A 72,089-nucleotide genomic window follows, 5' to 3' on the forward strand; every position below is an offset into this window, starting at 1 on the left:
ACAACCACTGAGCTCATGCTCCTGACTTGGGACAGACACATACGTACAGAATGTGGCGGGGTTGAACATGTTAGTGGGATTTCAACCCTCCGCCTAACCTGTGACAGTGGTGTAACAGTACAACATAAGAACCAACTATAATCAAAGTACTGAAGTATTGAACATAGTATGACCGCTATTTCTGGTTGATGGTCTCGAGCACTTATCTCAAAAAAAGAATCACATCTATATATCTGAAAGTGATGTTAATGTACATACATGTAGATATATATTCATTTCTGAGAAAAGTTTGTGTGTGGATGATGAATAAATGACAGGGAATTCAACCTTCCAAAAATTGTTAATGATAAAAAAAAACTAAGCGCAATGGTCACAGTATAACAACTTTTGTGCCTTATGCAATAACTCTAAAGTATTCAAAATCATGTATGGTGGCCTTTTATGTCATATTTGCAGGTATATATATTTATTTATATATATATATCTGATGTTTGTCACCAAAGACATTAAACTCCTCATTCTTATTTCTTTAATTGAAGTCCGTTTCAGAAAGCCTAGCTGTTGTTTAATATCTTTTTAACTGCCAAATAAAATAAACGTTTACTGATGTGGAACAATTTTAAAACTTTTACCAAATAACATCGGTTCAAGTAGTGTATAATGGTACATAGTTCCAGCGGAAGGAATATTTAATGAGTAAATCGATATTACTTAGCAAATCGGTATGAATTATGATTAAATAGTCCATTAAAGTAGGACATTCTTTTCACATAACATATCCTTTTTGTTGATGAAGCTCATGCATTGTTAATCCATCGTATTTTGCCGCTATAATGTATATATATGTGAGATCGGTTTGTCTTCAGCATTGCAGGGAACAAGTAGAACTAAGCTTTTTGAAACATTTATCTGATCGTCTATTTGCAGTATTTTATCGGGTAAATCCATAAAAAAACTGTGACATATGTATAGGTCTGATAATTTTAGAAACATATAAATCAAGTTAAATGTCGAACGTTCCTAATATATGTATATGGGACTCGTAAAAACAGTTGAAAGATCACACAAGCTTAATTTATGCTAAATCAAATTATAAATGGTGCTACTTAATATATGGTGTAAGAAATGTGTATTTAAGCATAAGTATAGATTTGAAATAATACCATAAAACATTTGTTTTAAAAAGAATATTGATCACATAAAGGATAACTGTGTCATCAAACATGTACAGGGTCGTTCAAAGGAAATTTTAAAAGAAAGTGATCATAGCACTTTTTACACTTTTCCAAAATATAGTACAAAAACAAATCTATTAGTATTATGTGTGAAGAATCCATCCCCTTACTATGAGATTTGTTGATTTATTTATTGGTGTTTAACGCCAATTCCAACACTTAACAATCGGGAATTTTAAGTAGCGAACTCCAGCAGCACTGCGCATTGAGTACATATCTTTGAATTGATACGCTATTAGAGCTTGAGGTTTCATTCTGGATTACCTCGATAAAAGATTACTGCTTCGATAAACCCCTGCAAACTTATTATCTTTCAAAGTTTTGCAAACGGTATCATGATTTGGTTGACAGTTATGATATATATAGTTGTGCCACAGTGACAGTTAAGCACGGAAATGTATCATTTGTTGTACCCATAATACTGTTCTCGCTGACGACATTATTGAACGCGAATTATCACCGCAAAGGACAAAGTTCATTTTGGTCAAAATGGCCTTGAATTTCAACTTTATCATAAAATTTAAAATGGCCATAATTTGGTTCTTCAATTGATATTTTTCAAAAGCCTTACTACTAGTTAAACAAATTGCTTCATTGAGAGTACATTATATGTCAAGGCTTCAAAGTCAGCACATATATTTTGGGATTATTTCCCTATTTCCATTTTCAATTTTATATTGTCTAAAAACGATGATATTGTGCATTTTTCGAACCTCAAAACTTGACGAAACTCTTGGCCGCAGCGTAGGATACAAAATGTTTTGATGCCAAAAGTTGTCAATGATGATATTGAATCCCTAGACAAAAACACTTTGTGGATCAGCGGTGGCGGCCAAAGAAAATTAAGTAAAACACTAAAAATTGATGAAAATTTAGCCAAAACTAGCGTTAAAACACAAAAAAGCATACTTGAGGGGTCATTTCTTCGTCGTGATGTGCCATAAAGAAGTTATTTAGTATTAGTAGTTATATCACAACTATTTCTATATGAAATTTGGAGTATTTTGGCCTGATTAAAAACATTAAAATATGAGGGCCAACTTTGACCCTCCGAGAACTCACTTCTTTACCATCCGTCGACTTATTTCTTAATTTTTAGAAATATGGTTTTATATTGTGACATTGTATGTGCTTCTACTTTCTTTCTAGTTGGCAGATGTCACGACGCCGCAGACCATTCAATATAAACAATATTTCGAAGAATTTAGTTTATCCTTCGTCTGACAAAGTTTACTGAAAAAATTTCAAGCTATTAGCTTGTCCTCTCATGCAGTCTACTTGCATTGTCATCTGTTAAAGTCATGTTAAAACTGATTAAGGGTACCATGCTTATTATTAAGGACGCCAGCTGCGCGTTTTTTTCATAAAATATTCATCAGTGGTGCTAAAATCAAAACAGTTTAAGCGACCTGTTGATACTGTTTATAATGCTTTTTTGTCATTTTTTATTTATATGGATCTTGTCTGTATACCAGCTTTGATTATTTGTAATATCTTCAATTTTTCACTTATTCTTACAACATTTGTATAAACTTCAAGATTATAAAAAAACGGTTTTTTTCTAAAGTGAACATTGATTGGTTAAATATTTCTCAGTGTGTTTGAATTTGTTTGTTAGACTTTTGGTCATGAATGTTTGTCTCTAATATTTAATTAACTGTGCATTTGTATTCAGATATCGCAGATCAAATTTATTCGTTCATTGTGTAATCATACGTTTTTTGATTGAGTTAAGTCTGCCAATTGATATTTTATCGTATGTTTTTCTATGTTGTGATGTTATGCTATTGTTTCAGAAAAAGGGAGAAGGTTTGGGCCCATTAAAACGTTTAATCCCGCTGCAAATGTTTGCACCTGTCCTAAGTCAGGAATCTGATGTACAGTAGTTGTCGTTTGTTTATGTAATATATACGTGTTTCTCGTTTCTCGTTTTGTTTATATAGATTAGACCGTTGGTTTTCCCGTTTGAATGGTTTTACACTAGTAATTTTGGGGCCCTTTATAGCTTGTTGTTCGGTGTGAGCCAAGGCTCCGTGTTGAAGGCCGTACTTTAACCTATAATGGTTTAATTTTTAAATTGTTATTTGGATGGAGAGTTGTCTCATTGGCACTCACACCACATCTTCCTATATCTAAGGTACATTAATTTGGAAATTGAGCATTTAGAACCAAAAGTTCAACAAGGTTCTAAATCTGACCAAGGCAATCTATGCTTGGTATAGAAAAACCTTAGTTTTAGAACGATTTCAACACTTTATGAACAGTTAATTTCATGTCAGCACACAAAATAGCAGGCCATTGGGATAGTAAGCAGCCAAGATCAGACAGGTTAGTTGTACTATTGCTTTTTAAAGCTCATATATCTATCAAACATGTAAAAATGAAATTAAAGGACCAAGTTTTAATTCTATTTTTGCTTTTTACTATACAAATTGAAGGTACATGATTCCCCTCAGGCTCCCGTTAGATTTAAATGTCACGTTTTAGCTCGTTGTATATATGATATTACTTATTTTTCCCACTTAATAGCTGACTAGTTATCCAGCACGATATCAGTTCACGTAAAGCCCATGAAGATCTATTTTTGTATACCGAATTTTGACATTTAGTTATAATCTGCATCTTTAAGTTTTGATTTTTATTGAGATCTTATAAAGATAGGAATATTGTTAAATGTAATGGAAAGGAGGGAAGAGGCTAGTACCGCAATATCAGTTTTACTTTGATCATCAAAATAACATGTGTCGTTAATTCATGCGTCGTAGCGACCAAATTTGAAAATAAATAGATCAGAACCAACATAAATTGATGTTTTAACGGATATATTATTTATATACCGAGATCTATATATGGATTATGCTCAAAGTACAACACCAGCGGTGGAATAATGTGCCACTGTAGCATATCTTAGTGAAACATGTACTTTTAGGTGTAATACCACTATTGATTTCCCCTATTAGTCTTTGTTGAATTTGCACTTTTCAAAAAATTGTGCAGAAACATATCGGCAAATTGTTTCCTGGAAGCATGTAAGTATTATATATTGACCCATATAATACTTCCCTGCTGGAAGCAAACAATAAAAAAAAAGTAAATTTCTTCTGAATTGGACAAATTGTAGAATTTTCGGTGAGAAAAAAGTATATGTACATAAGTTTTATAATAAAAAGTAGCCATTTAGTAATAAAAAAACATATGCATTCTTTTGTTTAGTTTGAAGTTTCATATGACTTCCATTCGTTAAAATTAACGGTATATATTGTGAACGTAGCACTTTCTATTTAAAAGGAAAGACATAAAACATTGTATCCTTGAAACATATTAAATAGGAAAGGTGTGTGCAAAGTGCAAAACTATATTTTGATCTTTATAATTTTGTTTACATGAATATTATATGTTTTATAAACCAAATCTAGTTTATCACGATCCAATTGAAATTCAAAATTAAGTTAGTACATTAAGTCTTGTCAGTACCAAGCAGATTGTGTACCAACGTGAAGCAAATAAAAATACATTACAAAAATTAAGTGTGCTTTGACTTTAATGTTAAATTTATCACTCTTAATGCACGAATTATATAAATATTAATTACTATAGCGACTAAGATTATTTCTGTATAAATACACTAAAATCATTCAGATGAGGCATATACCCCAGCTACTGTAGACTGTAGACGAAAGGTAAATCTCCTTCACATATTTTAAAATTTAATTTATTTGTATTTTTGTATTTCTGTCAGTTTAGTATTCTCTTTTTTGTTCAAGTTTTAACTAAGTTATTTTTTAGATTTTTTCAACGTAAAGATTATGGTATATTAACATTAATATCCCACTAATTAAGATATTCATAATAATCATTAAAAAGAAACGGGACTAAAGCATTAACTTAAAAAGTTTTTTGAAAATCTATAATATTGTGAATATTAATTTCAGTAAAACTTAAAAAAACAAAAGCAAAAAAAAAAAAAAAAACCCAAAAGACATAAATCTATTATACAGTATAAGTAAAATATTTGTAAACTCTGGAAAGGTCAATGCAAAGTATAAACACTTTTTAATAATTTAAAAAAAATATGACTTTGATTTTACTCGAAGGTTTCATGTTGTATTTCATTTCACCGTATGTAGATCATGGTAATACTTTGTATTTTGAAATTTTGATGAGACTGTTATTAAAGTTAGAGGGTTAGCGCTATAGAACCAGGTTTAATCCACCATTTTCTACATTTGAAAATGCCTGTACCAAGTCAGGAATATGACAGTTCTTGTCCATTCGTTTTTGATGCGTTTTGTTTTTTGATTTTGCCATGTGATTATGGACTTTCCAAATTGATTTTCCTCTGAGTTCAGTATTTTTGTGATTTTACTTTTTAATGTCCAGGTGTAGAAATTAGAATTTTTCAGCTTAGGTAGTTATTTGGTTGACCTGTTTTTGGTATAGCCACATTCAATTTGAAACCTTTTTTATGTCCCTATATATACATTATAATAAGGCCTTTAGTTTTCTCGTTTGAATTGTTTTACATTGTCTCATCGGGGCCTTATATAGCTGACTATGCGGTATGGGCTTTGCTCATTGTTGAAGGCCGTATGGTGACCTATAGTTGTTAATGTTTGTGTCATTTTGGTTTTTTTGTGTGCGGAAGGATCCGTATTAAAGAGTATGCATTATTCTATACACTAGTGATATTCTTATCACAGGCAGATAACCTAGCTTAGCCGTATTTGGCACTACTTTTTGGAATTTTTTGACATATCAACGCTTTCATCTTTGTTTGGCTTTCTTTGCTATTTTGACCAGAGCGTCACTGATGAGTCTTATGTAGACGAAACACGCGTATGACGTATAAAAATTATAAGCCTGGTATTTTTAAGAACTAGTAGCTTGTCGTAATCTTTTATTTTATTGTTTATTTGTGTGTTTCTCTATCCTGTATGTTTCCCCATTTATTTGTATTGTAGTCCTGTCATGTAATGTTGTCATTTTAATGTTATATTTAGCATTTCCATAAAAGTGGGAGGTTTCGATAGCCACAAAACCAGGTTCAACCCACCATTTTTTTTTCTTAAAATGTCATGTACCAAGTCAGGATAATGGCCATTGTTATATTATAGTTCGTTTCTGTGTTTGTTGCATTTTAGTGTTTCTATTGTGTCGTTGGTCTCTTATATTTGATATGTTTCCCTCAGTTTTAGTTTGTAACCCGGATTAGTTTTTTCTCAATCGATTTATGAATTTCGAACAGCGGTATACTACTGTTGCCATTATCTAAAATTATCGAACTATTATAATTATTAAACTATTTTTTGTTGTTGCGGTACAATAAGATGGTCAGATTTGTAAACTTTATGTACTCAAGAAATGTACGTTAACCTAAATTGCTATTTTTTTATCTGTAAAATTTATAATTGGTTTAGAAACATATTTTTTTCGGTATTTAATATTTTTTATATATATATATCCCATTAAAGTATCAATATTGTTGGTGATATTTGGAAATGCCCATGTAAACGTTTCTAATAGATGATGTTTGGGAAAAACATTCCAAAGAATTCTAGTAATCGAAATCATTAAACAGACAAAATAAATGTCAGATAAAGAAACGATAACTAAAATCGCAAAAATGAGAAATATACATTTTTTTTAATTGTAGTCTATTTAATTTTTTTTTAAGTTGTTGAAAATGTGGAGACAGTTCATTTTTATGTGGATGGTTCTGATAGGACTCCATGTAGCAAGTATGTATAAATTAAACGTGATATAAATGTTAGAAGATGGGGGTACTGCCTGCCTTAGGATGAGTGGGACTCTACACCCGAAGAGGTGTGGGACGGTACTCCGAAAATAGAATCTGTAGTTGAGATGGAATTTATTTTGGAGAGTATCTAATTTTGTTTTTGCTCTACCAATCTAAATTTCTAGGTGAAAATAACCCTGCATAAATCTCGAGAAGACCCGAAGACCGGTTTATATATATTCTTGTTTACGATTTTTTTAAATTACTGATTTGTAATTCCTTTACGTCCGTCGTAGATGTAAAAGGAGATACCGTTTTGCAAAATAACATGCTGGAAACATAACAAGATAACCTCCGTGTTTCTAAGTTTTGAACAAGAGCTTGACGTGCCGATCTGATATCTAAGATGACCGATATGAGTCAAGATTGAGTTAGACATCAGAGGTCTTCTTTTGGACAACCCCTAAATCAATTTAAATCAATAAAGATGTGAAGCATCATTTTAATGTAAAATGTACTAATCGAGTGTTGTTTTCAATGAAAATGTGCTCGCTAAATGTTGGTTTCATGTTTCACATGAATGCCAACATGTTTTTTTTTATATTTTCCAAGCTGTTTAAAGTAAAAGAGACGATTTTTCTTTCCCTATTGTTTTTTATTTTGTGTCGCTGCTCAAGTTACTGCTTTTCTGTCTATTCTTTGAAATATAGATGGACAAGCTAGTAGTACATATTATTATTTATTATACAGAAGCCGACGAATGTTCCGAAGGTGAACTAAAATGTGTCAGATCAGAACAATGCTACCCAGAGGAGTTAAAATGTGATGGGACTGCAAACTGTTGGGATGGAACTGATGAATGTGGATGTGACGGTTCGTGACACACATTATTTTACTGGTTGTTTATTTATTGTGGGTGTGACGGTTCGTGACACACCTTATTTTTATTGGTTGTTTATGTATTGTGGGTGTGAAGGAACGTGGAACACATTATTTTTATTGGTTGTTTATTTATTGTGGTTGTGGAGGTTTCGGGACACACATTATCTTTGTTGTTTGTTTATTTATTGTGGATGTGACGGTTCGTGACACACCTTATTTTTATTGGTTGTTTATTTATTGTGGTTGTGGGGGTTTCGGGACACACATTATTTTACTGATTGTTTATTTATTGTGGGTGTGACGGTTTGTGACACACATTATTTGTATCGGTTGTTTATCTATTGTGGATGTGACGGTTTGTGACACACATTATTTTTATTGGTTGTTTATTTATTGTGGATGTGACGGTTTGTGACACACATTATTTTTATTGATTGTTTATTTATTGTGGGTGTGACGGTTCGTGACACACCTTATTTTTATTGGTTGTTTATGTATTGTGGGTGTGAAGGAACGTGGAACACATTATTTTTATTGGTTGTTTATTTATTGTGGTTGTGGGGGTTTCGGGACACACATTATCTTTGTTGTTTGTTTATTTATTGTGGATGTGACGGTTCGTGACGCACCTTATTTTTATTGGTTGTTTATTTATTGTGGTTGTGGGGGTTTCGGGACACACATTATCTTTGTTGTTTGTTTATTTATTGTGGATGGGCCGGTTCGTGACACACATTATTTTTGTTGTTTGTTTATTTATTATGGGTGTGAAGGTTCGTGACACAAATTATTTTTATTGGTTGTTTATCTATTGTGGATGTGACGGTTCGTGACACACCTTATTTTTATTGGTTGTTTATTTATTGTGGATGGGCCGGTTCGTGACACACATTATTTTTGTTGTTTGTTTATTTATTATGGGTGTGAAGGTTCGCGACACACTTTATTTTTATTGGTTGTTTATCTATTGTGGATGTGACGGTTCGTGACACACATTTTTGTTGTTGTTTGTTTATTTATTGTGGTTGTGGGGGTTTCGGGACACACATTATCTTTGTTGTTTGTTTATTTATTGTGGGTGTGAATGTTCGTGACACACCTTATTTTTGTTGTTTGTTTATTTATTTTGGGTGTGAAGGTTCGTGACACACCTTATTTTTTGTTGTTTGTTTATTTATTTGTTTAGTTAGTTGTCCTGTTTTCTTCTCTCGTTCTTTTCTATGAAAGAGTGTTACTGAACAGAGAGGAGATGGGATATGATCCAGAAATAAATCTGCTGTAATGTAATAGAATAAGTAAATACTAGTCTTAAATCTTTATTATCGTATTCAGCTATATCCAATAATTATATCCACGAAATCTTCGAATAAAGTTATAAGCATCTCATAAGTATTTCGCCGTTACATAATCTAAAGGACTATGAGAAATCTCATCGTTCGTACCCCCAAATGATAATAACGTTACGTCATTGGTTACATTTCCTTTTTTACGTTCTAAACCAATCACAACGTTTTGATACACGCGTTTAAAAAATATTACCCAGAATGCATTATATTCTGAAACGGCAAATTGAGTGCAGTAGATTTAATTTCTAAAGATTTAAATTTCAGTACGCACACATTGCGATGGAGTGGTAACAAATAAAAAAAACCAATAACAATATTTGTGCACATTTGGTTAATTGATGATACCGAATAAAATTGTTTAATTCTTTCGTTATTTGGATGGAACTTGAAGCATTCTTATTTATATCAAGTGGTACACTATGTTTCAGCTTCTGAAATGTGATTTTTTTTCTGTATTATTGCAGGATATGATTGTCCAGGTAACCGGCTGAAATGCCCGGATGATGTTTGTGGAAAGGAAGATGGTAAAATGTGTGATGGTCGTAGCGATTGTCCACGCCACAAAGACGAACAAGATTGTGAATGTATGAAACTTTATTCTTTTCTTGTTAGTTTGGGTCCTTTTTCACCTGAACAACTGAACGTTTAGTTTCTGATGCATCAACAAATCTTAATTATATTATCAGATTACAAAAGGCTCTTCAAACATTGTATACTACTCAGGCCTCGACATTTTTTTTTTATATTTTATTCGTTGTTAACAGATCTTGTATCATACAAAAGAAAAAAAATCACTGAAAAAATATAACCTATCTTATAAAATCCTTGTTATTTTTCATTGTTTTTGAAAGAAAAAAGGTGCCAATGTTAAATATATGAAAAATCTGGAGAGATTTATTTCCAGCAAAACTTTCAATGGCTTATATCAGGAAAACAAAAACAAGGACCCTTCATTGTTTCCTCCCTTTTTTTAGTTCCTTTATTTACATATTATTAAATCATGTATAACAGTCTTTTAGAATATTATTATTTTGAAATACAGTAGTGAACATCATAAAATTTATATTTCTTGAAATGTTAAAATTAATTTTTATTTCACCGAATATATGAAATATTTTGACAATTTCACAACTCTTATTATAAAATTCTTGACGATTTCGACGATTTAGAGATAAGAATTTCAGAGTGATGGAACGTTGATCTTTGTAATACGTTCCTGGCACAGCTGTTTATTTAATCATCAAAATGTAGAAGCAAATACAAAATACAAAAAAAAAATTGCATAGAAATTCACTCAGTGCCATTGAATATGTCTTAAAGGTCAACATTTGGTTTATTAATCAAAGATTTTAGCAAAGTTTATGTAATGAGGAAAAGGGGCAGGCATTTTAAAAAAAATTGTTATTAGATTTAAAAGCTTAGAACATACTCACCCCTTCTCGTCCAATGAAAATACATTTTTTTGCCCTCTAATTTTCATAGTACATGGTTTTCCATGCACTATGAAATGCTATACATGAATTACTTTTCATTGTCAGTTAATTATGAAAGTGAACTCTTAATAGCTGCACTAACGAAGTATACAATCCCCTAAGACATTTTCCTTGGGAAAAAGCCTACTGATTAAAGATGAAAGAGCAAAGATTAAAATAAAAACATTTTGAATTTTGCAAAATTTTATGCATTGTCTAATGGTACACATATTTAGAATACAAAGAAAATTGGTAAGGATAAATAAAATGATATTTATTTAATTTATATACCTTAAATTTAAGGGAATTATTTTCTTTTTCTTTCAAAAAAACACAATGCCAGACTGCTGATATATAAAGCAAGGATTGTTTTCGGAGAAACACAATACATTTAAATTTATCAATAAAAAAGTAAGCATTTAATGTCGAATGGTCTGAATTCAAATATTCATACAGAGAGTTTTATATTTATAAAAAAAATCAAATTTCAAAAAGGCGATTTATATAACACTGTGTTGCTTTTTAAAATAAAAAAAATCTAAAGATATATAAGTATTAAATTTTACCTGAAGCAGAAGACAAACAATTTATCCTTCACAAACTATGTCAGTGCTATTTCATTTCATCCATTGAAATAATCATTACCTATGTTTTATATTTAGTTCATTATAAAAAGTGAACTCTTATTTAGGTTTGAATATTACAATGGGAAAGAATAGTTTTGTAAGGTCACTTGAAGGTGTGAATATGTTCTAAATTGGTCAGACAATACTTGGTCATGTTTTATGAAGATTTAAGCCCTCGGCTTCGCCTTGGGCTTAAATCTTCATAGAACATGACCAAGTATTGTCTAACCTAAATTATTCCACGGTCCAATTTACGTATTTGATTTATATTGACCAACTAGTTCCAAAAAAGAGCATGGACATATAAAAGTTTTAAAACTGTTCAAAAACGAATAGCGAACTACGGGTGCACCATACATGTATGTACAACCAGTCTCCTGTCCACCAAATAAGCAGACAGAGGATTTCAAAAGGAAATACAGTTTTCTTATTTTCATATTTGTAAGTTTATTATATCTTCTAATTTTGAGCAGAAATCAGATTTTATGTATCTTTTTATTTACAGCATGTGTTGACGATGCTTTTCACTGTTCAAATGAGAAAAAATGTATCCCTGATGAATGGCATTGTGACGGAATTGATGACTGCGATGGGGAAGATGAAAAGGACTGTGAAGGTTATTCTCAATCTTGATTTATAATAAGAGTATTGATTTGATTTCGCTATCACATACATTTAGTTTGCCGGTGCAGATCCAGTGATTTAAAAAGGGAGACCCTCTCGCAAGCCAATGTTTGGAGTGAGTCTTGTAAAAAGTCTATATACATTTTTCAAATATGAAGCTCCATAAGGAGGGCATGGCACCCCAGCCCTCCAAAGCCGTCTATCAGATTGGTTCTTTCTTTTTGCCAATGGTAGACTAGTTTGATTGGAGGAACATTTCCACATTAAATGCTTTTTAAGATGAAAAAGATGCAAAAAGAAGAGCACGTCAACGTGAAATGCTTGTATTTAGTTTAGCGTTCTTACAAGTTTTCATATTTGTATCGTTATCTTGTAAATGGGGTTTAAGTAATAAATATAGTTGGTACGTTAAAATCTGATTTTGTTTGTTCATATTTTGCAGAATGTAACGATGATGCATTCCTGTGTACAGCAGATAGTACATGTATTAGATCGAACTGGGTATGCGACTCATGGCCCGACTGCAGTGATGGTCAAGATGACATCGGATGTTCAGATGGTAGGTTTGATACTCCCCTTTCGATAGATATTGGTTTCTACGTCTGACTCTTTGTAATTTAAGTTCTATACTCCCTTAGAATCTTCATATCACTTTATGACGAATGAAAGGAATATATTTTCCTCGGATTTAGTTTGTAACCCGAATTTGTTTTCTCTCAATAAATGTATGACTTTTGAACAGTGCCCTACTTCTGTTGCCTTTATTTATCCCTCTGCTTTCTTTAAAATATTGAAAATAGAACTGCAGGTTCAACCATGCCATTTATTTATAAAACATTATTTATTTATTATACACCATGTTTTTTTTCTAGTTTAGTCTACTTGTATATACCATGAAAAAGCTTAAACATGATTTCAAAATTGATTTTGAAACGCAAAATAGACTGTGAGCTACATGGCGCAAGGTCGACACGATGTTTAGATGGAAATATGATGTTAATAGTGAATTATGATGTTTTGTTAAATGTCACTTTAGATAATCTCAACCCATTATATATTTTTTAGCTACCTATATTTAAATTGTATTCCTTCAAATTTAATTTAAGCCCAAAAATGGCAATATTGTCCGCATTTTAGTTCTCTCGAGTTTTTACCATTCACTCATTGATGTTTACAATTAGCATACATGTTCCTCTTTATATTCAAATTTTATTAACTTCTTTTTCTTTTACAGATGGATGTGGTAATGATGATTTTAAATGTAAACAACCTCCTCCAAGTTTTCCAAAATGTGTTCCTGGGGATAAAATAAACGATGGCACTAATGATTGCGGAGACTGCTCTGACGAGGCGTTTGCTGAATCTTGTGACCCTGCGGGTATGTTGATAATTCACGTTTATACTATTTTTCTATATAATTGTGTTTAGTTTTGTCAATATAACAGAACTATGAATAATGTCATACAAGTTAAAGGTTTAGCTAGCTATAAAACCAGGTTTAGTCTCTGATGCATAATTTTTTATTGTTAAATTGTTTTTAGCTTTTTACTAGCTTACGGTAACTGCGAGTACTCTCAAATTGTACCTTGAGTTAATTTGACCTGTTGACACAATTTGTAATGCATATCTGTAATCCAATGTTTACTTATTTTGTTTTATACCTCGTCTCACTGTTGTCAATATGTAACACCTTTGATAAGTATTTAGTATGACGATAAATTTTTACTTGTGTACTCGTACTCGGAACAAATATTTTGTAAAATAATATTTACTTCTGTACTCCTAACAACAAAATCATTATAGATCTAAATTAACATATGTACGTTGTTGTATCTAACGCCATTTTGTCACAGATAAAAGTTGTCTTATTGGGTATCTAGTTTAAAAAATGTGTCCGATGACCCCGCCCGCCAACCAAGATGGCCGACATGGCTAAAAATAGTACATAGGAAAAGTGCAGTTTTTGGCTCATATCTCTGAAACCAAAGCATTAAGAGCAAATCTGCTGTGGATAAAATTGTTTATTAGGTCAAGATCTATCTGCCCTGAAATTTTCAGACCAATCGGGGAACTTGTTGTTGGGTTGCTGCCCCTTAAATGGCAATTTTAAGAACATTTTGCAGCTTTTGGTTATTATCTTGAATATTATTATAGATAGAAATAAACGGTAAACAGCAATAATGTACAGCAAAGTAAGAGCTACAAATAAGTCAACATGAATAATGTGATCAATCGATCCCTTAAGGAGTTATTGCCCTTTAAAGTAAATTTTAAACAATTTCATAAATTTTGTAAATTTTTGTAATTTTTTTAAAATATTTTCCACTGCCACTTCTAGGCAAAATTCATTTAACATAAGGATAATTGTAAGCAGCACAATTGTTCGGTAAGTAGGATCTACAAACACATCACCAACACCAAAACACAATTTTATCATGAATCCATCTGTGTCCTTTGTTTAATATGCACATAGACCAAGGTGAGCGACACAGGCTCTAGTTCTAATTTTGCAATATTACTTTTGGCGCAAATGTCACAACTACGACTTAAGGTCAAGTGACTATCTTTTGTATTCGCACTTTGAAAACTTGGATGTCAAGTAAGCTTAAGTCTGCCTTTTCCGAAAAAGTCTCTAAGTATATACCAACTGTTCTACTACTTATGTTTATGTACAAGAATGCAATTATTTCTCAACGTAATGTGTGCAGCTAATATAGTATATTATGAGTCGTATAGATATCAATACATACATCTCATTAGAATATCTCTACTGAGGTATTGTTATTATAAGAATTATATTTCATGACCATATTTCGATTGTTGAACTTGTTTGTTATTCTGAGGAGTCGAGCGCTGGTGATTGATGAGGTATGTTGTACTGTCATATATATGAGTTAAAAACATGTATTACTTCTTTATTTTAGGACCACCACCACCACCACCACCAGGACCACCAGGACCACCAGGACCAGGAGAACCACAACCACCACCGCCACCACCAGAACCACAAACACCAGCACGTAGTTTACTAAAAACCCGTGGACAAAGGAAGAAGAAAGATGATGGTAGAGTGAACACCGTAGCCCGCGACAGTAAAAATGGTGATGCACATAAACAACCTCTGAGACGAGGCGAATCTCATTTGAAGGATTACTTGCGGAAATATCTATTACGCAGTAAGAATGATGAAAGATTAGCTAACAGAAATCTTGGTCGTAGAGGAATGGATAAACGAAGAAGAGATAAGAAGTCGAAATAACTTTTTCGACAATTAGACGTTTGTTCTAACAATTCACATACTGCTATATTTTTCATTTTTTCTGATTTTTTTTTATTAAATTATTCCAAAAGATAACGACAAATATTGTGTATATTCTATTTAGGTTCACATGTCGCTAGGAAACCCGCTTCTTGAACTCGTTGTCATATAGTGGAACAACACTGCTCGGTGACTAATTTTGTGTCCTATGTATTAGCTCTTGATTTAGAATTCATTACTTGCTATCATGTATCACTGTAATGTGTATAACATATTTCAACTTTAAGCAATAAATTATATACAGCAAATACTTTCATGTTCAGGCTTATAATAATCAATACCCTAACAAAGTTGATAGATGCCATCAAAAATAATTTAAAAAAAAGAATGCCATAGAGTGTTGTCAAAAATAGGAGTAACTGCTTTATGAGACATTTAGTAACTAAGCACAAAATGCTATGAAGGAGACCATCAACATAAATTGTAAAATCGACCCAACATGTCAGTTTAGATTTAGACAGATTGAAGCAAATACTTTCATGTTCAGTCTAATAATTATTAATACCCTAATAGGGGTATATACTGTGTCAGCTTTGTCTTAATTAAATCACCTCCATAGCTTTGTTCTTCTCCCAGTTGTCGCGCGTGATCGCTAGTTTGCAAAGAAATCCACTCAAACCAGTGCTAGGTGGCGTCTTAAACTTGCAGTGAGGTCAACTAGGCCTCATTATAACTTTGAGATGAAGAACAAAGTTAAAGGACTGACTCATTGACTTTCAATTGTGTTTTCTGATGTGCATGAACTGATTTTGTGTCATGGATGGATACCCCATATATTTTCTTTTTCTAATAATACTCATACTTTATCAGCTGGGCTGAAAGCGTATGATTAAAACGAAAAAGTTTTTTGTAAATCAATGAGAAAATAGTACTATATGCATACCTGAAAGTAACTTATCACCGACTTTGTATTTACAATGAGAAGCATGACGGGAGCCACTAGTAAAGCAAGAATTTCTTACCCTTCCGGAGAACCTGAAATCAATCCTAAAATATGATGGGATTAGTGTTTCTTAGTCTTATTCTTTATATGTATTATATTTTGGACTAATTTGTCTTTATCGTCGTCTGTCAATATGATGTTGTAAATTTCTCTTCGTCTCATGAGTTTTAATGTCTCTTTTGTATCTCCCGCTTCTATTTGTCGAGTCTCCTACATTCATATAGTAAAAGCAAGATTATAAGCTCCTAGATTCCGATGTTGCGTTGTCAGCAATTGCTTCAGTCTTTATCGTTTATTTGAGTTCAAAATATTTTTGAGACAAAAAAAAAACAATAACTCGGAAAAACTTTTACAAGAATTTCAAGAATTTTATGAAATTTGGTTAAAATGTTTATGTGATAATGAATACATTTAGAGCACAATTTTGAAATTGTTTGTTTTATTTTTTGCGTATTTTACTGATAAATGGACTTTGTTCTTTACAGTTAATGTTTAGATAGTCTAAGATAAAAGTTTTTCAGTCAACACCAACTTTGTCAAACTTTCATGTAATTTTCTGAAACTTTTTTCAGAAGCTTTTTTTGTGATTAAGAGATAATTATTAAGGCAAAATCTTGAAAACGTATTTGTATCTTCAGTATTATACCGATAGATAGAATTGTTTCAGTGCACATGACAGACAGTCGTCAGGAATTGATTATTTTGAGATAATAAATTTGTGAACCTTCATTGTTTATTATGAAACGTCGACTTACGCTAATATCCAAGACAAAGAAATACTACCTAATGAGCAAATTAGATTTGGTTGATTTGCTCCTTATTTTTTATAAATGGTCTCATTTTTAATAGATTATACTGACAGCAGCAATCGCAAGTGAGGATCAGGGTGCATCTGAACATATTCTTATTTTTTTTTATAAAGAATACCTAAGTTCTGCAATCAAAACAAAATGTAAGATGTAAATAAAGACAACCGCTTGAAAGGTTCCTACTTTGGATAGGCCAAGATGGCTGAAAAGTTTCAAGTGACAAATTACCTGTTAAGTAGATAAACAAATGGAATATAATAGAAGAAAGCACAATCATAATCCGTTAAGATAAAAAAAACAAGACACCACTCTAAGATATCTGTAAATATACAACATGGACAAAGCTACAAGTAAATCAGTAATACACAAGCATATAGTGCAAGAACAGGATCCTGTGTTGAGTCCCATTCATAGTCCCTTCAATATTATAAGTCCTTGATTTTCCAAATTATATCAGTTTGTGTACCCTTTGTATTTGTAGTGAGTGGCGTTGATTTTTAATATGCATATTCAGAGCAAAACTATGGTATATATTTCATATGGTACAAGTAACTGATATGTATGGGAAATCGTGGATTTATGATAATGAACAATTGGAACACAGGGTCCAGTCCACTTATGTATGAAAAGTATTACAGAATATTTGCAGTTACAGAAATCATAAGAACAAGTACTTTTATTTAAAAAGCAAGCCGTCATATACCCTTATACAATTCAACCACTGTTCTTTTGACTAAGCTTTAACAGCAGCAAAATGATAGTTATCCCTCAAATATAAAATACACTGGTTTAATTTATAACAAAATTTATCAATCGACAATAAATAGGAAACAGAAGATTTGAAAGATCTTTTGTTTTACTCTCTGATAGTATATTGTGTTACCAAAAATGCATTAATTTTTTTTATTGACTCCCTGTAGCTGAATAATTTTTTAAATTTTATGATACTTCCTTTTTATAGGAGAAGAAGAAGAGGACGAAGAGGAAGAGAAGGATCCAGAAGAAGGAGAAGACGAAGAGGAAGGTCCAGAAGAATAGATAATAAAGATATTGATGTACATAGGAAACTTTTACAAAACTTAAAGAAAAATATATTACGCAGTAAGACTGATGATAGATTAGCTAACAGAAATCTTGGTCGTAGAGGAATGGATAAACGAAGAAGGGATAAGAAGTCGAAATAACTTTTTCTTAACTATACGTTTGTTCTATTACTTATCATACTGCTCTATTTTTCATTTTTTTTCTGTATTTCATTTTAAAATTATTTCAAAGATACCCACAATATTGTGCATAGTCCATTCGTTTGATGTATTTAAAGTTTTGATTTTGCCATTTGATTTCAGACTTTTCTTTTTGAATTTTCCTCGGAGTTCAGTATTTTAGTGTTTTTACTTTTTTTTTGATTTGGGATCATATTTCGATAACGATAAGCATGTTTTTAACTTTGACGACTGAAAATGTTCGCATCGATACATATATATCTGTTTTACGATAGAGATAGATACACATGTATATTTGCATGTGTTACAAAACATATATTTTGTCTTCTACATGTTGTTTGCATTCGTTGTTGTTCTGATAGTGGCCCAACTCAATATTTGGTGACTCATTGTTTTGTCCTCTTACAGCACATGCATTCTTGATTTTAGTTTCATAACTTCCTACGGATCCTAGTAATGTGAAAAATATGTATATTTTTAGCAATAAATAACATTCAGCAATTATGTTAACATTGAGTTAAATAGTTATTGATAAAATCATAATTCTAAGTTGACACAGTAAAAATTCAAAAAATAAATACACAGCATGAACAGATTGTCGTCAAAAACTGGAGTAGCTGCCCGATGAGACAGTTCATAACGATTTATAAAATAATATGAAGGAGACCATCAACATTAATTGTAAAGGTGCCCAAAATGTCAGTTCAGATTTAAATTAATAGAAGCATCTTTTTGCACGCTTTTGTGTAATTGTTGGTCCGATTTATAGAAGAGTAAATGTTTAATACTATGACATCTTTGACAGATTTATTTTATCAATATTACTCCACGGCTTTGTTCTTCAATTCGCAGTTGTACCATTTGATTATCAGTTTTAAAAGAACCCCATCCAAACTGGTGCTTGGGGTTGTTTTAAACTTGCGTGAGGTCAAAAGTTTGGCTCCGTGTCAGTGAAGGTTTCATTGCAACTTTGAGATACATTAAAGCGGTGTTCGTTTGCTTTTAATGGTGTTGTTTGTGGTGCATCTACTGATTTTGTTTCATGGATAGATACCCCTTAACTTTTTTTTCTTATATTCAGCATACTTTATCACCTGTGCTGAAAGCTGATGAACAAACACAAACTGTTTCAGATGGATTAAACTTTGAGATGGGAAGTTCATAAAAACTAACAACTGGAACACAACTGCCATAGTCCTGACTTTACCAAACTTCTGTATGAGAAATACATTTCTATAGTCATTAATTGATCGCAGTTAGATAGGGAGTAAATGACGTTGCCAACATAAAAAGTATTTTTTTGCGACGTCAAACTGTAACCTATCGGGAATTTGTCAAATAATTTTAATCGTTAGCTCGAAAACGAGTTCATGGATACCTTTTCTTGAAAAGAAAATTTTTCCTGAATGTCAGTACGAAGATTATGTGTACCAATATTTATGAATAAATCTGTTTTTTAAATTAGACAAATATACAGCAGAAGAATGTAATTAATTATAAATAACGTGTTAAATTCTGACAGGAGATGGAAAGTTGGAAGAAATTAAAACAAATTAGAAAAATCTGTTATCTGTAGTCTTCCAAATAAAATCTCTCAATTTTCATTCAATAAAGAAGCATCGTTTAAAACCGTTAAAGCAGACCAAATTATTTGTAAAAGCTTGTAAATATATATATATATATATATATATATACGAGTCTAAATAGAAAACTACGTTTAAACCTATGATTGCGTTGGATAAAAACCGCAATTTTTATACGTGTGCATGTAAAACAAATTTCGTTGTAGAAGGGTCTAAAAACAGCACAAACACCATTTTCCAAAAGACCAAAAAAGTGAAAAAGTATATCGAAACAAAACGCATTTGACTAACAGGTCGAACAACTGATGTTCGTTAACCCTGCTGACTGTCACAGAGTCCTCTTTTGCTATTAAATGCAATCAAATAGTAAAAAATAATGCTTTGCATCAAGTTTCCCCTTGGAATATGTACAAAATGGCCTATCTCTATTATTCATTATATCTGTAGTTTTGATACAATTGAAGTTTGAAAAGTTCGTACAAAAATGGCTAAGGGTACATAAACCTTAAACGTAATTCCTACGTGAGCTCATCACTTACAATTGTACGTACACGTCGTGCAAGACAAAACGGGTGTGCGTCAAAGATGCTCCTGCTCTGCCATGATCTTCGTGATCGCAGTTGAAATTATGGCATGTAAATTAAGGAATGATTATAACATTAAAGGTTTTGAAATCAAATTGGACTATCCAAAACATAATTTGTAAATTTCCCAGTTAGCAGATGATACCACTCTGTTTCTTAAATCAAAAAATGAAATTATAGCAGCATTAAACGTTATTGAAATATTTGGCACATTTTCTGGTCTTAGATTAAATAAAAACAAAACGGAGGCATTTGGATAGGAAAACTAAAAAAATGTAAAGATAAGGTAGATAATATAAAATTCACAGATAAACCCGTTAAAGTGTTAGGATTGTATTTCGGCACAAAAGCAGAATGCGCAAAACTAAATTGGGAACATAAGTTTGGAAAAGCAAAAAAACTCATGAAATCTTGGGAAAAAAGACATCTTATTATCATTGGTAAATTTTTTTTATAATCAAATTCTTATAATCTAATCACTAATGATTCCACAATTCACATACTTAGCAAGTTTGACAGTCATAAATAACCTTATAGCGACAATCTAGAAAGAGAAATTTTTAATTTCATTTGGAATGGTAAACAAGACAAATTTAAAAGGTCAACTATCATAGAAGATAACAGTACAGGGGGACTTAATATGAAAGATATCGGCAGCTTCTTTAGTACACTTACAATTAAATGGGTATCAAGATTAATGAAGTCAAAACATGAAAATTGGTCAATTATTCCGAGATTCTTTTTTGATAAATACCGGAAAAACTTCCTTATCTTCAAAATGAATTTAGAACTTAAAAATTTAAAACCACTCAAAATTACAACTGAACTACCAGAAATTTTATCTGGATATTGTAAAATACTCGATACGGAAAGGTGGAGGTCAAATTAAATCACCCACTAACTTTAGAGAAATACGCAAAGAAATAATATGGGGTAATAAAAACATAAAAATAAAAAATAAACCATTATTGATGCGCAATTGGATCAGAAGCAATATAATCTATATTAATGAAATTATTGACGAAAACGGTCAAATCAACGCAAAGACAATACTGCGTAATTTAGAAATAAAACACAACTGGATAGCCGAACTATCAATATTAAAATTCCAAAATGTTGGATAGATATCCTGAAAACAAATAAAACTTAAAACCCGAGTTAATATTAACGAAAAAATAATCAGAATGAATGAAGCAGAAATAAATTTAGCAGATCTTGATAACAAAACCGTCTATCAAAATTTTATAAAAAACAAATAACTCCAAACATTGGATTAATAAAATGGCAAAGAATATTAGGCGTAAAACATTACAAATTAGACACTCCGTAGCATTTACAAACAAAAAAAAGAAATATACACAAACAAACTTAAAGTTTATAAATGGAAATTATTTAGCTATATATTGCCAAACACAAAAAATCTTTTTAAATGGAAAATATCTAATACGTCAGAGTGTGCTTTATGCAAATGCACAGACAATTATAAACATTTTTTTTTATCGATTGTGTATTTTTAAAAGACTTGTGGAATAAAATAACAGAAAAAACAAATATCATAAACTTCTCTAAGAAAATAAACTTAATTGATATAGTCTTTGGATATAAAATAGGAGACCGACATTATAATGAAATAAATCTTATTATAAAGTTGATAGTTTTCTCAATTTACAAATCATTTTACACGTCGGAACAAAGATCAAAATCCGTCGACATATACAACATCTTTAAAAAAGAATTTGAATTATATTTTGAAGTTAACAGATATGTAAAAAAAAAACAACCGTAAAAGTAATCTAATTAGCAAATTTCAAAAAATTCTTTAAACTGTTAGATTATAAAATATGTAAAAATACTTTCCATATAGAGGTTCGAAACATAAAGTAGAAAATATTTACTCAAGTATCTTTAAAATGAAATACTACAAATTCAAAATAAAAATTGACCCCTCAGCGGCCGTAAAGGAAAATCCTTGAATTACACCTATTCTAAAATTGTAAATCAAAACACAATAAGGTACAGATTATGGAGAAAGACAATAAATTCATATTTCGATAATAATTAACATAAAATATCTTACCTTTTGATAATAATCCATAATATTATCCTTGTATCATGTCAGGTTACGATTATTTGATCACACTAAGACACCTGCACGATTTTTCTAAACGAGCAAAATGTGTCAGGTAGATTGTATCCAATAATGAGGATGTAAAAGTAAAGGTCAAATAATTAACAAAATTACCTAATTCTAAATGTGAATGATTTGGAATTATATATGCTTATATATTATTATAATTTTTTTCTATTTGTAATTGACTAACAATCAGTTGGATTATATTATAAATGTATGTTTTACACAGAAATTAAACTAACAAGTACTAACAAAAATTATTATATACTACTAACGGTTAACGAGGCCGGGATAAGGTACCGGTATTTGATGTATCCACTAACAAATGTTAATAACTATTAATAAAACATGATTTATCTTTAAAAAAAAAGACAAAAAAAGACAAAACGGGATGTTTCGATTCTTATGTGAAGGATGACATGAATGAAAATTCCTAAATATACATGTGCTTTTTGGTTGAGAGCAGGTACACATGTCTTGGTGGTAACATTGGTTGTTGTAAAAGTGAGTTATTCAAATGTGATTATAATCATAATTAAAAAGATATATTCACATCTATGGTTGTAGGAAGGTTAGATCTCAAACGACCCTCCTGTTATTTTCTAGACGTAAGGCAAGATATGATGCGACCTATCAATCAACCATATCTGTGGTATTTGGCAACCAGAACAGCACACAAAATCTACGGCAATAAGAGACATGAAGGCACCCGAGGAGTCAAAGGCAGGAATATTTTTCAAACTTTAATTCAAAACGTTATCAGAAGGTTGGTGAACATATTTAATAATGTACATGCTATTGTTAAAATTAGACGCCCATTCACAGATTTTCTTTGGATATGTGACCTTGACGAAATGAAAGATGTAGATATTGGACAGACATACCGGAATGTTAATTTCATTGCAAAAGTGGAACGTCAAAAAGTTGTAAATTATATAAATGAAAGTAAATTTATTTGAATTATTTGTGATGGTTCTACTGATAGTTGAATTCTTGAGGAAGAAATTATATGTTTTCGGACTTGTAACAAAGGCATACTCAAAAGTTCTTTTCTAGCAGTTGGTAACCTAAGTCGAGCAGATGCCGACAATCCCTTTGTTCCTGTCTAACTTATTTAACCGAAAGCATCAAAATAAAATTAAACATCTATCATTTATATTAGTGTTTGTCAAATGAATGTCGTTTTTTGCAGGAGCAGTAGATTTGGAACCGGACCAGTAGAGTTTTTAGTCCACTGGTCCGGCTGGCCAGTACACAGAAAAAAGCTTAAATTAGACCCCTGGGTCACCTTATTTCATACTTCAAGTTCAGTTGCATTGATTCGTTCAAAACAGTTCATGAAAACTGCTTGGTTCATTTTATTCTTCTTTAGAAACGTCTGTATAAAGTCGTGTTTGTAACTCTCCTTCTATATTAAAGAGTGTCACATTTGTTGACATAATTGATAATCAGTTTTTCTGCCAAAGGGCTTAGAATGTCTCCGGGCACTCCAGCTTCTTACATTAAGAAAAACTTACCACAACGAAATAGCCAATAGTACTAAATCGCTTTATGGTTATGTTTATAAATTTATTGTTGACAAATTTTTGATTTTTTTGAAAACTAAGGTTTTTCTACCTCAGGCATGATTACCTTAGCTGTATTTAGCAAAACTTTTAGGAATTTTGGTCCTCCATGCTCTTTAACTTCGTACTTTATTTGGCCTTTTAAACATTTTTGGATTCGAGCGTCACTGATAAGTCTTTTGTAGACGAAACGCGCCTCTGGCCTATATACAAAATTTAGTCCTGGTATCTATGATGAGTTTATTTTCTATTATATATAAACGGGGTCAAAATTTTAGACATTTACTCAAAGTGTCGGATTTTCTCTGACAGTTCTATCCTTTGTAAAAAAAATAACCCTGTTATCTATGATGAGTATACTTGCACAAACGTCAACTATGTTCGACTAATTGTCGTCAAACACTTATTGCACGAGAGTATCATTGAGGAAAATGATAAAGAAGTATGTCCTTCTCTGATATTTGAGTACACAACAAAGTTTGATAGATAAATTAAAAAAAAAAATCAAAAAACCAACACAACTGACTGTCATTTTACATGTATCTTATGTATATCTTACATGTTGATATTTAAGGTTTAAATGAATTTTATACAGATGTGCAAAACTTGCTTTTTAAATTCACAGGTTACCTTTGTTAAAAGTACTGAACATAGGATGACCGCAAGTTCTTGTGGATGGTCACAAGCACTTGTCTAAGAAAAAATTGACGTCTCTTTACCAGATTTTTTTCTGAGACAAGTTCATGCGATGATGATGAATAAATGACATGTCTCTGATTGATGTGATACAAATCAGTAAACTCTTGTTTGATGTTTTATATTATAGTAATATTTGTAATTAACAGTTCCACGTGTATATAATTTTTATCCATCTGTATATCATTCTAGTATACCATTCTAATTATAGTACAGTACAAGTGCATGGTCGACACTCTTCTGTAATAATTCGAATTTTCTAATCGATCGGATTTGAATTGGCATTCATATTTTCCGCAAAAAGTTCTTGAGATATTCTTCCGCATTCGTTAACAAAATATTTCAGAACGTGTGCTAGAGGTTTACGATTTCTTATTTATACATACATTTATATATATAACGACAAAACATTTTCATTTTATTAATGTTGTTCTATAAAAATAAAAGTGTTCTTATGAGTTTAGGAATATTATTTTGCACTCGATAATGTCCGAGATCGATTATTAGTGAACAAACATAGTTACGTAAGTAGAAATTCCTGCGGAAACAATACATCGGAATGCATCACGGTCATCGCGATGTAAAGGGTGATTTCAAAAAGTAGTTTGTAGTTATACTCTTTAACATAAAGTTGATGATCATCTACTCCCGAGGAATAAAAATCACTGATTCCTCAAATATATTGTGTTGATGTATTTTCTTTTGAAATAAAGGAGATTATTGCCTACATCAGGTGTGCAAAATGTCAATTTTGATGTCATATGATTTCATTACGCTTTGCTATCAAATTATGAGAAATAATTTTTTCACGGAAAGTAAGTATACACAAATTCAAAAGAACGGTGCCTACTATAAATTTATACGCAGGACGCGCGTTTCGTCTACACCAGACTCATCAGTGACGTTCAGATCAAAATAGTTATGAGGCCAAACAAGCACAAAGTTGAAGAGCATTGAGGACCCAAAATTCCAAACGGCTAAGGTAATCAAGATATAAATAAGGTTTAAGAATATAAATTAAAAACACATTGTTCAGATGATAATTGAAGGTCTTTTCCCTTTTCATTTTATGAAAATATTAAAATACGCTTTAAAATGTCATTTCCTGTGTCAAATGATACATTAATGTAGGCTGATTCCAAAAAATATGGTTTCTTAACAATTTTGTGGAAATAAGGGAGATAATTTGTTATTTCCGGTCTGAAAAATGTCACTTCCGGTATTATTTGACAGTTTACTTGACACTGATTCCCAAAATATTTTGTTCTATATATACCTTTATATAAAATAAGTACAAATCAAAGCTATTTCCGGTTAACACAAAGTCATTTCCGGTTGGATTGTCAATGTAATGTAAATTGCAACCTTATGAAACAATTCCCATGGCTTTATCGTGTTTAAATATGAAGTTAAAGCAAAGTAAAAAATTCAAAACGTCAAATTTATTTTTGACATTGAGCTTAATTTCAAGGTCTTAAACCAAGGACCTTCAATCAAATGAATTATTATACTTTGTAAATAAGTTATACCACCGTACACGTAATCTCCTTTACAGTCAACATACCCTCGCAATCACATTAAAATGTTACGACATGTCTCTACTAGGAACTTAGTAAAAATAATTTGTCAATTTTGAAAATAAGTGAAAATAAGCCAAAATCGAAATTTAGAAGATGACCTTGATCTCTTACCTTCACCTTATTTTCAATTTTTTTTACCAAGGACCTCAAATCCAAAGATCTTAGGTTATGGTTTACCAGTACAAATTGCATATCACTTATATCAAATACATAAGGGGGAATAACTCTGATACGTTTGGTTCAAATAACCACACTTATCCTGAAACGTAACGAGTAATTTGGTAAAATAAATTTGTCGTAATTTTTTACGGTTACCAAGGAGTAGTGGTCACAAGAAAAACAGTCTGGGGAGATAACTCTTACAACTATAAATAACTTAAAGTGTTTGATTAAGCAGTTTTATTTTAAAAAGCGTATAAACTGTACAATATCACAAATATATAAGCGACATCTCATAAAACAATAACAAAGCCCAATAAAAAAAATAGGCAGAAGAAAAAAAAATAATAATCAGAACAAAATCAATAGGTCTAAATCATAAAAGGCAAATTTCAAAGCAAAAGTCGAAGAAAAACAGAAAAAACCACTTTCAATATGTAGAAAAGAAAAGACGCATAGACAATCTGAAATTAACATTATTTATTTAAAAAGCTGTGATTTGTTTTGTTAAAACTTTTGATGTACCGAAAAACGCTTCTGTATCTAAAATGCTTCGGGATATTTCGATAAAACCAAACTTTTACTTATTGGATCTCTCAAAAAGATAAAAGCCAAAATTTCATTGAACTAAATGGATTGCAAGTAGGTATCAAAGGCACCAGGATTATAATTTAGTACGCCAGACGCGCGTTTCGTCTACGTAAGAATCATCAGTGACGCTCATAATAACCCTTGGAGTAAATTTGAGAAATAACAGTTATCATCAATTCGTTTGATGTGTATAAGCTTTTGATGTTGTAATCAGCTTAGGGACCTTTCGTTTAAAAGTTTCCTGGGAGTTCGGTATTTTTTTAATTTTTAATTTTGATGTATATGGAATTATTAATGATGCTTTATGGCAAAGCATTAGAAATGATTAAAAACTGTGTCCTTTTGTAGAAAAGCAGGATTTTTTTATTTAGAGAAAAATCATATTGCCTATGAGCGGTTACAAAATTGAAATGCTAAGAATCGTATTAAAAAAATATCCAAAAGTAATAAAGAATATTATGTGGAATACAAGATAGGATGGGGAAATTAACAAAGTAAAGAGACAGGTTTGTTGTCTTGATATTACAAAGATTGGAATGTAAATGATTTGTATCGATTTATTCTTCAGAAGTCAACAAATAAAGTCCTGATAACAAATGACTTCATTCAAATTTTAGAAACTTATAGAAATGAAAAAAACATACTTAATATTGAGAATCTTTCTGATGAAATGTTTATAAAAGTTAGAAATGACAAAAAAAACACCAAAAGGAATTAAACCTCAAGTATATTCGAAAAATGATTATTAGTAAAAAATAGATTTCAAAAATGTCAAAACCAATGGCACGATCTGATTGGGATATAGTACTGGACAACCAAAAGAAGGTAACATCGGGAATAAAATAAAAGAATTGCACTGAAAATGCATCTACCATATCATGTAAACGGAAAGTAGGCTTCAAAAATGAGATTGTCAAACGGAAAATGTTATATTTGCCAAACGGTAAATAAAACTGAAAATCTGCAACATTTATTTTTCGAACGTAGTACAACCAAAATAATCAATTTTTTTTATCAATGATATCTTCATATTATGAAACATTCAATTTAATTATGAAAATTTTAAACATTTTATGCTTTTGGGAGATTACAGAGGTCAATCAAACCAAAAGTTACTCGTACGTATCTTTCTTATTTATGGAAAAGAAGAACCGAAATCAAATATAATTGGACCAACATGTCATCTACAGATATTTTGAATCTTTGGAAATCATATATGATAAGCAATCTTAAATATGTTCCTAGCTATTTATATAATAAAACAATAGATAAAGACAAAAATAAACACATACATTAAGTAGATGTGATATTAACAAACCTCGTAGGGGAGAACACTCACTTTGATATGTGGTCTGCCTTTTACGCCTCTTTAATTTTATATTCACTAATTCATGCTTTAAATGTGCACTTGATTATATTATAGTTTATATTATTTATAATTATATTCTAGAAAGATTATCATTTCATTAACTGAAGCAACACAACAAAAAAAAAACAATGATTAAGTAACTGAATCCCAAAAAACAACGCGATAAAAAATTGTCCCGATGGATAATCATCTCCTTCTCATCGAATATTACAACCCGCATTGCTCATAAAATGTAAGTATGTAGTAACATGTTTTTGGCAATATGGTAATGAGAAAAATGAGGACGGTTGCGCTCACATCACATTGCACATACACATACATGATCATCTTTGGAACAAGTGTTCAATAACATTCAAACAATTTCATCTTTGAATCAAAAAGATAAATTCAGCTTTTACATTACACAAGGTCAGTAATATTTCATGATATTGGAGATATGCATGTCATATGCATATGTGGTAGACTTTATTCATAGATTTTACAGTAATTGTTTATAATTATATTAAGTTTATATTATTTTATTTTGTTTTTCATATAATTGAAGAATTAAAGGTGTAAGTATTTTAAATACAGATTGTTATTAATTGATAAGTATATTTATTAGCTTAGTTCATTGTCTTCACTTATTTGACAGTTGGATTTATTGACAGACGAGTTTTCTACATGTTTGAGAAACTTTGGTTTCACTGTACTTTACCTCAAAATACTTCTTTTCATGGTTCATTAGACCGCACACTTTCAACAACACTATCGGTTGAAATGTTTTGACGCTATATTTCTTTTGTTCTTTGTGCTAGACATCACGTTTTAAAATGATGATGGACATAGATATATGTGTTTGATATTTTCTAAGTTTGATAAATATTTTTTCTTGGTAATCTATATTCTACATACAGGTATACATCAAGTTATCCTGGGAAGATGTTATTAAATTCTAATTAGATATTTCAGGAGACATTTGCGCCTTATTCGAGGTAAGCTATATGTTGTCAGTGTATTTTTGTTTGTTGCTTTTTTTTCCTTTTTTTTTTTATGTTTACGGCATTTATACAGCATGCAGCTTTTGCTTTTAATTTTGTTAATTTGCTTATGTTCGAGTTCGCTTTAACCGCCCTTGTGATTTTACGTATATTAGGCTTGTACATATAATATGAATCGTGAAGTGCATATGGACTGAACTTTGTCATATAAGCTCAACAATATAAGCAATGTAAGTAAATACACGAAGAACATATTTATTTCTATTTCTATAAGTTAAACATTTGCTAAACATATTACATGGATAGACACTTATGTACAATAATTATTATTTGATAAACGGCCAGAATCTTACTTTTGTATTTATTTTTTTGGGTATTTATTTAGTGTATGTGATCATCCTGATTTTTTCATAAAATAAAACGAATCAATCTCAGAAGAAAACATTGTGCTTTACCCTGCAATTAGCTAACTATTGTACAAATAACAGGTACATGTAAACAAATAATTTTTTGCTTTATTTTTACATGTACAAATAAATTCTCCTGTTAGCCGCTTAATTGTTGAGCTAGTGGTAAAACGGATATTTCTTTCTACTGTAACAGTTCATTTTGGGGTTCTCTTCGCGGTCCGTGTCTGGACTATGTCGCTTTCTATGACAAAGAAGACGCAATGATTTAAATTAAAACAGCCAACACTCAAGAACCGGGTGTTAATTGCTGAATAAAAATTATGTTTATACATTGTCGGAAAATATATAATTTATTTGTACTCGCTACAAAACACATATGCCACTGAAATGATGAATCGTCAACTTAGAAGATTATCGCGCAGATTAAAATCATACATCCATAGTCTGGACATTACTTCATTCAATGGAGAAAAAAAAAATCTTCGAAGAAAAAAGGAAATATAGCATTAAATGAAACAACAAAACGATTCAATGTTTTTTTTTTACCTTAGTTAATCTCAAGACGAGCATAAAAATTCACATCATGTGGGATTCATTATTACGGTCATACCCTTGATGTAAAATTAACAGCGGTTAGGATTTAAGGAAAAGGGTAACAGGGGCTGCACACCCACGTCTAGCACTCGATCTGGGTTTGTGACTATTTAACTGTTTACTATTTAACCTTATTTTTTTTCCTTTCTAAATTAGTTTACGAAATTCGAGCATTGCTTATAGTAAGTTGTCTCTAAATTAACAATAATAAATCACTAACCTACAACATATCGATAAACTTTATTGCCGAAACGTACACAAATATTATATAGGAGAAAAATTAACAGCTCCATAATTCAGTATATGTTAGAATTGAAAAGCTATAAGCAACACCCAAGACAAGCAGTTTTCCCATTGTTACATTTACTATAGAATCTCCATCCGGCTTCAAGGTGATTTGGTATGTCTGTAACAACGTTCGATTCAAACGAGAGTAGTTCACATCTGAAAAATACACATTATTATTGTTTTAAAGCATACACATATTTGAGAAAAGTTTAATAACTAAATGACCGAAATCTAGTTTATCAAATGGAAAAATCAAAAACTCAAACAGACAATCTGAATGGAGAACAATTGGTTTATTCCTGTCTTGCTTCAGATATTTCCTTACGAAGAAATATGGTCTATCAACCTAGGTTTTAAATCTAGCTAAAACTCTCAGTTGTGCCCCAATTGCACGCGGCGTTAAAGTGCATTTTCTTTATGTCATGCGTGGTCGCGTTTTGGCATATTTAATTATAATCCTGGTGCCTTTGATAACTATCAGCACCTAACTGTAGATTTCATTTTCTCGAAGTAGAAATTCAGTTGTCGGTTTGATGTTGATTTGAAAAGAGCAAAATGGAAAAGGAGACTGAATCTGCCAAATTGAATTTGGAAGAAAATGATTTTTTACTTTCATATGCGCATTGGGGTCAAAGTGTTGACGACATAACGATATACCAAATATGTACTGATTTGTAAAATGAACACTGTATTTGAAAAAAAAATGTTGATATGACCTTTTTATAGGTGTATGATAAGTATGAAATATACATGGAAGTGTACCACGAGGTAGACATTTTTCAATTATATTTACAGCTAACAAACAGTTTCCCATAACAGCTGACAATGCAAATGAACAAATGGGAGAAAATACTCATGCCAGATACATATTAGATGGCGTGGTAAAAGCAGAGGACGTCATGCTTATTCAGATCTATTGAGGACGAAATGGTATGAATTTCGTAGACGATATGAACATGGGCAATATTATTAAATCCAAGAGAGTAAACCAACAAGAAATAATACCAATTTGAGTATATCCACGTTCAACGATTCGAAAAGTATGCGAACGAAATGTGCCATTCTGGATCTAACTTACAGTTAGTGACAAAATCTGTACTTAGCACTTTTTTAAACCATCTGTAAAATGAGATTTGGCATCGCGTATTAAATAAAACGATTGTATTTATCTATGTTTGTTACTTGTTTGTTTTCATCTGTTATAATAATTGTTCTGTGATTAAGTGATTTTATTGGCTGAAAATGCTGATGCAATTCTTTTTATAAATATTAAGTTTTAACTTATATATTAAAATAAGATGTTTTGATTACACAAAAAACAAGGTTGATCCTTGATTACAATATTATAGGTATATAATTTTTAGTATTTAAAAAAAAAACATTATTTTTATGCATATTTCAGTGTAAGTGTGTTTACTCCAACTTTTTTTTAAACTTTGTAAGATATTCGGAATCCATTCATCTTTCTTGTAAAACTTAAGCTGCCTTGAATCTACTATTATTTTCATAGTTTTATTACATCTAGCTTAAAAATACATTTAAGAAAATCTTATTACATTTAAAAGAATGAATCATGAAAACCAAGAGGTTAAATGTGGAGTTGACAGTCTTTTTACTACACACAAAGATTTGATTGGTCAATGCATATCAAAACTATTTCCAAGATAATATCAATTTTCCAATCAACTCTGTTTTTTATTTAGAAAACAAACTGTCAATCCCCCTCTTCATTGAATATAGATGTCCATCTTAATAACAATGTCTGAGCAAACAACTAAACAAAGTTTGCAAGCAAAGAATGTAAACTCTTGTTTTGAATGCTGTATTGTTTTAACTGGAAATATTTGCTAGTTTTTCAGTTTTCGAAATAAAATGATGAATATAGGAAAGAGATAGAGAGAATCACTTCCAGTCAATTTTTTAATGCATTATAAATAAATTTGGTGTATTTACTGTCTTATGATTGGTTAAAAGTTTTAGTTTTATTTTCAATGTTGTCAATTTTTAAGGCGACACGCCCACTCTGACGTTGTGTATTCATACGCCAACATGTGTGTAAGTTGTTATTGTTAATAGAAATGATATAAAAAGTTCTTTGCGCCTTATTTTTGACAGAAATTTATTTATAATGAATGACAATAATTTATTTTAAATTTATTGAACCATAAAACTAATTTTTGACTCCACTTTTTACATAATCCGCTTCGCGGATTATTCAATGTGAAGAGTCAAAAATTAGTTTTATGGTTCAATAAATTCAAAATAAATAATAACCATTCATTAAATAAATCAAACACAAGCTCACTGACCCTTTTTATGCTTTTTTAGTTTCTCTGTCCATTCATAACCATTTTTTCCACAAATTATGCTATTTTGGGTACCAAACATTCTCAATTGTCACCTCTTTCAAAACAATATTAAGTCCTTTTGTAACTTTGAAATGATTTGAAATCTACTTTTTAAATTGATATATACCCTTACTGGACTTCAGTTACGGACATTCATTCAAATCTTTTAAATTATTCAAGGATTTTTTTTTATAATTGTGTTGTATTGATTGCTTTATTTCCTGTATTGAAGAACAAAAGAGCATTTATCAAACTAACTTATCATTTTCATGCCGGCTTGCACGAAGAGTTTACTCAAGAGAAAAAGGTCAGTTCTCTAGATATGGGTTTCAAAAGTATACCAATAGTCATCAAAGATACCAGGATTATAATTTAGTACGCCAGACGCGCGTTTCGTCTACATAAGACTCATCAGTGACGCTCATATAAAAATATTAATAAAGCCAAACAAGTACAAAGTTGAAGAGCATTGAAGATCGAAAATTCCGAAAAATTGTGCCAAAAGAGAGAGAAAAAAATGAGATAAGAATTGGTACTGATATTTCCATCATACATTTCCGAAATTCTGGATTTATGTCTTACAATTCTTAACAAAAACTTGTTTTTAAAAACATGAAAGGATTGAAGTGTAAAGAATAAACAGTTTGTTAATACTTTTTTTAACACACCTGTTCATGGCACTGTTGAAATTATAACCCATACATGTCTTTGACATTCCACAGCTCGTAGCACATCTCATGGCAGAACATTTGATGGCATCTACTACAACCATATCAGACTTGGTATTTTCCATACTACAGCTGTCAAAATATCCAGTAAATTTGTCTGAAACTGTATCCAATGTGTTTAATATGTCTATTACGCGAAATTTTTTCTGAAAACCTGATAGCATTTATACTTTAGAAGAGATTTATGTTAGAAAGTAAATGATGATGTACGATAAGAGTTTTTTGTTGCCCATCATAATTTTTTTTTAAAACAAAAAGAAGTGTTAATTTGTTGTTGATTTGTTTTCGTCCTGAACATACATGCAATATTTGTCACTAGACGTTTACCAACCGACAATCAATCAGTTATATTTTAATATATATTCTTTTGACCTATTGGCATTCATCTTGCAAGTGTAATGGCGCCAACACTGTGCCCAAAATGCAGTTATCGAAATGGTAAAACATATGTTTAGATGAGATATAAATGCTTATTCGTGATAAAAATGCACACTTGAACAACTAATCATTAGTCAGTTCTGACTGACATGATTTAACAAACTTTGCTAAAATTGTCCGTTTATAAATTTTGAAATTATTTAGAATTTAAGGTTTTAATTCCCTCATGCAAAGTTGACATGTCAGTTAACTGCTAGTAGTCTGTTGTTATTTATGTATTATTGTCATTTTATTTATTTTCTTTTTGTTACATCTTTTGACATCGGACTCGGACATCTTTTGAACTGAATTTTAAGGTGCGCATTGTTATTCTTTTACTTTTCTATATTGGCTAGAGGTATAGGGGGAGGATTGAGATCTCATAAACATGTTTAACCCCGCCGCAATTTTGCGCCTGTCCCAAGTCAGGAGCCTCTGGCCTTTGTTAGTCTGTATGATTTTTTAATTTTAGTTTCTTGTGTATAATTCGGAGTTTAGTATGACGTCCATTATCACTGTACTATTATGCATATTTTAGGGGCCAGCTGAAGGACTCCTACGGGTGCGGGAATTCTCGCTACATTGAAGACCCATTGGTTGCCTTCGGCTGTTGTTTGCTCTATGGTCCGGTGGTTTTCGCTTTGACATATTCACCATTTCCTTTCTCAATTTTATTTAGATGAGTTTGGCTATTTATTTTAGTTTTTTTTTACATATAGCTCTTCAACGATATCGGTACTTATGCATCTTCGGATTTATAATGTTTGGCTTTGGGCGTTCCTGATGAAGGTAAATCCAGAAAAAACGCTTCGGACGCAAGAAATTATTAAACGTGTTGTTTTCAATCTTATTAACTAATGGAACGAAAACATGAACGTTTATTCGTTTCAATTCAAATATAAAACCAAAGAACAGATTTATTGATTTACGAATAAATACAAATAAATTGCAAATTTTAAAATTACCTTCAACTTGTATAGTCCAAATTCCTAATTTATAATGGCTAGTAAATACTCCAATACTTCTCACTTCAAAATGATGCGGATTCATGAAAGATACCAAAACATTTTCATCAACAAGAATACCAGTTCCTAATTTAATGTCTCCATCCGCCCAACTAATCCAGAATGGTAGATACACATTGCAGTTCAGTATATTGTAGGTATTAGATTGGTTAAAAATGTAGCTTCCAGGTTCTAAAGAATCGTCTGTGCGGTAGAAAATGACCGAATAGTAATTATCTTCTCCAATGAGAATCTCATACAATGGTTTTGACGAGTCTCTGACATAAGAATTTGAAAGAAGGACATGTCCATTGTCGCACGCCTTTATTTCAAACATTAACGACGTTATTCCACTAAGGTCCAGGTTACACCTACTTATGTCAATGGCGTAGTTCATGATATCAGCTGTTCCGAGTGCATCAACATAATCGTTGACTTTAGTCGATACATTGGTTGTTATATGTACACCTACAATATATAAAGATATATTTATATATAGAGATAGAGGTACAGGGGTAAATTCAGTAAATATATATGTCATCAGGGACCGCCCATCAGGGGGAGAGGTTTCTGTATAAAACTGAAGTCATGTGCTCTTCTGATTGGTAGATACTGGTTGTAATAATATTTTTTGGTAGATGGATCAAAACTAGAGTTGAAAAAAAAAATGCTGAATGTACTAGTGTTTTTCCTACAGGGTTGAAAAGTCATGGGGGTCAGTATCGGAATTTAGTGCGAATCTAAATTGTTTGTAAACAAGGCCATGTGAATGCCCAAAAATATCGCATGACCCTATGTTTTTATTGCTGCAAAAGATAGGGCTACATTTGTTCTTTCATAAATGATATGATTTTTTCTAATTTCTAAAGGTAAATCAGGTATAAATTTATTTCCATACATATATTGTCATTAAAGTCAATGGCAGATTGTTTTACTGAATTTACCCCTACAGAAACAATGCACGAAGTGTATATACAAGAACACGAAGATCAAAGAAGCTTGCTAAATCATTTGATCTCGCATTCAGATTAATTGACGATGTAAATTCAATTAACAATTCAAACTTTTCTGATTGGGTTCCATTAATGTATCCCGCAGACTTCCTCTGCCTCATGTTTAGACTTATACACCTCGAATTTGACATAAGTAGTCATCTTAACGTGACTCTGTCCTTGTAGATCCTCTGATTGTGCTTTGTATTCTTGTCTTTTGTTTTTATTTTTGTTTATGTGCTTTGTTTTATGTTTGTCTTTGTTAACATTTTTGTTGTTTCTGTACATAGTGATTATAATTATAATTCAATAGTTTATTTACTTCTCACCTTATGTTTAAAATTACACAATTCATTTATAAAAGATACATTTTGTATACATAAGCCAATCTGTTCAGATTTATGAGAGACTATAATCAATTAAAACAATATGTATATGTACATAATAAATATTAAACCTGCCTGAATGTTTAAATTATACAACAAAAGTATTTAATTATTATATACACTATAAAACTTCTCGACGTCTTTTAAGAATAAAATCGCAGGTTTTGGCACATTGTCTTATAATATCTTGATTTCGGAAATAAAAATACCATTTCCTGACAATCTGTAAAACTATTTAAATGTTCATCGGTAAGAAGAACTTGTCTAAGATCATTATAAACAGGACAATGTAAAATAACATGATATTCATCTTCGACCGTATTAAAATATCTCTCTCCCAGCGGCATACCTTTCAGTTTCCGGTCTAATAGGAGCCACACTACGTCTAAATTTTGCAAATGCGCTTCTTTCACAAAAAGGCATGAACAGTTTGCAGTAGTTTTCAACAACATAATCCTGCTTAAAAATGTTCTTTATTTATTACGCCCATTTTCCCGTCTGGAAAAGGATGAACTAACACTACTTTTCCATTCTTCAATATAATTATCAAACATTCTTGACATGACTGTATCAATAAACATATTTTTATTAATATAAGTGTTTGTATTACAAAAGTCCACCAATTCTATTTCCGTGAAATGTTTTTTTAATAATGAAATTCCAATTTTTTATAATTCTATTTTTCAGACTGATCTCATCTGCCCATATAAATATTTTCCTGTTCATACGATCTGGTTCAAAACTTACTTATCTGTGCCAGTGTCTTGCAATTACGTTCCATTGAGTATGGTAAATTGGAATCCACCCCATGTCTCCCATAATAGCTGGATAAGGTGTATATTTACCAACACCAAGGAAGAACCTACAAGCTCTCATCTGAATCACATTAATAAATGAGAAATTCTTGCAGCCCCAAATCGCGGCACCATATTCAACAATAGGACTAACAAGTGAATCAAATTCTTTTTTTATAGACGTCATATGAAATGCCACCAATAGCTTACACTTACCTATAACAAAACCTACAGCTCTGTTTGCTGATCTAGCAACTGCTTTTGCAGTAATACTAAACTATAGAAACTCATTTAAAACAAGGCCCAGATATGCATATTCGCTGCTAGTAGCAACATTCATATCCCCACACTTAAAGACGTGACTTGATCGTTCAAATGAGGTCGGTCTGAAATGGATAACATCACTCTCACATGATTTAATAGTCATTTTGAAATACTAAGGCTTTACTACCTCAGGCATAGATTACCTTAGCTGTATTTGGCAAAACTTTTAGGAATTTTGGTCCTCAATGCTCTTCAACTTCGTAGTTTATTCGGCCTTTTTAAATTTTTTGAATTCAAGCGTCACTGATGAGTCTTTTGAAGACGAAACGCGCGTCTGGCGTATTTACAAAATTTAGTCCTGGTATCTATGATGAGTTTATTTAGTGTCAGTACACCAATGATATAACTCATCTAAAAGGTTTTGTAACTCATTCTCAGTATTTGCTAACAGTACGATATCATCAGCATACAATAAAATACATACTTTTCTCTCCCCATGTCAACACCAAAATCAAATGATTTTAATTATACTGCTAATTCATTTATGAAAATGTTAAATAATAACGGAGAAAGGGGACAACCTTGTTTTAAACCACAGTTCACAGTAAACCAATTTGTGTTGAAGCTGTTGACTGATCGAGCACCTGACCCTATTATAAAGGTACTTAATCATTGTTAATAGCCATACACATTTTTACATCAACCCCCAGAGATGTGAGTTTTTTTCAATACAAATGTCCTATTAATCGTATCATACGCCTTCTCAAAATCGATAAATGCACAAAAGATGCATTTTCGTTTTTTTTAAGAACATCGACTACACTAGAAAGTGAAGATTCTTGATCTATGGTACTCCTTCCCGGAACCAATTTTGATCATCAACTTAGGACTTATCATTTTCAACCAATTGAGACAGCCTCAAGTTTAATATGTTTCAATATAATGTATATGAAGCTGGGGCTAAATCAATACCCCTATCATTTAAGGGGTCTCTTTAATCTGAGATGTTATTTTTGGGTATCGGATTAATAATTGTATTATTCCACATCTCTGGGACTTTACCAGCTTTAAAACACCAATTAAAAAATCTATGTAAAAATATAATACAATTCTGGTTACATAAAACATCAGCTGGAATATTATCTATACCAGAGGCTTTACCTCTTTTGCTTTTACATACTGCATTAAAAACCTGTTCAAATGAAATTTCTGTCAAAACGGCAGGGCTATGGTCGACTGGAATGTTCCTTTCCGTAGTTACCAGCTGGTTACCTGTTTGATTAAGTTGATCGACATAGTCCGATTTCCACTTTAACAAAATATCATCAATATTTGAAGATACATTACCATTTGCGTCTACAACTTCCTTTGGTATTAAAGTTTTGCGTTCCAAAGCAACTCCTATCTTACCTATCTTCTTCCAAAACGTTTGTTGATCAGTTTTTGATTCCAACAATAATTCTTGCTGCAATGTGTACCAGTACTTCCGTTGTGCTTTTTGAACCTCAAGATCGAAAACCCTTCGTTTTGACACAAAACTGGACTTTAACTTAACAAGACACACGAGACAATTTGCCCCCTTTCCATAACTTTTTTGCACACCACATATCATTACAAAATACACTTAAACTATCGTTCCTCCAAGGTTTTTTTAATTCTGTATCTCTTACTACAATACGTACTATCAGACACATGACAATTTCTTTTGAATGCAATTTCTGGTTCATTTCTTCGTTGACAAGTTCAAAAATCATTATAAACTTGATCAATATTACATTGGGATACCTCATTTGTTTCAAGACCATTGATAGTATCTACAAGTCGTAAATGTATCTCATCGCTGTGACAAAAATTTGATGGTATATTTTTTTACATCAAACTTAATAAATTCTGGACTACGATTTCCTGAGGTATGACACGACGGTAATTAGGCACTGATGTTTAACTTACAATACAACATAGAATGATCGGGTATCGATCTCGCAGCATTCATAGATTTTATAATTAAGTCCGAAGCTCTAATAAGTTTGATATCAGGAAAAAAATGAAGATTTTCATAGCTAGTAATACAAGAATCAACACAATGTTGACTGCTACTTTAGTTTAAACATATTTTGCTACTTTAGTTTAAACATATTTTATTGGGAAAAAAACATTGACAGTAAGATTAGACACAAGTTTTGCAACTTTAAACTTCTTCTCCATTACATACAAATTATAAATATCCGAACAAAATAATAACATCATAAACAATATTAATATGGAGACATGAAATTAACAAGATTTTAAACGACATGGCTCATTGATTTCTAAAAGTAGAGTTGACTTATTTGACTAAATCCAATTCTTCCAAAGGGAGACATAGGGCGACTGATAGACCTAATAGGCTTTTTTAATCTTCACTCAAAAGGTAAGTTATTGTTGTAACTTAAACAATTAAATAAATCAAATTGTTATAAAAGAATTAACAATTTCATTCGAAGTCAACAAAAAGTAATTACATTATTATTGTTATATATTCAATTGTAATGTCTATGCACTATGAATAGCGATTGGTCTCTTTAATATAATTCTGTACTTTTGTAAAAATTAGCGTGATTATATATGTTCATATTAAACTTATCATTACCGTACATTAAAGTTTCAAAGTCGGTAGGTATATTTTCTTATATAAGTTCAAAAAATAAGTTATTCCTTTTGAGCTGTATAAGTTTTACATGAAAGAAAATAATGTTGAGCATTTTCGTATAAATAACCTGTTGAGGGCATTGCAATGATTCTCAATCTTGCGTGTAAAACATTTAAATATCTATCGCCAATATTGAAATATGTAGGGGGTGATTTGTTTTTATAATATTTCTGTTTAATTTTTAACATATTTAATGACAGTTCATTTCTAATACTTAAATCGAACGAATTCCACAGTTTGATACTAGATGGAATAACTGATTCCTGATAAAGACACAGTCTGCTAGAAGTTTGGTATATATTTTGACTGCTTCGTAGATTGTAATTGTTTATTTCTGCAACTGTACGGGGTATCATTAAATTGTAATTGTTTGTATCTGCAACTGCAGAGGGTGTAATTGTTTGTTGCTGCAATTGTAGGGGGTATCAAATCTTATAAGTATTCTGGGGCGTCCTCATTCATAATTTTGTAAAATAAAGTAACTTTCTTAACTTCCCGTCTATTCTTTAACTTTTCCCATAATGTCTCTAAATAAAGTGACTGAGTGCTAGCATAGCTTGTTAGACCAGTGGCAATACGTGCTGCTTCCAGTTGTAATTTTTCTAAATTTTCAGAATTCAACTGTCCGCAATTATCCCAACTTTCAGAAGAAATATTCTACAACAGGCCTTATAAAAGTTTTAAGACATTCTTCTAAATATTCCCTTTAATTTTAGTCGGTATTTCAAACTTCTAAGAACATTTAATTGTTTTGATACCTTTTCTATTAAAGACTTAACATGCTTGGTCTACTTTCAGTCATTATGCCTAAATGTTTGACTAGTAACTGTATCTACCTGAACTCCGCCAAAATAAAAAATCAAGTTATTATTTTATTTTATGTAACTAAAAAACATTATATTACTTTTATTTGGATTGAATTTAACTAGCCAATCATTTGCCCAGGAATAATTATTTTGAAGATCGATATTTATCATCGATTGGAGAGTAGTTTCATCTGGAGCAGTATGTCCAATAGATGTATCATCTGCATACATTCTACTTAATCCAATCATATCATCTGCATTGCCATTAATGAATATAAGAACTAAAAAGAGACCCAGGACTGAACCCTGTGGAACACCAGCTTTAAGATTCATAGCCAGAAATTAGTAGTGCTTTTGCTATAAATTAATATTCATAATGTGTAATTGAGAATTGTACCACGTGATTATAGTTTGAACTAGACTGGCTTGATATCGTTAAAATCTTTAAAACACGGATATTATAAGTTGCCCTTATAATCATTCTGATATTTTCGTAAAGTTGTCAGGCGGTCAAAATCAAAACAATGAACACGAATTAAGTGAATTTTTCGTGTTCTCGTGAGTTTATTCTTCTTAAAATATTGGCATTTTAACTTTACGTGGGAACCTAGAGTTCAACGACTACACATACAAGGTTTGGACTTGCTTATTCTTTGGACATCTAAGTTTCAAGTTTTACCCCGGCAACTTGTTTTTCTAATGACCTTGTTAGCCAAGTTTCAACACGAAGTTTACAATTTTGACGTTTACGTTTCAGCCATTTTAGCTTGTATTTTATACTGCAATGTTAAAAGCCTTTTTTTCTGCCCCGGCAACATGTCTATCACTTAAATTAAAGTTAAAACAGACATTTTTTCAAAAATCCCTATCATTTCAATATAATTTCCGTGACCCGTATCCGATTTTATTAGTATAATATTCAAATGAGCAAAGTGGTGTTGATTTCTGGATATGTACCTAATTCGGAAGTCGCCTCTTTTAATTCTACTCTCTGGGTTCTATTTGTGAAATATTATTGAACATATTGCCTTTTTCACCATATCTTTCTAACTTCAGAAGTACACCCCTTATCCATACTACATCGAATGTCTTGCTTACATCGGCAAAAGTTAAAACTTGTATACAATTTGTTGTCTAAAGCATACACGATAGAATTGGACATCTCAATTAGTTGATGATAAATAGAACAGCCGGGTATGAAACCTGACAGAACTTTATACAAAAGTTTATTAGAAACTTAATGATTGAATATATGTTAATATATTATTTTTTCTAGTACCTTGCTCTCGCAGGAAAGAAGTGATTCTGGTCTGTAATTTCAGACATAACACGGCATTAACTCATCTCCATTTTTAAATAAAAGAATAACATCTGGCAATTTCAATCACCAGCTCAGAAGTCAACACTTCGGGGTTGACATGAATATCAATAATGTGGTCATTTTTATAAATTTCCTGTTTTCAGAACTAAGGATTTTCTTATCCCAGGTATAGATGACCTTAGCTGTATTTGGCACAACATTTTGGAATTTTAAATTCGCAATGCTCTTCAACTTTGTACATATTTTTCTTTATAAATATTTTGATATGAGCGTCACTGATGAGTCTTATGTAGACGAAACGCGCGTCTGGCGTACTAAATTATAATCCTGGAACCTTTGATAACTTTTTAAGGAAATATATTTTGAGAGAGCGATTTATTAAAAGGAATACATAAGGGAAATACAATTTCATTTCTGACTGTTATAAGCATTCTTATACTGATTTTGTCTGGACCAACAGCTTTATTTGGATCTATAGTAGAAATTATATCTTTAGCGTCTTCTAAAGTTACAGTTATTTCCGACAAAACGTTAATAACTTTATCATCGAAGTCGGGCAAATTTTTGTTTCCTTCATCCAGACTAGCTATCGAACAAAAATATCTATTTAGAATATCAACTTTTTCTTTTGCATTATAAGACAATTCAAAATTATTACAAGGGTTTTACATCGGTTGAATATCATTTGAAGGTCTGTCTTTAAATAAGGAGTTTATTATTTTCCAATATACTCTACTATTTGTTAGTTCATTTAAGTTTAGTTAACATTTTCACAAACGTATTGTTTAATTTGTTTCTTTAAATTATTCACTCGATTTCTTTGGTTTTTAATTTTCTTTTCGTTTGTAAATAAAGGCAACAGTAGTATACCGCTATTCAAAACTCATACATCCATGGACAAAAAACAAAATTAGGGTACCAAACTAAAATTGAGGGAAACGCTTTAAATATAAGAGGAGAACAACGACACAACATTAAAATGTAACACACAGAAACGGACAAAGCATTAGACAACATCCTATGAGAATACAAATATAACATCAAAACCAAATACATGTACATGAATTTGGGATAGGTTAGTACCTTGACACGTCTTATAGTAATGTGTATTCACACTAAAAAATAGGAGAAAACAAACGACACAAGGGAAATACAACGTTAAAATATATACAGAAGTTAACTATAATGTAACAATGGCCATATTCCTGACTTGGTACAGAACATTTTTAAAGGAAAAAATGGTGGGTTGAAACTTGTTTTGTGGCATGCCAAACCTCCTTTTTTTATGTTCATATGAAATATAACATTTAAATGACAACACAATATTACAGGACTACAATATAAATAAATAGAAGAACACAGTTGACAAAGAAACACACGAAAAATAGTTAACAAAAGGCAACAAGTTTAAAATTTCAATACGCCAGAAGTGCATTTTGTCCACACAAGACTTACTAGTAACGCCCAGATACCAAAGTTTGAAAGCCGAAACAAGTACAAAATTGAACAACATTGAGGACCAATAATTCAAAAAAGGTTGTGCCAAAACGGCTAGGGTTTTCTGTTAGGTACCAGAACATCCCTATTAGTTAGAATAATTTATACTTTTGCAAACAGTAAATTTTATAAAATGACTAACGTGAGGGTACACAAGTTGCACGTATTTTGACAGTTTTTTAACCCACATTTGTGTATGCTCAAGACAAATTTAAGTTTCCATTATGTGTTTATTTTGTAGATGAATCATTATTTACTGTATGGTTTCAACAATTTAATTTTTTATTCATATGGAATCATCGAAAAATTGGTCTGAACTAATGCTTTTATTTTTTTTAAAATATTTTACGAAACCCGTCTCGTTTTCTTATTTCTTTACGAAGATTTGAATTAAATCAAATTTCATCGTTAGATCGAATAACTTCTTTTTTCGGTATGCAAGATTCGGTCACTTTTAAAAATTCGTGCGTACATATATTGCAAGATTCATATCATTATCTAGTCATTCCATTCGACCCCTTAAACCATCTGTTTCATTAAATCACAATCCCCCTTTTTATGGTCCCATAAGGTACGTTTGAAACTCTTTGAGTTACTGAACCCGCTTCTGACTGTTAAGTAAGTACCTTCATGATCACTTATGTCTCTATTGATAGGTTTGATACCCGAGTCATTTAATTGAATGGAATCAGTGATTAATATTGGGTCTAGTAGGGACAACAAACCAGTTCGTGAATCAAAATGAGTAGCATCGTTAATGGTATTTAATAGACCATTTATACTTAGTTTATCGGTGATTCGTATATTTTCCCTTTGATCTTACTGCCTAATATTTTCGAGTATCAACGTACTGGCTGTATCACTGAAAATATTAGGCAATACATTGTGTGACGTCACAATTACCGATAAACAGAATAATAGGTAGTTTCGTTTTTTTATACTGACTACTGAAAAATTATTACACCAGGGTTTTCGATATCACAAACTAGTCAAAACTTTTACTAAATTTTATCATCGGTATAAAGACAACATTCGTAAATATAGCTCAACATGCAGACTTTTTATACGTTCAGGTATTTCACATCCAATTTTTATGGAAATATTCTTTATAAAGCACAAAGGTGTCAGTATTCACCTCAGAAACTTACAAAACCTTTAAATAGACTGATTAAGAAGGGATATAATTACGATACTGTTGTCAAGTCATTAAAGATTGCATATTTTGGCGTTAATATTGAGTCACTGATAAGGTCTTTGCGTCGGAACTAAAGACATTTATTCTAAAAACAGTTGTTGGCATGACACGGGTTATGTTCTTCTCATATATGTTATGATGGTATGATACTAAACCCATAACGGGAAGGATTGTGCCTGATGTTCATATGATGAAATCATAATCTTTCAGTCAGTTTAATTGGGGTCTGGAGCTGGCATGTCAGTTAACTGCTAGTAGTCTGTTGTTATTTATGTATTATTGTCATTTTGTTTATTTTCTTTAGTTACATCTTCTGACATCAGACTCGGACTTATCTTGAACTGAATTTTAATGTGCGTATTGTTATGCGTTTATTTTTCTACATTGGTTAGAGGTATAGGGGGAGGCTTGAGATCTCACAAACATGTTTAACCCCGCCGCATTTTTGCGCCTGTCCCAAGTCAGGAGCCTCTGGCCTTTGTTAGTCTTGTATTATTTTTATATTAGTTTCTTGTGTACAATTTGGAAATTAGTATGGCGTTCATTATCACTGAACTAGTATATATTTGTTTAGGGGCCAGCTGAAGGACGCCTCCGGGTGCGGGAATTTCTCGCTACATTGAAGACCTGTTGGTGACCTTCTGCTGTTGTTTTTTATTTGGTCGGGTTGTTGTCTCTTTGACACATTCCCCATTTCCATTCTCAATTTTATATCAAGTGGAATATCTTAACTAGCCTTAACGGGCTCGTCTGGATATTCCACATAATATAGTCAGTATCAAAAACGAACTACCTATTATTCTATATATATCACTGATACACTAGGTAGGTTGAGAAGGAAATTTTATATAGATCACCCAAACAAATAATATGATTATCAAAAGGAAGATGTGGTATGATTGCCATTGCGACAACTATCCACAAAAAACCAAAATGACACAAACATTAACAACTATAGATCACCGTACGGCCTTCATCAATGAGCAAAGCCCATACCAGATGGTCAGCTAAAAAAGGCCCCGATAAGACAATGTAAAACAATTCAAACGAGAAAACTAACGGCCTTATTTATGTAAAAAATGAACGAAAAACAAATATGTAACACATAAACAAACGACAACCACTGAATTACAGGCTCCTGACTTGGGACAGGCACATACATCAATAGTGTGGCGGGGTTCAACATGTTAGTGAATTTTGTTTTCAACTCAAACCACATTATTTCTAGACTAGCATTCTTCAAATTCAGGAGCCGCTTTTTTTTAATGTTACTTTTATAATACATAATAACTCTGCCTCCATCAGAGTACCTGTCTTTCCTTATTGATGTTTCAAATTCCGGGATTGCTATTTTTTCGTTGGAAATAAAAGGGACCAGATGAGTTTCTGAAAAAAACTCTTCTGCAACATTCGAAATATAATCTAGTTTGTTTTTCAAACTGCGTATATTACAGTGGAAAATTGATATACTTTGGTCTGAAATGTCAACTGTATTCGCAGGACTTGGAATTGATTTAACATCTCCTGCCAAAATCAACATGTTTATATATATGACAACTGCTATAACCCGATTACTTGTTATGTCTGTTTGTTGTATTCAAACAACGTTATTTATACAATGGAATTTTATACGACCGTCGTACAAGTCAGAGGTTTGTCTGGCTATTAAACAGATTTAATTCACAATTTTTTTACACAATTCATGCCTGTACCCACGGTTGTTTCAATTCGTTTGACGTTTTTTGGTTTTGCCATTCGCTTAAGGTAACACGATACCGAATGACGTTACGCCACGAGTTATCGTTCCTGACGTTATCGAATAACGTTCACATATTCAAGCCAATGCATCAGGTTTTGCAATCACAAAGTGATACAATTATAACAAAAAATATTGGGTTTTTAGGTGACATTTGTATAGTAACTTTTTTCTGGATACTTGATGGAGTAAAGGAAAAAAGTGCCGGAACGGAATCGATTATTTACTGTACGGAGTTTGACGAATGTCCTGACAACCTGCCAATGTTCTGACAGAAATGAAAATGCTAAATACTTTTTTTTTATTATTGGAAGGATTAACTTGAAATTTGGAACCAAGCAAGATGAGAACTTATATTTAATAAATAAAAGGAAAAAATGAAAAACATATTTATAAGAGTTAGAAAACTTTCCCTGACCAAATTGACTTTGAAACTTCTTATATGATCTTATATCCTGACAGCTATGAACCAGCGATTTTGTTTTATTATTAACAGGATAGACAAACTCAATACCATGGCAGATTAAAACATTTAATACAATAATACAAGGGAAAAAAAAGAAAACTTGACCTGACCATCTACATCTTTCCCGTGACTAATGTCCTGACCGATGTAAATTGTTTATAACTTTTTTCTTCTTTGAAGGATCGACTTCAAATTTGATGTCAAGGAAGATTCTGACATAAAATATAGAGTTATAAGAAACGGATCATTTAAAAAGTGTTAATTAAAGAGTTAGAAAACTTGACCTTACCAACTTCGACTCTGCCCAGACTTATGGCCTGACCGATGAAGAAAATGTTAGTAACTTTTTTTGTTATTGCTCATTGTTAATCTTTAAAAATGAATTACTTTACTTTTAAATATTCTGTTTCTTTAAAATTCAACCATCTGAACGATTTAATTACATATAATAGTTTTATCACAAGTCTTTATTGTTGGTATATGTTTGCAATAAATACTTTTTAATGATGAACGCCGTATTCCCATGAAATTTTGTTTTGAAAGTAGAAATCTAATCTATAGAAACTTAGGATGATGTGTAAAAAACACGGGGAATTGTTGGTAAATCTATTAATTCGTGTTAAAATGGTCGTCAAAAACACCACTCGGGCAAAATGGAAAAAGGAAATTTATCTGGATGAGAATACGGATAGAATTAGGCGATAATGCACAATTCAAGCAGACTTTGCAACTCATACAAAATAGTTTGTTTGTATGGAATTTTAAGAAAGTGGTTTACTCGGTTATTTTGCCGAATATCTTTCTCTATGTTCCAGTATAAAAAGTCTTTGAAATTCATTGTTCTGCACAGCGTAAATCCGATACAGTTTCGGAAATATTTTGAAAATAAAGTGCTAGATTTGTAATCATATAGACAAAGTCTACACGGGATAGACAGAAACATCGGAAAGAAGCCTGAAAAAGTTAACGTAGGCTGAGAAATACATGGGAACTTGATTCGGTAACAATAAAATGAAAAAAGCAGGTCCCGTTACAGTCTGACTAAAGCCATCCCCAAGTTGCCACTTGCGCATATAAACGCAAGTTGATAGTCGGGACTGGCTATAGTCATACTGGTTTCGTTACAAATTTTTCTCTCCAAATTTACAATCAAACGACTGACTAATTATTATTCAAACGGAAAAAAAGAGACTGAAATAGCAAGATCTTGAAATCCCTGAGATTTTATTTTCGTGTTAACTACTTTTGCATGGGTATTTGGTGGTAGTGTGTTTTTTGTTGTTGTATGATTTGAGGTGGAAATAATGTAGACAACACGACTGAAAGAGAATTAACATAGTTGCCTTTTTAGGCCCTGAGGGAAATATTGCTCACATACTTAGGCAGCAACCATTTGATTTTCGGGGGGGGGGGGGGGGGGGGGCTATAAAAAAATTTCTGGACAAACTTTTGATTCGCGAAAGACAATCTATTTTTTGGGCGACAAATGTTTTAGCATTACATATAGTTGCAGCTGAGGGTGAAACAAACATTTTTTTTTCTCAGGGTCAAAAACAAATTATTTTTTTCTCCAAAAACTGGAAACAAACTTTGTTTTCCAAAAAAATCCATAAATATATGATATAAAAAAAATCATATACATGTATGTAATATTGTAATACTAGTATAAAATGTATTAGCATGAGCTTTAGAAACAAGATGGAAGGTGAGACTCTCCGAGCTTTCCACTTGTTTCGTAGCGAGTGCAAAAACCTTTTATAATTCTGACAATGACTATTGCGCATAAAAGTTTTTTATTTTCTTTATATCCTACAATTTACTCCCTAAGGCCTAGGGTGAATAGGGATAAATAATATGGTCACTTGGTCTTCTTCCGACCGGCAGTAAAATGCTTCCAAAGTGAGGCGTCCATTTGGCTGTGCGGGATGTATTATTTATTGTTAACTGCGTCTTGAACATGCATAAAATATTTGCCACTGGACGTAAAAATACCAGCAATCAATCCTACAATTCAAAATCGCCACTTGGAACTAGTATAGAGCACACAACATCATATTGTTTCATCCGTGTAAATTCGACCGTCATTCCCACACTTGATAGTCTTTTTGCTTCAGGTTTAATGTTTGTACCTGTTTTTTAAAGGTGCGCATATCGTCTGGATTTTCTTATTTTTTTTTGTTCATGACAGGTTGCTTGATTAGACATTTTGATAAATTATAAAGGCCCGCAGAGTACAGACTCCGGGTAACATCTCCTACATGTGGAATTTCAAGCTTGAGTTGTTATGTTTCGCAGTTTGTTTTACTAATAAAGAATGCATATATGATCTCAAGATTTGTTTTATAAAATAATTTTCCACAAATGACAGACTGTTGCACAAATAGTGAAATTTTGCATACTGTTTGCAATGTTTGTCCGACATACTGAGCAAGCAACTCACACGTTTACACCACGCAAAGTACACTATACTAACGTACAAATGTACGTAGCAAGTCAAGAATATAAGCTTTGAATTTTTCTTTGAGTTTTGTTATTTTATTTATCATGCATGAACTATTTGCCACTGAACGTTAACGAAAATCAAAAACAGAGCAATTATATCACTGTTAACTGAATCAAATTTTTCTGCATGGATGAAGCAATTACATCACCATTGTCATAAAGGATGGAGTTAAAAACTCAGTAATTCAAATGAATCACACGTAAAACGTTTCATATTATTTTAACTCGAATTTTACAAAAATATGTAGTATGCTCGTTAGGTGTAAAAATCAGACGACATTAATGTTAAATGCATGCATGTTAGTGAAATTTCTATGTGCAGGACGAAATAAATTATATCGGTATAATCTCATATCACTAGGAAATTAACGGAAACCTGACAGGGGAAATGAAAATAAAATAAACACCCTTCAGATCCCGACACATTTTGTGTTTTCCATTTCTCATATGTCTGAGGAGAATAACGTTACATTCCGTATATTTAACGTCACACGTTTTCGGTCAAATTCTAAGGGTATCAATCAATTTTGAAGCCATTTATCTCAAAAACAAGGATGGTGACATATGATTTTCTATACATGTATGAATTCAGTTTGTAATTCTGAATATTATGTTAGTTTTTTGTTGTTCTCCGTATATAAGAACATGGCCATCCATTGGAAAATCTAAAAAGGTTAGCCGAAAAACAGGCATTTCCCCTATATACCTAAGTAAATTTGTCGCCAAAATCGACGTTTTCCAACGAAAATACCAAGAAAACAAAAATGGTGACCCCCATTTTTTATTGCATATTTCGATGTAACTCTGTGCAAAGAACGCGTATGCCAAAAAGTTTTGAAATCGGGAGATATGCCATTCGGTATCGTGTTACCTTAATGGTTTTCGGTTTAAAGTTTTGTAATTCTGCTTTTTTCAATCAGGCATTGTTACTATTACAATTATGGTGTTATTTTTAATTACTCACTGGACAGATAAACACCGGTAATATTTATAAATGTGTTGGCAATAGGACTGGCTGCTCAATTGATAGCTAGTTTCGTAGTTTTTTAGTGGTCTGATTGCAAGTTGTTATTTTGTGGACTCTTTTTCTGCTCTTTCCTTAGACTAATATCTTTTAATTGCTCTCTCTCTGTTTATAATTTTTTATGTAAAATGTCTTCTAATTTGTTGATTGTTTTGTTTATAACCCCATAGCGATAATTTCGTTACCTTGACGACATCAACGTTTTTTAAGAAATGGAATAACACTTCAAGGAAAGACTACTATTTTTCTCTCGATATTTTCGAAATAAACATAAAAAATATCTCCTTTTCAACAATCTAAAAAAACAACAACGCTTTATCAACTATAGCAAAAAATGGAACAAAAAAATTAAAAAAATGCCTATTACTCTGTGGAAATGCAATAAAAGAAACTTTAATATTACGTACAGAAAGTAATCAACGACAAATATTCAAACACAGGCTCCTGAGCTGCGACCAGTACCAAAAAACTTTTGCAAGGTTAAACATTTTTCATGGGCAATGGAACCTATCCATATTTAGCATAGTTGTTGGACTATAAAATTAGAACTAACTCCTTAATTCAGTTTGAGAGATGTAAACTCGTCAAATTGACAGGAAGCACAAAAAAATATATAACACAAACAACTGATATAAGATTACCCATTGTTACTAAAATCTTGTTCAAAGCTACCAGTAAACAAATCATTAAACATTTTTTTTATTAAAATCTGTAGTTGTTCCCGTATTGTACAGTGATCCTTGATTGAAAGTTTCTGGTAGAGCCTATCATATCATATCCCCATATAAATTTTGATTGAATTCACGGATTAAAATAAAGAAGAGTGATGTGAAGCAACGCACTACAAATGACTGTATTTACGAAAAATTAAAACCAATACAGATTAAAAATATCTAAAATCCCCATTCAGTTACAAAATATACTCATAATCCAAAACAAAATAAAAACATAACATATAACAGTATGTACTACATTCAATTTATGATTATTTCTTGACTGTCCACTTGTGCTCATTTATTCAATTCTTTTAAAATTTTATACAATTGGTAGTAGTTATTGTGTTGATAAGAGTAAGTATTTTAAGACTTGTTTTAAAATTAAAATGATGTTATGGCATGGCATTTGAAAAAATGAAAATTGAGAAACGAAATAAATAATACTAAACTTACCACAAGCTATAAAAGTCAGTAAATTAAGGAGTACAATTTTAAACATCTGATCTGTCTTTAAAACCACATCCAGAATGTTCATCTCTCCCAGTAACGCTGAAAATTTATTGAAACTTATAACAAGGCTGTCCTTTTCTGAAACGCGCGTCTGGCGAAATTATATAATTTAAATCCTAGTACATATATCTTAATGAGTTTATTTCTATACTCACTGCTCATCTATTATTAACAGTTTCGACCGATATTGCGATCTTTAAAAAATTATATAAAGCTATTCCATTTCAATAAATGCATGTTTTATTGTTAACAATAAAGACTTGAAACAGCATATTTGATGCACTTTTTTCCTCTGTCTTTTGAGGTTTAAAGATTTAATGATTACAAAACAAATGCATATCAACATCATCCTCGTGAGTATAAGAAAGTAAAAACAAATCAAATTGAAAATGGGAAATATGCCAAAGAGACTACAATCTGAAGGCAGATAACAGCCGTAGGTCACTTCAACGCAGCGAAGAATTATCCCGCACCAAATGAAAATATTGAACAAAATGAAAAATACAACAGATAATTAATACATCGTAAAAACATTTGGCGCTTGCAGACTAGCAGCTTTAAAACTAAAGTACAAACCATTCCGACTCATATCACAACCTTGTAATTAAAGGTACATATTAATGTCTCATTAAAACCAGTGGCTTCATTTATAAAAGAATGTAGAAGTAGACCATCGACGTTTTGAAACATCTGAAAATTAAAAAAATATTGAGATTGTCAAATTTCATCGTTGTATAACATTAATCTAAAACTTGTAATTTTGCCCAATCTCGTACACAGTTTGTTGTTTAAATATGATTTTTTCAACTAGTTATAATGATATGCAAATAAACGTTTTCCCGTTTAAATGGTTTTACACTAGTAATTTTTGTTGTCCTTTTTAGCCTTAGTTTGAGGCCGTACCTTGACCTTTAATGGTTTACTTTTATATATTGTCACTTAGATGGAGAGTTGTCTCATTGGCACTCATACCACACCTTCCTATATCTATGAATCGCCATATTCGTGTTTTTTTCTGTTTTTGGTCTATTACTTCAAAAACCATTCAATTCCTAAGAAAAAAATCTGGTAACCCTTGATAATTTAATTAAAATGGAAATGTTCATCCTATTGACACATAATTAGGTCTTTCCACTTTTCTGTGGAAATACCTATTGTATTTCTTCTTACAATTTTTTTTCTGTCACATTCTGAAAATTTTGTTTTGCAATATGTTGCTTAGATATTTTTAGAATTGTATCGTATACTTTATACGCTTTTAAATGTTACCCTGCTAAGACAAACAATTTTCTTTGTAAGAGTTTTCTCCCCAAACACTGTTTTCCTTGTGTCCACGACTCCTTCCCAACCGTAAAAGTTTACGACAAATTTATTTTTTAAAATTTCTCGTTATATCCTTCGCTAGATTTGTCCTATTTTAACTGAAGTGATATAAACACTCCATATGAGAGTTATTTCCCCATGCATTTGATATTATTAATATGCATTTCTAACTGGTAAACCATAAGTGAAAGAGACCTATGGTCTTTTGATTTATGGTCCTTGGTCCAAACATATCAAAATTAGGTCAAGGTCAAAGGTCATTTGTTTCCAAAAACCGTACAAGATATCGACAAATAATTTTTTACCAAGTTGTTATAGACATGTTGTTACTTATAAAATTTGGCTAAAGGTTACGTTAACATTATATGGGAGTTTTTCACCCATCTTATATTTAAAATTACGCGTAAAGTGATATAACTCGTTAACCATACATGGTTAGTATCCTTGGAATTGAGGTTAAGGTCATTGGTTAATAGGACGTTCTAGATTTTTACCTTTGCTTTAAATTCATATTTATACATCATAAATAAGAAACTGACATTTTAGACTTATTTTTAATACATTAATATCAAAATAGATCTTCACTGGTGGAAAGACCTTCAATTGTTCTCTGAACAATTGGTTTTTAATTTTAAAACAATATTCTGCTACCGGATTTTCGAAATTGAATTTCAAATATTTTATATAAAGATGGAATGAAACCTATGTGAATAGATATCAGTCAATAAAACCCCTCCAATTAAATCTTATTTTAAGGTAAAAATAAGACAATGAATTTATAATAATAGAATTTGTTTATACTTTGCTAATACCTAGCATTTATTGTCATCTCTAGCCTTTTCTAAAGGTTTTGAACAAAATGACAACATTGTATTTGGATTTTACAGGAAAAACATCATTATGTGAATATAAGCTAAACTAAATAAAATATAATACAAAGTTAAATCACAAAACTACTGAACTCCGAGGAAAATCCAACACGGAAAGTCCTTAATCATTTGGCAAAATCAAATGATAAATAAATCAAAGGAATGGACAACAACGGGAAACATGCGAAGACAGATTTAGAAAATGCGTTTAAAATATCAAAAAAAAAAAAAAAAATAGCCCACGTTTATAAGATTTTTATCCTTTTAAGATGTAAAATAACAAAATTTCACGTAGATAAATTTAGAAAATGTACTTTTTCCGATTTAAATCCCCTTGTTACGCAAATAAAAACAAAAAAAAATCATAAAAAATCACGCAAAAATAATGTGCACATGACAACAATATTAGCAATTATGATTTAAATAATGTTGGTGAATAGTATTCCATATCAAATTTAACAGACTTGATTTGAATGTTTGACATATTGTTCTTCAATCGAATTATAAATTTCAACGGCAAATTCAAAAGCGGGGTTTATTTAACTTTTTTACTGACAACAATGTTAGCCAATGAGATTTTCGAAATTATAGTATTTTGACTATACCGTTTTATTGATTAGAAGTTATGGATAGCTTGTAAATGTAGGAAATTTTAAGTTTGTTCGTTCATATTTGGTTAGTTCATACCCAAGTTATTCGGGAAAATTTCATAGATCTTGGACAATTTAAAAAAAATTAAACACTACAAAACCAAGCTAACAAAAATAAACTTAAAGATCGAAGAACTTTTAATTCCAAATTTGAAAAACAATATAAAGAAACACAAAGTAAGAAAGATAAAAAAGAAGTTGGGTTAAATAAGGACTTAGAATCGAACAATACCAGCTCAGATTCAAATGAAAACAGACCTGTGACCGTGTCAGATTCCGGATCTACAGTGAGAAAACGTGCACAACGCACAAAAAACAAATGTCACAAAACCCAAATGCTTGGGAGAGTACTTTGAAACACATCATAAAAAATGCTACACCAAGAAGAATGGGCCTTCTAGACAGAAACATACGCATTTGGGCTTTATGGCAGTTGTTTTTTTATTTGAATCTGAGCTGGTTTTTTTTCGATTTTAAGTCCTTATTCAACCCAACTCCTTTTTTTTATATTTCTTTCTTTCTTTTTCTTCTGTTTCCATAAAATACAGTTTGTGGCCATTTTTGATGACAGTATTGATGCATTTGTACTTGACCAGCAAGTACAAATAAAGCTAGAAAGACACAAAGCGACCAAAAGTCGTTACAGCAATTTCTAGTTGGAAACCAGAGATTTTTTTTTTATATCAGTTAGGAAAGCGGACAGAGACCATTATGAACCAGCATCCCTAATAGGAAGACTCAGTAGTTTTATGTCTATCAAATAAGAAATGTGCTTACTTTTTTTAAAGTAAAAGATGTCCTCAGCAACACAGGTCGGAAATAAAAAGACAGAGACACTCTGTGACCAGAATATAGAGAAGCTCTTTCAACCAGGAGGACACTTCTACGCCCCGTATGTTTTTTTATACTTTAATTGGTGTAGGGGTAGTCAAAAACAAAACAAGTGACATGGAGTAACGTCAAAATTATCGGGGACAATTCATCAGAACTAGAGTATCTTCAAATGAGTGAACGCAACACTAAAACAAGAAAAGGCAGAACTATAAAAGACAAGAGAGACATCCAACAAATAGCATGGGTTAATCCAGAAAATGTGTTGAAATGTCCTGCACATGCCCATGAACTATATAGACCAAAACGTCCACTTTAGTTTTCAAATCCTACTGATCCGTTAGACATTCAAGAAAATACAAATAGAGAAAAATCTGGCTTCTTGTACAAAAACCAAGCCATATGCATAAAGAAATTAGGCAAATTCATGAAAATGATGGCAACTGCAGCATGTTTATTTCTTTGAGTACATGTATTAAACTGGTTGTTTTATTCAGCATGTATTATACTGAATTTACCTATTTTACATATGAAAATTAAATATCGAATCTTCCACTGCATTGAGTGCAATAAGATATTTTTCCAATCGAGACTATTTAACGTTCGAGAATGCAGAAATACCATATATGTATGTGACAACATTCACTGCTGTAACCTGTTCACGAAATGATGCAGACAAAATCTAAAGTTACACATGCAAAACATCAAAAGTTACAAAACCGGCACTTTGTCTTGAAATTTTGATCAATTGTGTCGTTCACAAACTAGTGTGACCGTTGAAACTGAGGCAATATTAACTGCCTCTTTGGTCCTTACAATTTACAACCATTGTCCGACTCCCAAACTCGAAACATCCTTAATGATATCATTCTTGATTTGTCTCCTGATGATCATAATGATGGTATGGATGATTAATTGAAATCCCGTAAAGTTCCAAAATGTATATCAAAACAGTCAGTTGATGCTGCTAGCATTAACCAGAAAGCTATGTCTGTTCAAATATTAATAATATAAATTACAACTTTATTCAGAATAGTTAATGAAAAACAAAGTGTATCAGAAATTGATTCAATGTTTAATTGTTAAGTCTACCAAGTGAATTAGTTGAATGTTTCAATTGTATTTGAATTGTTGACATATTATTTATGAAAACACTCATCATAGATACCTAGACTAAATTTAGTGTATACGCCAGACGCGCGTTTCGTCTAAAAAGACTCATCAGTTACACTCGAATCCCAAACTGTTAAAAAGGCCGAATAAAAGTACGAAATTAAAGAGCATTGAGGACCAAAATTCCTAAAAGTTTTGCCAAATACAGCTAAGGTGAAACAACTTTTAAATTTCAAAATATTTTTAATGTTGAAATAAATAGTTATCACATATATCAACATGGCCAAGTCAACTATTTACCTCTTATAAGAATTTTCAAATATTTAGAAAAGAACAGATTTGGTGAACAAGTAAAAGAAACAATTAATATACTACCAGCAAGAAAAAATCATAAAAATTACAGATTCTTATGCACTGACAATATTTGTGTATAAATAATGTAACAATCGTAGCCTTTGTATGAGGTTGATACAGACTATGTCTCGAACATCGTCCTCAGTTGATATACTTCTTTCAGGTCGATATATTCTTGCAAAGACCTCATACGAAGGCTATGATTGTATAAGAATAATAAAAACAATATCTGTGAATGGAACACTATCAAATAAATCATACATAGAATTGACATTAAGATGCTTCCAACGAATATCAATACAATTAATCAAAATATGTTTTTAAAGTATTCCTGCGGTTGCAAAGTATACATTGTGATTCGTCTGACCGATATAAAAGAATAATGAAGAAATATAACTATTCACTTTTCACAAAACCGCACTTGGCGTATCATAGACACCAACAGAAGGATTAAAATGTCATTATCCTGATCATCACAAAAAAGGCAAACTAGAGTAGAAGTTAACAATAAAGCAGTTCACTGAGTTCAGGAATGTTATACCAATTGGATGAGGTATTAGAGTTTATTATTAAGCTTTAAATGGAGCTAAAGTGTGTCAAAATGAGAATGGAAGATTAAAAAACAATTTAATCTATTTCTGCTGTTTTTGAATCTAATTTACAGGTTGCAGTTTTCATTGATATTTTGGACACCCCATTCATGTACATTTTAAGAAGATCATAAAAAAATCGTCTGGACTAAATTATTGAGATGGCAGCTTTATCGAAATTCATTGCTTTTGGTTGACCCAGCAGAGACAATTGTGATACACTGACTTGTACACTGTCGGTGTTTGATAGTCAAATTGTTGTAAATTGTTGACAACTTGTGTTATTTCTTTGAAAAAATTGCCATTTATTTTACAAGGAATAATATGAACCTACAATTCTTAATTGACAGTTTTGCTTAGTTTGATATTCATTGTTCATTCTTAATCAAATCAAGCAAACGTATTTTCGCATAAGAAATCACTGAAGTGAAAGATGAAATGTCCTTGTTTATTTTAATCAAATAACGATTCAAGAAATTTTCCTGTGTCCATGTTTTCTAAGATTAAAAGATGTAGGAATATGTGGTGTGAGTGCCAATGAGACAACTCTCCTTCCAAATAACAATTTATTAAAGTAAACTATCATAGATCAAGTATGAGTTGCAATGGGAAATCTCTATAGCCAAATCATGATCTGCCTTAAATGATAGGCATGTACTGTAAAATGTTTATTAATTTTAATTAAAGAAATACACAAATCTTTCTTTGGTTTAATTTTTGAATAAAAATATTTTTAAATTGTAAAACATAATTTTTGATCAAAATTTATTTATTTTCTTTAAACCTAAGAAATTTTTAATAGATAACGTTTGGTATGATTACCTAATGAGACATCTACAAATTACCCAATAAAGACTTAATGATGTGAGAGTAAGCAACTTCATGTCGGTCACTGTATGACCTTCGATATTGAGAAAACCCGTTCTTTATTGTAAGTTATAAAAAGTCGAAAATGACTTAATGAGAAATAAAAACGACAAAAACTAACTGCCTGTTTAAATATGCATTTATATCATTTCTGAAGGAACTTAAAAAATTAGGCTTACAATCACTAAGCCTGTAATAGCACAACTACAATAAAACGCAAACAAACATTGATGCATTCACAGAAAACAAATTTCTATATTAGAACAGACGTAAGGCAATGTTCATCAATCTACCAAACAACCAGGCTACACTTCAAGGCAGTGCTTTAAGGAGGTGGTCATGAAATGTATTTCTGTCATTGATAGAGAAAGCCAATGTGAATGGTTTGGTAAAAGAGGTTTAAATTTGCATGTTACAGCTAATAGCCAAAAAAGAAGAAGCTTACATTGGTGATATTTCAGTACAGTGCTATGTGCATGTTTAAATTTGATAGTTGTACACACTATTGGTTTGCTGTTGCATCCATATTAGAGCATGTTGTGAATATGATAAAAGGAAGATAGTCCTATTTATGAAGCATTTATCAGATCTGATGATGTCATGCCGGATTTTAAAAGTGTGTACCTTAGTTTTCCCGGGATTAGTCACAGAAAACAAAGAGGCATGATAAACTCTCGCTACAGAGGGAGAGCTGGTTACAGAAACCAAAGAGGCAGGAGATATTAGAGGTAAATAATCTATCTCCCACTTTTAAAGCTAGGTCTATTCGTTTTGGTTTACATAATTGGGAAAAAATATCATACGATCCTTGGATTCTTAGTCTAGTTCAAAACGGTTATGAAATTGAATTTGAGAATAAACCGGTTCAATTTTGTATGCCAAAATTACTGAATTTTGACAAAACTGAAATTGAACTAAAATTGATAATGAAATTCAAATTTTATTGTCAAAAAGTGCAATACAAATTTCAAATCATGAGAAAGAAAATTTATATCAAATATTTTTCTTGTTCAGAAGAAGAATGGGAAATATAGGCCTGTAATAAATTTGAAAGGTTTGAATCAATATGTGATATATTTTCATTTCAAACAGGAAAATTTACAGTCTGTTCTGTTGAATATTAGCAAGAATGATTATTTTACATCAATAGATTTATGCAATGCATATTTTTCAATATCAATGAACAAAAAATGTAGAAAATATTTGAAATTTGTTTGGAAAGATCAGATTTATGAATTTACTTGTCTTTGTTTTGGGTTAGCAAGTGCACCTAAAATTTTTACAAAACAAATGAAAGTAGTTTTTTTCTCATATAAGGAACCAAGGAGTAGGGTCTTTTTTCTACATAGATGATTCATTATTACATAGTCCCTCTGAGAACATTTGTTATGAAAATACTGTCATGTTGAGAAATCTGTTACACTCTCTAGGGTTCTTAGTAAATAAAGAAAAATCAGTATTCATTCCAACACAGAGAATACTTTTTCTAGGATATTTGATTGATTCTGTGCAATTTAAAGTGTTTCTGACAGAAAAAAAAATACAAAAGATTTTGAAAAGTGCAAACAAAATCTATAGTTTATACAATCCTGTTATCAGGGAAGTAAGTTCTTTAATAGGTTTATTTACTTTAGCTTCATGTGCAGTTTTATTAGCACCAATTTTTCATAGATATTTAGATATTGAGAAAACTTTAGCTCTGAGCAAAAACAATGACAATTATGATGGTATCATGAGTCTCTCTGAGAATTTAAGAAATGAAATTTCATGGTGGATTAAAAATGTAGATAGGAATGAAGGAAAAAGTATAAGCTTTGGTACTCCTACTGAGTATATTGAAACTGACGATTCTAAAATTGGATGGGGAGCCGTTTATGGCAAAAATAAGACTCAAGGAAGATGGATGAAATCTGAAAGCATTTCACACATTAATATATTAGAACTATTAGCTATAAAATATGCATTTTTTTCATTAGGAAAAAACATTTCAAATTCTCATATTTGCATTAAATCTGATAGTTCTACAGCAGTTCAATATATAAATAACATGGGAGATAGTGTTGTAGCACTGTTGGAAGTGGTAAGAGAAATATGGTTCTGGGCTGCTGATAAAAACAATTTTATTACAGCAGTCCATATTGCAGGGAAAGACAATATTACTCCTGATCAATTGTCAAGAAATTTTAGTGACTCTTCTGAATGGAAGTTGAAAGAAAATATATTTTGAAATATTTGTGGGCATTTCTTTCAACCAAATATTGATTTATTTGCTTCTAGACTTAATAAACAGTTAAGTAAATATGTCTCATGGTTTCAAGATCCAGATGCTATGGCTTCTGATGCTTTTTCTTTTTCTTGGAAAAATTATTTACCATATGTTTTTCCTCCTTTCAGTATCATAGCGAGAATTTTTAACAAGGTAGAAGAGGAACAGGTGAGAATGGTTTTAATGATAGTTCCAACATAGCCATCCCAACCTTGGTTTCCAAGATTATTGAATGGTTTGGTCGATTATCCTGTTATTCTCCCTTTTTGTCAAGATCTTTTAAGACTTGTACACAACAATCAAAAGCACCCGCTAAATGGTTAGGTTGAAATTTTTTTTGTTAAGGATTACGAGAGATAAAGCACAACCAGGAGAAGCCATATGGATCAACATTTTGGATCTTCGGGTTGATAAGAAGAGCTTCCAGAACTAGAGATTAATAAACAAAAAAGACAGGTTTTTGTTAATCTAATGTGCAACTTCAAAGACACCAAAGACCAAAGAAATACCATTAGAAATACAGTGTCTGATTTTTGTTCATTATTAGGGATGTAAAGATATATATGACAAAATAATTGACGTTGCTACAAACTAACGTATATATAACGCAAAGTCAAACAGAAGCCCCACTTTGGCAAGCCTTTTACTTCTGGTCGGAAACAGACCAAGTGACCATACTTCTTTGTAAAGTTAATAGGCTAACTGTAAGATCCGAGAGAAATTATAAACTCCCCCCACCTTAGTAGCAATATACCAATTTCACCTGCATATGGGATATATATTTCCCAACTTATTCGATATTCAAGAGCTTGCAGCTCCTACTCATATTTTGTAAAACGTCATCAGTGTCTGAGTAGAAAGTTGATGAACCAGGGATAGGTCGTCATGTTATAGGATACCAATTTCACCTGCATATGGGATATATATTTCCCAACTTATTCGATATTCAAGAGCTTGCAGCTCCTACTCATATTTTGTAAAACGTCATCAGTGTCTGAGTAGAAAGTTGATGAACCAGGGATAGGTCGTCATGTTATATTTGTTATTCTCGTGGTGTTTTGTCTGATGCTTGGTCCGTTTCTGTGTGTGTTGCGTTTCGGTGTTGTGTCGTTGTTCTCTTATATTTAATGCATTTCCCTCGGTTTTGGTTTGTTACCCCGATTCTGTTTTTGGTCCATGGATTTATGAGTTTTGAACAGCGGTATACTACTGTTGCCTTTATTATTCAAAGAACGTCTCGTCCTTTCACTAAACAAGTTCATCGGAAGGTAACAAAACCTTGTTGATAAATCAACTTCGCAATTATTACACGATGGTCTTGATGTATAGATTCTGCGTTGTGATGTTGCTTAACATCTTAACAACGTGTTTTATAGTTCTTTCGATTTGGCTTTGTTCTAATATTAATATTAATTTTACTGTTGAATGGTTTTATGCGATATCCGTTTGACGTGGCTAGGTACTTATACATCTCATCCATGTGTTTGCATTGTCTTTCATTTTTTGGTGGTGTGTTTTGAATATGCGACTTTTTGTATTTCTTTGGTTCTTATAACGTGATTCTGTACTTTAAAAGATCCCGTCAGTATGATATTGTTCTATTTTATGTCATGATGCTATATTTCTTTTGTGAATTGTTATGTGAAAGTTCTGCACGGGTTACATTAAAACTTGTATGTCTATAATCGACACTTTGGCTGCTGTAAACGCAAGACCGTATACAATATATATACAAAGGAGTAGGTCCGGTAAGGACCGATTTTTGCCTCAAATTTCAGGTTCATTTGACGAAAGATAGTGACCACTTTTTTAACTATCAAGTGTCTGTGTCATTTGATTCAATTAGTTTATGTGGAAGATTTAAGTTAATTTAGTCGTAAACGATCCGATTTAAGCTCAAATATGAAAAATCTACCAAATATGCCGAAAAATGTCACTTTTCAGAGTTTTTGTCAAAAATGAAAGTGGCCGCATCCGTGTTCATCCTCAACCATTATATATGTTATGTATGATCATCAAATACAACTTACATTTCAGAATTAAGGATGAACACGAATGCGGCCACTTTCGTTTTACACGGACACCGTCTAAAATTCAACTAAAATGCTAGAATTGTGATGATTTCAGTAACTTAGCATGACTTAATGATGCTAGTATCCAATGTGTGTGAATTTTTTTGTCCAAAACAGACCATATTCATGTAGCAGAAGCATTGTTTTGTCCAATAAATAACTAAAAGTAAACATTTTAACAATTTTGTAAAACTGCTATATTTAGGGGTAAAAAAAGGGGTCTTACTGGACCTATTCCTTTATTCACAAGTTTACACCTTGAAAGATAGAAGACTGCCCCAGCAGCAGTTTACAAAACATACAAAATTAAGTCCAAAATTAGGGTATTTAAACATTATAAAAGATTCTCATGAAATATATCTTTCATTGTCTAATTTTATGTAATCATAAACGGATTATTGTCCTCCGGCTTAACTTAGCAAAATAGCGACAATTGCTTCTTTTGGATTTGAGTGTAAATTTAGCACTTTTGACAGCCATCGGATTAAGTTGTAAAATAGTAAATCTATAATCTCTTTTGGGTATTTTAAATAAGAAACATTATATTTAAGAATGAAACAAAAAATATTCAGCTTAAACTAAAATGAGAGTTCATAGAAATATACAATCTTAAACGAGAGTTCATAAAGCACTTTTCGAATTATGGTGAAAGTTCCCAATGTCACTTTTCTTCCCGTTATTTATACGTTGAACCACAAACGTCAAGATCATTCAATCGCGTAGTGGAATTTACTATTTGTGGATTTTTATAAATTCTATATAACTTGAGGACTAGTTTAAATCTGGGTCTATTTCTGAAATTTATTCTTACATACTTTTGATGTTTTAACCCTGTATGCTAACATTGCCTATGTAAATTTTAAAATTGTTTGTATATGCACATTGAGAGAGAGTAGATGTTTTTGTGTTCTGTTAAAAGAGGGACCAAAGATACCAAAGAGACAGTCAAACTCGTAAATCTAAAACAAACTGACAACGCCATGGCTAAAAATGAAAAAAGACAAACAGAAAAACAATAGTACACATGACACAACATAGAGAACTAAAGAATTAACAACACGAACCCCATCAAAAACTAGGGATGATCTCAGGTGCTCTGGAAGGGTAAGCAGATTCTGCTCCACATGCGGCACCCGTCGTGTTGCTTATGTGATTAAAAATCCGGTAAAAATTCTAATTCGGTAGGTCAAATTCATGAAAGGGAAGGGGATTGTAGTTACGACGGACCATATCCGATATCATTTGTGAAACGGTTATTCCATAACGGTCAACCAACTCGTGATGGCGTCCGTAAAATTTACGAAGGGATGATTTCAACTTCACCATTTGGAATTCTTGGTTTAATAGCTTCCTTGTGAGCAGTAACCATCTATCAAGAAAATCATGATAGGAAATGCAAGCTCGGGAATATCGTATCAATTGGGAGATATATACCCCGTATGCAGGTGCTGCTGGAATGTTGCTACTTAGAAATGGAAAGTTCACAATTGGAAAGCTGAAATCATCTCTTTTGTCGTAAAGTTTTGTCTTCAACCGACCCACATGACAATTTATAGATGTAAGTCAAGATATGAAGCCGACTTAACTGTATCTGTAGTATCCTTTATTAAATTGATCCTTTTAAAATTGTTATACGATGCTGACTGATGTACCCATATTTTGACTATTTTATTTTTTGTTTATTGTGTCAGTTTAGTTAACGCATCAATATAAATATAACGGAAAGTGAGGGTTAGCGCTATAAAACCAGTTTTAATCCACCTTTCTCTACATTTGAAAATGCCTGTACCAAGTGAGGAGTTTGTCCGTTCGTTTTTCATATTATATTTTGCCATGTGATTATGGACTTTCCGAATTGATTTTCCTCTAAGGTCAGTATTTTTGCGATTTTACTTTTTTTTCAATAGACTGGTGCTTTATCCTGTTGACAGTAAATCGGCAAGTATAACGATTCCTTTGATAAATAATCATCTAAAAACCAGGATACGTATTAATTCTGACACTTGGGCGTCATACCAAACACTGACCCATATTGTGTTCGAAAATACAGTAGCCCACAAAACCACATTGAAACAGAAATACGTGAACAATGAGACACGACATATAGTATTTTGCTGTACAAATAGAATTGGGGTGGCATAGCAGTTGGCCAAGGACCACCTCTTTTATTTATGGCTAAATTAACAACCCTTTTGTACAATATTAAGCAAAATACAATGATGCACAACGACAAAATAAGTATTCTGCTTTCTTTATCTACTACAGATTATTTATGATCAATAAGGTCACCCCAGTTTAGTTACACACAACTGTTATTTAAAACATGGACCCCTCTAATTAATAGCAATATGAAACTTCATAACATCACTATCGTCCAAGGTGGTGATGTCGTATAATTAAGAAACAGTTAGATTTTCCTGTTATAATAAGAAATGTTGACTTTGCCACAAAAAAAAACACCACCTCGTGTGACAAAGACATGCACCTTAACCTCCAGATGAAGACCAACCGGGCTCCTGAAACATTGAATAGGAACAAGAAACGCAAACCAGAACCCTAACTCCTACCACAAGAACAACAAGACATAACAGTTGTAGCTACAGAGACTGATGATGAACAGCATCTGTTCCACCCAAATACATTCGAATTCTAAATTTGACTTCTGGTTATCAAGATATATCTTAGAAAAACGAATAAAAGATTGGTCACCTTTACACACTATTGATCAAAATGATAACTTGTACACAACATTTATACATGAAGAGGATTTCTCCTCTCCGCGAATACAAATCAGAAACATTACTTCAAATTTAAACTTTCGTATATTACCCTTATACGAAAATAAACTCATCATAACAACAAATATTTTTTTGATTTGCCAATCACGGCGCCCAAAATGTGCAAAATAATTACAATATAATTTTCAAACATAATGTAAAGTAAATTAAAAATAGGTTAAACAAAGTACATTATATGATTGATTTTGATAGATACCAGGACTAGTATTTTGTGTTTGGAAAAAAAGTCAGTTTTTGAAGAAAAAAATAATTTGCTTTTGATTCTGAGAAAAAAATTGTTTGTTTCCCCCTCAGCTGCCACTATATGTATTAGTAACTATATGCTAAAATTGAAAGAAGAAAAAAATGTTTTCGACTTGTGAAGATTTCAGTAATATAGCACGTCTTAATGATGATTGTGCCCGATATGCATTTGTATGTACATTGTATTGTCAAATAGTTATCAAAAGTACCAGATTATAATTTAGATCGCCACAAGTCCAAACAGTCCATATTCATGTAGCAGAATCATTCTACTTTTTAATAAATACTAAAAAATTACATTTTAACAGTTTTGTAAAACTAAGGGTTTTCTTACGCCCAGGAGTAGATGACTTTAGCCGTATTTGGCACAACTTTTTTGAATTTTGGGTCCTCAATGCTTTTCAACTGTATTTGTTTGGGTTTTTAACTGTTTTGATATCAGCGTCACTGATGAGTCTTATGTAGACGAAACGCGCGTCTGGCGTATCTAATTATAATCCTGGTACCTTTGATAACTATTTTAAAACTGTTATATATTGGGGCCAAAAAGGGGTTTTACTGGACCTACTTCTTCATAAATGTAACCATATAAATACCACATGTCAACACAAATAAGTGCTAACTACTCGGCTAGTGATACACTCGGGGAATGACAACTCCACCAGCAGTGGCATCGATCCAATGGTTGTGAATTACCTCATCATCGATACCAGCATTAACATGTTGTATTTGCACCAGACGCGAGTTTCGTCTACTAAAAACTTATCAGTAACGATCCAATAAAAAAAGATTAAAAAGGCAAAATAAACCAAGAGGTTAAAGAGCATTGAGAACCAAAAATTCCAAAAAGTTTTGCCGAATACAGCAAAGATTATCTATTTATGAAGAAGAAAAGCTTAGAATTTAGATAACTCAAAGTTATAATCATAACCATATCAATAGTTCATTTCAATGGGACCAAATGAGAATATGTCCGACCATGGGTACTTAAGAGATTTACTTTATAATGTTTACCTCTTCATACAACCCTTCTAGTTGTCACGTCATTAAAAAGTCCCTATTAAAGGTAATTTTATAATAGATCTATTAAAAATAAACAGGAATAAAAAAATAATATCTTAAACAGTTACACACAATAATTTTCATCACTAGTCTAATAAAGGCAACAGTAGTATACCGCTGTTCAAAACTCATAAATTCATGGGCCAAAAAACAAAATCGGGGTAACAAACTAAAACCGAGGGAAACACATTAAATATAAGAGGTAACAACGACATAACACAAAAATGTAACACACGCAAAAACGGACCGAGCATCAGACAAAATCCCATGAGAATAAAATCAAAACCAAATACATGAATTTGGGATAGACAAGTACTGTGACACGTCTTATCGCAATGTGAATTTACACTATTTTAATTACACAAAACTATAGAAAACACATTTTTTTTCATATCTGATAAATTATTATGAGTCAACTGTATATCTTTAAACTGACGTAACAAGCGACAGGATACAGAGTAATAATTAGCTTACTTTTGAAACTTTAAATATAGTTAGCATTAGCAGTGCAATATTCATAATTTTTATACCTATACGTTTTGTTTCTGTTTTTAAAAAAATAGTGACGTAATTGTTTTAAGTTGTCTGGTTATATGATGTACCTCAGGCATAGATTACCTTAGCTGTATTTGGCACTTTTAGGAATTTTGGTCCTCAATGCTCCTCAACTTCATACTTTTTTGGCCTTTTTAACTGTTTTGGTTTCGAGCATCACTAATGAGTCTTTTGTAGACGAAACGAAACGCGCGTCAGGCGTATATACTAAATTTAGTCCTGAGTTTATGTACTTCAGTCATTTTACGATATTGGAGATCTAGAGCTTTTTAAAAACACCGTAGACACATCGAAATGACCAAGGACCCAAAAAAAGCTATGGTAACGTGTTGTAATAAATATCACCATATGCATACATGCATGAATACAATTAGCGCTGCAAACTAACTTTGACATTGCTATTTAATGTTATTTGAATTGTAAATAATACAATTACATGTAGCAATCTTTGTTTTTTTTATATAAAGTTTTCTAATGCAAATAATTGAAAAAAATACCTATATGGTCCAGCAGGTTAATAACCAAACGAGTATATGCATATTATCCAAATACTCATATGGTCCGGAACATCAATACAGAAGTGCTGAATATTGGACTGGCATTACCATCGGGGAATGAAGAGAATGTCAAGCCGTCTGGACGTTATGAACCCTAAAAAGAATTGCAAGAACCAAATTTACCCTTCTTAAGATATCCAAATTTTCCCGACCATCATGCATGAAATATTGTTCACTGGACTTAGAGCAACCAACAACCAATTTTATATTTGTTGTCTAAAAGGGTACCATTTTCACTACCAACATTAATAGCCGAAAGCCCACCTGGAACGAACAAAATTAAATAATCAATGAAATAACTACATAAGATGCTCCGATACCTTTGTTAGTTGAATTATCAGTTCCCGAATATATCACTTGCACAGTAGCCTCGACTTAAATACCAGCATTGACATATGGTATTTTTTTTATATAGAAAATGAAAAACATTTCAGTGAGATGATAAAATTTTCTGCTTAAAAAAACTTAAAACAAAATTTAATAAAGGAATATTATTTATCTTCTTTTCCTGTAGGTTTACAATAACATCAATATCAATATCGTAAATATAAACCTGGGAATGATGACCGTAGCCGTATCTGGCACAACTTTTTGGAACTTTAGATTCTCAATGCTCTAACACTTTGTACTTGTTAGGCTTTATAAATAATTTTGATAACTAACACGCACACATCACTACAGGACAGATCAATTGGGCGGCTGATTTATGACTAAATACAACTCGAATACACAGAGTAATATATGGAGTAAAAAAACGATTTTACAAATGTCTGTCTCCGCCATATTGGTATCGTGGTAACTGCAGTCATCATGATCAGTCAGTAAACTAGCAGTGAGTACTAAAATTTGATGGCAATATACGAAGATGATATAAAACGTGTTGAACATGTTGCCTTATTTAGTGTCGATAATATCAATATAACTAGGTCATGTGTAAAGGTAAGTTTTGCTGCTGGCGGACGTTTCACGAGCCCATTAGTCAACACTTCGGTGTTGAGATGAATATCAATAATGTGGTCATTTTTATAAATTTCCTGTATACAAAACTTTGAACTTTTTGAAAAACTAAGGATAGATTACCTTAGCTGTATTTGGCACAACCTTTTGAAATTTAGGATCCTCAATGCTCTTCAACTTTATACGTGTTTGGCTTTATAAATATTTAGATTTGAGCGTCACTTATGAGTCATATGTAGACGAAACGCGCGACTGACGTACTAAATTATAATCCTGGTACCTTTGATAACTATTCACATCACTGGGTCGATGTCACTGCTGGTGGAAGTTTCGAACGGGGGTATCATCGGCCCAGTAATCAACACTTCGGTGTTGACATGAATATCAATAATGTGGTTATTTTCATAAATTTCCTGTATACAAAACTTGAAACTTTTTGTTTTTATCCCAGGCATAGATTACATTGGTGACATCCCATTATTCCGACAAAGCGTTTTTGTTATGTGTATGGGAAAGTTTTCTCTATAAAAATCAACTACGTTCTCTATATGTGTGGTTGTCCGTCTTGATTACAATTATTCTTTCCGTGTAGGATATTTGTCTCAGTAAATTGGAGTTGATACACATGATTATAGCAACTGCTCAGTCCTTTCCCTCGTCCAATATTCGTTTTACGTGTCGAGGTACTTTATCTATCTTTAAATTTTGTTGTTTTTGTGTCCAATTTCAGTATGTGCTGTTCTATTTCGCTATTTTTTGCATGTGTGTCTTGATCTACCTTCTTTACAAAAAGAAGATGTGGTATGCATGCCAATGACGCAACTATCCACAAAAGACTAATATGACACACACGTTAACAACTATAGGGCACCGTACGGCCTTCAATAATGAGCAAAGCTCATACCGCATAGTCAGATATAAAAAGACCCCGATATGAAATTGTAAAACTAATTAAAACGAGAAAACTAACGACTTGTTTAAAAATATGACGAAAAACATATATATAACACATAAACAAACGACAACCACTGAATTACAGGCTCCAGACTTGGGAAAGGCTTATACATAAGTAATGAGGCGGGGTTTAACATGTTAGCGGGATCCTAACCTGCGACAGTGGTATTACAGTACAACACATAAACGAACTATAAAAATCAGTTGTAAAAGGCTCAACTCATCAGATTGACAAAAATATAAGTGGACGTGGCCAGGTACTTGTACATCCCGACAACAAAATGACACTAGGAACAGATCTGAGAGTACCCGCAGTTATATGAAAGCTAGTTCAAAGCTACTAAGGCTACGCCAATTTAATTTCTTGTTCTACGGATTTTTGGACTCCAAAATTTGGGGCGAGCGAGCGATTTGTAAATTTTAATAAAAAAATATTTTATTTGTAAATTTTTGAGGCGAAGCTTGAAAAGTAGAGGCGAGCGATTAATTTTTTATTTGTAAACATAAAATAGTAGGTTTTGACAATATTAAAACTTGATTGATCACTTGTACTTTGACATTTCTTTAATTACTGAAGTATTGTTTCCCTATTCACCAAAAAATAATTAAATCTGGTCTATGTATGACAATGAGACAAATCTCCATCTAAGTCATATTCAGTTTGGGGGCAACCCTTATTTGTTATAAATTTATCCCTTTTACATGTTTTATGTGGGATCAATATAATGATACAAGTTACAATATACTTGTTTGTACATAAGGGATCATATTTTCTCAAAGAACTATATATCTATCTGGTATTAAATGGTCAAAACATGTCCGGGAATTTTTGTAATATTCCTGGACTTTAACCATGGTAACACATTTACTTTAACAGTTTAATAATTATTCAAAATAAGTGGACCTCTCTTTCAGAAAAAGTTGTTTAAAATATGATGTAACTCTCCTTTTTTTTTTTTTTTACAAAATTGTAAGTTTTCAAAGGTTTTGTATATAAGACACTTGGTCATGTTGGTATTTTTATTTTCTTTTTTAAATCAGTAAAATTACCCCTTGTCTGAGTCTGGGATTTTCTCAACCTGATAATAGCAAACACAGGTCAAAGTACGGCCTTTTACACAGGGCTTTGATACAGACCAAACAGCAAGCTATAAATGACCCCAAAATTATTAGCGTACACAATTCAAACAGGAAAACCAACGATCTAATTTATATATCCGAACGGGAAAATACCAATGAACAACATCAACAAACGATGCTGAACGACAGGGCCCTGAAATAATCGGGACAGGTGCATAAACATTCAGCGGCAATGGATAGTTTTGTTTCGCCAGCATACAATATAATTGCAGTTGAAGGCAAATCCTTCAGAAGTTCTTTGTTATATATACGGAGTTATTTCTTAAAATATGTTATTACGTATCTGAACTTAATGATACAGACAGACACATTTTATTTTACCCTGATACCCTGGTACTTGACTTGATAAGTGTCGGACTTATGGGTTGTCGGGGCAATGGGTTGTCGGACTAATGAGTTGTCGGACCAATGGGCTGTCGGAATAATGGCGTGTAACCAATTACCTTAGCCATATTTGGCCCAACTTTTTGGATTTTTGTATCATCAAGAACTTCAACTTTGTACTTTTTAGGCCTTATAAATACTTTGAATATAGCGTCACTAATGAGTCTTATGTAGACGAAACGCGCGCCTGGCGTACTAAATTATAATCCTGGTACCTATGATAACTAATTGTACTGTTGATTTAATACCAAATCTTGAATCTCATCAAATAAAACTCAATAATGTATTATCATGACTGCGTATCTATACATTCCAAATTCAAAATGCTGTAGTTTGTTTAAAG

At 31.7% G+C, this 72,089-nt stretch overlaps 2 protein-coding genes across 4 annotated transcripts; one reads left to right on the forward strand and one right to left on the reverse strand.

Moving 5' to 3' along the window:
• The first annotated feature begins 4,842 nt into the window (after window positions 1-4,842).
• On the forward strand, window positions 4,843-18,713 carry LOC134696753 (low-density lipoprotein receptor-related protein 1B-like). Of its 3 annotated transcripts, XM_063558689.1 has the most exons (9): window positions 4,843-4,915; window positions 6,910-6,973; window positions 7,723-7,845; window positions 9,665-9,784; window positions 11,804-11,914; window positions 12,365-12,481; window positions 13,157-13,300; window positions 14,847-15,098; window positions 17,955-18,713. In XM_063558689.1, the coding sequence occupies exons 2-9, from the start codon at window positions 6,919-6,921 to the stop codon at window positions 18,029-18,031; spliced, it is 999 nt and encodes a 332-aa protein (XP_063414759.1). In that variant the 5' UTR covers window positions 4,843-4,915; window positions 6,910-6,918; the 3' UTR covers window positions 18,032-18,713. The 3 variants fall into 3 exon arrangements, with proteins under 3 accessions (XP_063414759.1, XP_063414758.1, XP_063414760.1); XM_063558688.1 differs by lacking the exon at window positions 17,955-18,713 and having other exon boundaries at window positions 4,844-4,915; window positions 14,847-15,491; XM_063558690.1 differs by lacking the exon at window positions 17,955-18,713 and having other exon boundaries at window positions 4,844-4,915; window positions 14,871-15,491.
• Window positions 18,714-30,720: 12,007 nt separating this feature from the next.
• Window positions 30,721-41,507, reverse strand: LOC134697835 (uncharacterized). Its single transcript, XM_063560122.1, has 4 exons — window positions 41,273-41,507; window positions 35,205-35,711; window positions 33,763-33,925; window positions 30,721-30,902 (listed from the first exon to the last, which is right to left on the reverse strand). Exons 1-4 carry the CDS (start codon window positions 41,505-41,507, stop codon window positions 30,779-30,781), a joined length of 1,029 nt encoding a protein of 342 aa, XP_063416192.1. The 3' UTR covers window positions 30,721-30,778.
• Between the last annotated feature and the right edge of the window lie 30,582 nt (window positions 41,508-72,089).

The sequence above is a fragment of the Mytilus trossulus genome, chromosome 14 (assembly GCF_036588685.1).
Source record: "Mytilus trossulus isolate FHL-02 chromosome 14, PNRI_Mtr1.1.1.hap1, whole genome shotgun sequence".
In the NCBI taxonomy this organism is placed as follows: Eukaryota; Metazoa; Mollusca; class Bivalvia; order Mytilida; family Mytilidae; genus Mytilus; species Mytilus trossulus.

What these genes read in the sequence shown, in the direction of transcription:
- LOC134696753 (XM_063558688.1), top strand. Translation starts at nt 6,919, where the DNA reads ATGTGGAGACAGTTCATTTTTATGTGGATGGTTCTGATAGGACTCCAT. An exon ending in TGATGAATGTGGATGTGACG is followed by an intron (nt 7,846 to 9,664) that starts GTTCGTGACACA and finishes GTATTATTGCAG; the next exon opens with GATATGATTGTCCAGGTAAC. An exon ending in TGAATCTTGTGACCCTGCGG is followed by an intron (nt 13,301 to 14,846) that starts GTATGTTGATAA and finishes TCTTTATTTTAG; the next exon opens with GACCACCACCACCACCACCA.
- LOC134697835 (XM_063560122.1), bottom strand. Translation starts at nt 41,507, where the DNA reads ATGAATCTTAAAGCTGGTGTTCCACAGGGTTCAGTCCTGGGTCTCTTT. An exon ending in TAAATTCAATCCAAATAAAA is followed by an intron (nt 35,712 to 41,272) that starts GTAATATAATGT and finishes TATATATTGTAG; the next exon opens with GTGTACATATAACAACCAAT. An exon ending in TTCAACAGTGCCATGAACAG is followed by an intron (nt 30,903 to 33,762) that starts GTGTGTTAAAAA and finishes TGTATTTTTCAG; the next exon opens with ATGTGAACTACTCTCGTTTG.